General features: G+C 38.9%; 4 protein-coding genes across 5 annotated transcripts; 1 reads left to right on the forward strand and 3 right to left on the reverse strand.

Annotated features, from left to right (window-relative positions):
* Window positions 1-15,627: 15,627 nt before the first annotated feature.
* LOC122052148 (chromatin structure-remodeling complex protein BSH-like) lies at window positions 15,628-20,541 on the forward strand. Of its 2 annotated transcripts, XM_042613537.1 has the most exons (11): window positions 15,628-15,779; window positions 16,027-16,115; window positions 17,158-17,252; window positions 17,588-17,659; window positions 17,766-17,813; window positions 17,910-17,993; window positions 18,084-18,122; window positions 19,717-19,799; window positions 19,880-19,939; window positions 20,019-20,114; window positions 20,235-20,541. In XM_042613537.1, exons 1-11 carry the CDS (start codon window positions 15,730-15,732, stop codon window positions 20,293-20,295), a joined length of 777 nt encoding a protein of 258 aa, XP_042469471.1. In that variant the 5' UTR covers window positions 15,628-15,729; the 3' UTR covers window positions 20,296-20,541. The 2 variants fall into 2 exon arrangements, with proteins under 2 accessions (XP_042469471.1, XP_042469473.1); XM_042613539.1 differs by lacking the exon at window positions 20,235-20,541 and having other exon boundaries at window positions 20,019-20,118.
* Window positions 20,542-23,968: 3,427 nt separating this feature from the next.
* LOC122052149 (importin subunit alpha-1b-like) lies at window positions 23,969-27,951 on the reverse strand. Its single transcript, XM_042613540.1, has 10 exons — window positions 27,586-27,951; window positions 26,527-26,623; window positions 26,333-26,424; window positions 26,110-26,241; window positions 25,812-25,997; window positions 25,560-25,723; window positions 25,387-25,465; window positions 25,097-25,225; window positions 24,791-24,918; window positions 23,969-24,639 (listed from the first exon to the last, which is right to left on the reverse strand). The coding sequence occupies exons 1-10, from the start codon at window positions 27,808-27,810 to the stop codon at window positions 24,252-24,254; spliced, it is 1,620 nt and encodes a 539-aa protein (XP_042469474.1). The 5' UTR covers window positions 27,811-27,951; the 3' UTR covers window positions 23,969-24,251.
* A 2,261-nt stretch (window positions 27,952-30,212) lies between these two features.
* On the reverse strand, window positions 30,213-32,117 carry LOC122052150 (bZIP transcription factor 53-like). The gene has a single exon (XM_042613541.1). The coding sequence runs from the start codon at window positions 31,264-31,266 to the stop codon at window positions 30,838-30,840; it is 429 nt and encodes a 142-aa protein (XP_042469475.1). The 5' UTR covers window positions 31,267-32,117; the 3' UTR covers window positions 30,213-30,837.
* A 295-nt stretch (window positions 32,118-32,412) lies between these two features.
* On the reverse strand, window positions 32,413-35,216 carry LOC122052151 (DNA-directed RNA polymerases II, IV and V subunit 9A-like). Its single transcript, XM_042613542.1, has 4 exons — window positions 35,105-35,216; window positions 34,936-35,011; window positions 32,781-32,939; window positions 32,413-32,679 (listed from the first exon to the last, which is right to left on the reverse strand). The coding sequence occupies exons 1-4, from the start codon at window positions 35,131-35,133 to the stop codon at window positions 32,599-32,601; spliced, it is 345 nt and encodes a 114-aa protein (XP_042469476.1). The 5' UTR covers window positions 35,134-35,216; the 3' UTR covers window positions 32,413-32,598.
* Between the last annotated feature and the right edge of the window lie 36,873 nt (window positions 35,217-72,089).

Consider the following 72,089-nt stretch of genomic DNA (forward strand, 5'->3'; position numbering starts at 1 on the left):
CCGGGGAAAGCTAATGTGGTTGCAGATGCACTCAGCAGGAAGTCCAGAGGGACTTTGGCTTGCCTTGATCACGGACTTGATTCGGAGTTTCTCGGAGTTAGATCTTGAGGAGTGGACCGGCAGGTATTCGGTTACCATGGTTGCTCGATCGTCGATCGGGATGAAGATCAGAGGCCCAGTGCCGATGATCGGCATTTGCGGTTTATTGGCGATCGGATAGCTTCAAGAGAGTTTACGAGACGAGGAGGGTATTATATACTTCCGAGGCATTATGCGTACCTCGGTCTCATCCGGTCTTACAGGAGCTACTCCAGGAGGCACACCGTACTCGATTTGCGATCCATCCAGAGTAACTCGCATGTATCGAGATTTGAGACGTTCCTATTGGTGGAGCAGGATGAAGAAAGACATCGCGGTTTTGTAGCTAGATGTCTTATCTCGCCAGTGAAGGTGAACACGAGACCTGGATTACTTGATGATTCCTATTCCTGAGTGGAAGTGGGATCACATTACCATGGACTTTGTGGTAGGGTTGCCGAGGACACGACGAGGCCATGACGCGATTTGGGTAATCGTTGATCAATTAACCAAATCAGCGCACTTCTTAGCGATCCGGAGGATTGATTCCCTGGATCGATTGGCAGATCTGTATTGTCGAGAGATCATCAGACTACATGGTGTTCCGTTGAGTATCATTTCGGATAGAGATCCACGGTTCACGTCTCGTTTCTGGCAGAGTCTGCAGGAGGCCTTGGGTACACAGCTCCGTTTCAGTACAGCCTTCCATCCACAGACAGATGGACAGTCAGAGCAGACTATTCAGACTTTAGAGGACCTGCTGAGGTCATGTGTTATGGATTTCGGAGGCAGTTGGGAGGACCATCTGCCGTTAGTAGAGTTTGCCTATAACAACAGCTTCCATTCGGCTATCCAGATGGCACCGTTTGAGGCGTTGTATGGTAGACCTTGTCGGACACCCGTCCTTTGGGATGAGGTTGGAGAGGCCCAGCTGTTGGGACCTCAGAGAGCTCAGCAGGGCGCAGAGTTAGTCCGTACTATCAGACGGAGGATGTCAGAGGCACAGGACCGCCAGAAAAGTTATGCAGATCGGAGACGCAGACCACTAGAGTTCTCTGTTGGCGACCATGTATTTCTACGAGTTTCACCCACGAAAGGGGTGAAGAGATTTGACCTCAGGGGTAAGCTAGCTCCGCGGTATATTGGTCCTTTCGAGATATTGGAGAGGATCGGAGTAGTAGCTTACCGACTGGCACTACCACCGTCCCTGTCAGGCGTTCATGATGTATTCCACGTATCGATGCTGAGGAGATACGTTCCCGACCCGACGCATGTGCTGGCAGATATTCCAGTTCCAGTTCAGCCTGACATTACATATGAGGAGGTTCCGGTACGGATTCTCGACCGGAAAGAGCGTCAGTTGCGGAACAAGACTATCCGGCTAGTTAAAGTCGGATGGCAGCATCATTCAGACGAGGAGGCTACTTGGGAGCTCGAGGACACTATCTGAGCTCGATATCCCCATCTTTTCACTTGAGGTATGTACGCATAGTTTACCGTTCAGCATTTATACTTCCTGTCTATTCTTAGTACTTGCTGATGGTAGATAACGAAATTTGAGGACCAAATTTTTATAAGTGGGGGAGAATGTAAAATACCGAAAATAGGCGAATATGAATAAGGAAATTTTCCGGAATTTTTGGACATTTTTCGGGAATTTTTCGGAGCTCGTACGGACGAGTTGACGGGGATAAAAACGGGGCCCAGAAAAGCCTGTTTGGGTTACCCCATTTAAGCGAGGAATTGTTTCGTTTATAAATTCCTTATTCCTTTTCTTTTTCATTTATTTTTTTTTCCCCGTGCCTATATTTCCTTCTCTCCCGAGCCTCACTCGGCCTCGACGCCGATTCTTCTCGCGCCGAAGCCCTAACCGCCGGCGTGCACTAACCGCCGGCCACTCGGCGGTTCTTGTCCTTCCTCTTCTCCTCTTCCTTTGACGGGACAAACCACTCGCGGAGCATCTCAATGCTGCTGACTTCTGCCGAGCCCTCTTCTCTCTCGGGTCTTTGCCGAGCCGCCTTCTCTACTCGACAGCGACGTCGCCGCATGGGACAACGCCGGCGACTCTCGAGCCAACGCAGCTGAGGACCCGACTCTAGCCTCTGCCCCGACTCCAGCGACGCCGTCCCTGTGCCCTAGCATCTCGCGCCGCCACCACAGGCGGCCACCCCGAGCCCTATCTCCGATCACCTCACATCAGAGCCGAGTTTTACTCCATCTCGAGTGCCCTAGTCGGCTCCGACGCCACTGCCGACCATCGCCTTATTCCTTGCTTGAGCAGCCGGCGATCGCAGGGATCTTCCTCATCAGTGTCGTGCCCTAGTTTTTCCCCATTTCTGCTCTGATCTACATTGTGGATTGTGATCACTGGCCGACCACTGCAAGTGACGTTGTTGCCAGCAACAGTGGGTTACAACCGGAGGAGGAGGTCAATTGGGTAATGAATTCTTGATATAAGCTTTGATGACCTATCTTAGTTTAGTTTGGGAACCGATTTGGAAGGGAATATACTGATTTGGGTTGCTTGTTTTGTTTCTAGCAGCCAACAACCCTAATTGTGCGGCAAAAACCCCTCATTCCAGCATTCCCTCATTCCAGCAGCAATTAACCTTAATTGGGCAGCAACTCTTTAATTCCAGCATCTTCTTGTTCTTGAATAAAACTGTGGAACTTGAGGTGAGGTTAGGGTTTTAATCTCTGTGGTAGATGATTGTTAGTTCTGTTAGCAAAAATTGTTAACTTAGATTCATGTGTAGGTTTTAAAGTAATCGAGTAGTGGAATGATTAGGGATTTACCCTAAATTAATTTAGAAGATTTTATTTAGCTATTCATTTAAATTTGTAGCTAAATAAAAATGTAAATTATATGTTTAATATACAGGACCTTGACGCGAGACGAGTATCTCGGAGTCAGATTTGCACCATTTTATCGGAGGCGGGTACTTTTGACTTATTGTCTTTGATATGCTTAGTAATGAAAATAATATGTTGCATTAATTGTGTTTCCTATTTGTTTCGGTTAATCACTGCCCAATACATGTTACCTGTTTGATTGATTGTTTGATTGCATCTCGTATTGATCATGTACCCGATCTATCATGCTCATGGGTAGTGATATAACCATGTTTCACATGTTCAGGACCTAGGTTTGATACCTTATTGATCAGTATGTCTTGATATGACCTATTCATTATGATGCCCATTATTATATGTCCAGAGGTTGGTTTAGTATATTACCATGCTTAGTGACATGCACCATTTGCATGATCGCATGCTATGCGATAGATTGCTCCATTATTGTCGAGCACATTGCCAGTTTCATCACTGTTCGGTGCTCCGTTGTGGCCTCATGGGTAGCGAGATACTGGTAGCACGTCGGTTTGACTCTTCCGTGCTCCATTGATCCGCTCGGGGGTAGTGTGACGTGTAGCGTTGAGATTCCTCCCGTCATAGCGTCGGAGATGAGAGCATTGCGCTCCCCATTTATGATTTGGGGTAGGAGTATGTATGCACTCGGATCCCGTCCACTCGATCACTCATCAGGAGTAGTGTTGCTGAGTGCACGGTCGTCACAGCCCTACCCACTTAGTCCCACTTATGTTGTGAGTTGGCTGACTGGCGTCAGGGGTGACCATGACATTGGCATCATATACATGATGCATTTATTGTTTGTATTTGTGTTTGTTGCATTTATATGTTGCACATTGTTTGGATATTTATGTTTGACATGCATACAGGTCTTCTATACCTTTCGGACTGTTTGTCCTTATACCGGGTCCTGGTTAGTACAGATTCTCTCATGTCTTCTTCGGTTGCATTTACCTTTATTTTTATCAGGAGACTGTACGCATGATTAGTGCTAGGTGTTATTTCTTTACTTTGCATATCAATTGTACCTGCTGAGTGTTGGACTCACCCCGCCTCCATTGTTGTTATTTTCAGGTTGATGCTGTCAGGAGGGAGTTCCAGTCGCTGGTCCCCACAGCACGTAGTGCTAGTCCTCTGCTGGGTTGAGTTGTTATTTTATTTTAGAATTTCTCTATCAGACTTTGTTTTAGTCTTGTTTTTGGATTTTTCATATGGATATTGTATGGAATCCTTTCGTTTGATGGACTTGTGATATGATTTGGATTTTATTCTACTACATGCCTGCCTGGAAGGCAGAAGAGGTGAGTTCGTCGGATTTGAGTTTTACGAGTGTAGTTGAGTAGGGTGGATTTCGAGTCAGAGTACTATTGTTTGTGATTACTATTATTAACTGCGTGGTTGTGACAGCCAGAAGCTGAATACTTATATATAACTGCGTGGTGATGTTTTATTTTATTGTTATTATTCCAGCCGCCTGTGGCTGAGGTATTTGTGAGATGTAGAAAAGTTTCAGATTGTCCACCGTACAGGGGAGATGCTGCCGAAATTTTCTCGGACAGGGACTCCTCTGGGGCGTGACAGTGGGTCGGTCACCCATTAATAGGAGAATTAGTTTACAGGATAATACAACCAATAACATAATGTAGACACTCAACATTCTATATTCAACATAGGTAGAATCATCATAATGCTACCAACCATACACCTGGCACACGTGCACACACAACATATGTATGATCGACATAATCCTCCAATTAGTACACACTAAACATACTCACAACATATATATAAATCATCGTGGTACCTCCAACAATACATACCGAACCCGTATGCATATATCAACATAGGTATAATCGACAATACACCTCAAACAACACTCACATGACATATATACATCTATACCAAGAGTATAATCAACGTAATACTTCCAACAAAGCATATTAAACCCAGGTGCACTCACAAATCAAACATAGATTTAATCAACATGATACCTTCAATTATACAATCAGACACGTACACCTAACTACAAAGCTATGATCCACAAGGAACACATATCAGAACATGTATACAAATACTACTTGCAAATGGACAGTCTCCCATAGGACGCCTACAACACATAACAATCATATGCACATGCAATATAGATATGAATAATCAGCATATATAACCCAATCATCCTGGCATTCCCTATGCTACCTTCTAAATTATCCAACTGGGTACATACAGTCTAAAATGAAAGTCCACATGGAATAAGATACATCAATCCTCTATCGACTGACCAAACCAATAATGGTATACCGCTAATTCAGTCTCCTCCCCGTCAGTACAAGTCATGTACCCAATGTACTCAAGATATCCAACTAAGCACAAATAACCCAAAGATCAGCATTTTTATAAAATAGAGTAAGTCGATCCCCTGCTGATCGGACCAACCAAAACAATGAATCGGTGATCTACTATCTAAATCTAACAAATGTACGTTAATCCTCCGCAATCACAAAGGTATATCGATCTACGACTACCCAAGTCGATAAACGTAAATCAGTCTTCTGCTGACCGATCTAACAAGAGTAAATCAATATTTACTGATGAAATTAACTAAGATACAATGATATACTACTAGCTAGGTCAACATGAAGATATAGATACTATCCACTACCCAACTAATAATAGCAGAGACTGGTATGTGCCTCAATCTGCTAACCAACTAGTAGTAACAGAAGCTAAAACTATTGGTGTATGATATATATAAAAAAAATCACCAGAAATTGTAATCCTTGATCTCTAATAGGGTCGATCATCATCAGTGGCTAACCCATCACATGTAATATGGCTACAACATCAGACAGATACCAGATACAAAGTGCTATCACATGTCATAACTATCACAGTCAACAATGCATACACTAACAGAAAGGTAGGATAACGGTATACCAACATACCTCCTATAGCTTGGAGATGTCCTGCCGCTGCCAGGTCCCAAAACCCAAAAAATCACATCGAGAAGACTAAAACACGAAATTCGAAACACGAAAAATAAGACTCGTAAACCGAGCTCTGATACCAATAAATTGGTATTAGATAAATCTCGAAAATCCAGAACACATAGCAAGTATCGTATACCTGCTCTGATACCACTAAATTGTCACGCCCCGGGGGAGTCCCTGTCCGAAGAAAATTTCGGCAGCACCTCCCCTGTACGGCTGACAATCTGAAGCATTTCTACAGACACAATATACATCAGCCACATGCGGCTGGAATATATACACAACCACGTAGTTAATAATCTCAGCCTACATGGCTGGACAAATATAACAACAACCACGCAGTTATATATATTTTTATCAGCTCACTTGGCTGAAATCAAAACCAACACAGAGGAAAAAGCATAAAGACAAACCCATACAAAACAAAACAAAATACTGCTAGCCGGCTAGGCTTACACCACACAACAACATAACACTCCGGAACAAAACCGGAACACACAAAGCCAAATACACACATATCATATACCAAGATAAAAATAAACAAAAAAAAAATATGGAGACTAGTCTTCTAATGTGACGTGGGGACCGGTAGGTAGGATACTCCAAGCGACTCCATAACGACCTGGTACCTGAAAAAGATAGTGTCCGCGGGGGTGAGTTCAACAACTCAGCAGATACCAGTTGACATGTATAGTAAGCTATAATAGACAATAATAACTATGGAGTACAGTCTCCGGGACAAAAGCTGGAAATGCACAATAGAATAGACTGAAGAGAACTGTACTCACCAGGGTCTCCTATCAAAATAGTCAGGTCGTCAGACCGAAAATGTCATAAATCCTGTATGCATGTCAAACATATGCATCCATCCAAATGCAGCATATAAGTGCAACAAACACAATCAGTAAATGTATAAATGCATATGATGCCAATGACATAGTCACCCTTGACGCCAGTCAGCCATCTCACACACAATGGTGAGACCGAGTGGGTAGGATTGTGACAACCGTGCACTCTGCCGTCACTGCTCCTGATGAGTGACCGGGTGGACAGGATGCTGTCGGAGTACACCTATCCTCCTATCCCAAATCATAAATGGGGGAGCGCAATGCTCTCATCTCCTGGTACACGATGACGGGGAGGAATCTCTGCCAACTACCACGCTACGTCACACTACTCATGAGCGGACCAAAGGAGCCAAACAAAGTCCAACTGCCTGCCGGCTACCATGCTGCTACACTAAACCAACGGAGCCAAACAGAGCAGAACCGTCTGCCGGCTACCACGCTGAGTCACCAGACCAACGGAACCAAACAGCAGAACTGCCACACACCTGTCTGATATAACACTAACGCATGAGTGGTGGTGTGTACAGATACATGTAACTGATGATGTGTTCGACAATAATGGAGCAGATTATCGCATAACATGCAATCATGCGAGATGATGCATGACACTAAACATGGCAATATCCTGAACAGCATAGTAATATGCATACATAAATATAAAATGTGTACCATAAGACAATGAATCAAATTAAGGTACACAGACCAGATAAGGTATCAAAAACTTAGGTCCTGAGCATAATAAGGCATGGTATGTCACTACCTCTATGAGTATATAAATAATAATGTGGGTACTAACACAGCATGTATAACAGGTGAGCAAACAAACATGTAACAAGTATCCGGTAGTGACATATCTAAACAAGAACGAACATAATTATTACCCAAGGCTATAACCTACTAAACATATCAACATGACTTAATCAAAGATAAGTCAAGGTACCCGCCTTTAACTGTAGTCTGTGATAAACAATCCTCACATCAGAACAATCGTCCCGTAATCAGGGTCCTGCATACAAATATTCAATTTAGCTACTCTAACAAGTATCATTTAGCTAACTGAAGATCAGGACCAAATAAATAAACCTATTTTCTTTCCGATTAAGGAAACCCAAATTGAATCAATCCCAAGTGGTCCCAATTGTTATGACTCAAGAACAATCTCAACTAATACAATTCATTTTATCAACTCAATTCAACCATCATCCATATCAACCTAACACTAACAAGAGATCAACCAAAACACTCTACATAGCTTACCTTGAATCAAAGTCTCCAATTCAAATCTAAAACCTTCACATTTCACATGCCAATGAATTTTCAATCCAAGCACCCTTAAACAGAACAATCCAACATGAGACTAAAGAGGATAATCTAGAAAGGAAAACTAAACCAACAAAAGAGTAATAATCGTATGTTGATACCTCCTCAATGATCTGATGGAGCTATTTCATGACAACCAGAGAACCAAATCGAGGAAGGAAACGGGGTCAAGCTCATTGCCAATACAAAGATAAGTGGCACAGGTCTGTTGAAGCACAGCGAGGAAGAGAAATCCAAAAATCCAGTGAAAAGTAGAAGATAGTATACCTCCCTGGTCTAAGATAACGCAAGCCACCATTTAGTAGGCCGACCACAGCCAACCCAGCAAAACTAGGGCATGGCGCCGGACAGAGTAGAGAGGAGGAGATGGACTTCGGCCGGCAACGGGCAGTAGTGGAAACTAGGGCTAGGGCAGAGGGAGAGGAAGTGGTGTCGGGACGGTGGTGGCGCACGTGAGGAACAAGGTGGCCGGCGCTCGTGTGGTGTCGTCGGAAAAGAAGGGAGATTGGCAAAGGGTGCTAGGGCTCGGACCTGGTGGCCGGTGGAGGTGAATCGGCCGAGAGAGAACTTGGCCGACGGTGGCTCGAAGGTCACCGGCGTTGGTTGTGGTGGCCGGCGCGATGAAGAAGATGAAGAGGAGAAGATGGAACAGACGTCGGTTAGGGCACGCGTGAGGGAAGATAAAAAAGCTCGGGCACGCGCGGGTTTGCGGGGGAAAGGGAAACAGCGTGTGGGAAGAAGGAAAAAGAAAATAGAAAAATGAATAAATAAATTCAACTTTTCCTTACTTAAATTGGGTAGCCTAAACAGGCTTTTCCTGGGCCCCAATTTTATCCCCGTAAACTCGTCCATACAAGCTCCGAAAATTTTTCCAAAAATTTCATAAAATTCCCTTATCAATATTCGCCATTTTTTTCGGTATTTTACAAGAAGATTGTACAAGAGATGCTTCAAGCTGGTATTGTTCGCCCAAGTGTACGCCCGTATTCTTCTCCAGTACTGCTTGTGCAAAAGAAAGACGGAAGTTGACAAATATGTGTATATTATCGGACACTCAATAAAATTACAGTGAAAAATAAGTACCCCATCCCCATCATTGATAAATTACTTGATGAATTAGGAGGTTCCTCATTCTTCTCAAAATTGGATCTTTGCTCAGGCTTTCATCAGATAAGGGTCTATCAGACGGACATTCCAAAAATAACCTTTCGGACTCACGATGATCATTATGAATTTTTAATCATGCCTTTCGGTTTAACTAATGTACTTTCTACATTCTAAAGTTCGATGAACGATATCTTCAGGCCTTATCTCCGCAAGTTTGTTTTGATTTTCTTTGATGATATCCTTGTTTATAGTTCATCATTCAAAGATCATTTGCATCACCTTTATAAAATACTCACTCTTTTACTTTATCTCCGCAAGCATTCTCTTTTTGTGAAAAGACCTGTTGCTTATCGCTTGGAGTTTCCACAAGATTCTAAAATACACCTTGTATTTCACGTGTCTTGTTTAAAGAAGAAACTAGGCGATAAATTTACTCCTCAACAACATCCTCCTAAAGTGAATTCAGATGGTGAAGTTAAATTTCAACCTTATGCTATTTCAGAAAGAAGACTCGTGAAGAAGAACAATCAAGCAACAGTTGAGCTATTAATTCAATAGGACACTTTATCTATCGATGATGCAACATGGGAATTATATGATACCATTCAAGAAAAACTTTCAGAGTTTATTGATAAACAACCTTGAGGACAAGGCTGTTTTGAAGGGCGGTGGAATGATAAAATCCTTTAATGGATATATTCAAATAAATCTTTTAATTTTATTTCCTTTAAGTTTTAGAGTTTTTCTTTTTTCTTCTAGATAAGTTTTAATAAGACATTTTTTTTGAAAATGTATTTTTATTTTAGTTTTCTTTTAGACCTTTTCTTTTGAAAAGGTAGTTTAGGTCTCTATTTAAAGAGACGTTATGTAACTTTGAAAGACAAGTAATTTCCCTTTTAATTAATCAATTTCATTTGATTATTGGAGGCTGATCCTCTCGAAGCAATCACCCTATCCCCTTTTCCCTTTCTCTTTCAATTTTTTCACATGATAGGCCCCCGGGTTCCTATCATCCCCCATCTCTGCACCCTCGTCGTCCTACCAGTAGTACATCACTTGGCACTAACACTTGCTGTAAGGTGCATCGGAGGCGGTGACCACCACATGAAACGATCGCGTCCGACGGCACAGTCTCCTCATCCCGGCCGACGTCCCAGTGGCCGAATCGCCGCCAACAAACTCGCTCCTCGACTTCCGCTTCTGGTAGTGGTGGAGCGCCATCGTGACCAGGTTATAGGTAGCGATGAAAATCGAAAACCCTAGCAACAACAAGAACAACAGAGACCCCTTACTCGCGCTCTTCCTCCCGATCATCCTGATAACAAAAAAAAGCGAGGTTTTCCTCACCGCGAAGATTCGACTCACTGCCGAATAGCAAATCCCCAGATTTTCAAGATCAGCAGCCGCCCACAAACTCCAAAAACACTAAAACACAGAACTAGATGCTGAAGGAATCAAGAAAGGATGTGATTCAACAAACCATCGGCTTGATCAAGGCGGTGGAGATTATACTCGAAAAAATATTTCTTTTTCTTTTTGAATGCACACCAACGGAGCTTTTTTCCAGGTTTTTTGAATTTCTCTTTCCTACATGTCATCAAACAACAGGGCATCCACAGTAGACAGTAGTTAGCTCCACATTTGTGCCACATCAAAAGTTAAAAACCTCACACCCCTCTCCACTATAAAAAAAGCCTCTCAACAACTTTTTCATGGCTCCCACAATTTTCATTATATATATTTCATTATCTCTCCTTCATATTTACATTTTATATAATTAAATTTTAATAAAATTTAAATTAATAAATTACTAACATAAAATAACTTTCAGAATTAAAAAAATTACATAAATATCACAATACATATATTGTAATTAATAAATTATTTTTTCACTCATTACAATTATAGTGTGCTCAAATATACTCAACTAAGTCGGCTCGAAGTTGATGATGTTGCTTGGAATTCTTGAGTGGAGCCTTGAAATATTTGTGATTAAGGATCTCCTTCATTGTCCGACCAATTGGCTACTGCATCTCCCTCGTTCTCAATAATCATGTTGTGCAAAATAATACAGGTATACATGATTTCCTTCAAATTATCCTGGTACCAAAATCGTCCTGGACCTCTTATCATTGCCCATCATGATTGGAGCACCCCAAATGCCCTCTCGACATCCTTTCTCACGGCCTCCTGTCGTTCCTTAAATATTTTTCTCTTGGGATCCTGGGGACATGGAAAGCTCTTGACGAAAGTAGCCCATTCTAGATAGGTCACATCGGTCAGATACTCTCCTTTTGTATATTGTGTATTATTAATCGTAAAATTAACCTCGAGTGCATTCCCTTGTAAGACATCGTTGAATAACGATGATTCATTAAGCATATTGATATCATTATGTGACCCTGCAATCCCAAAAAAGGCATGTCATATCCACAAGTCCGAAGATGCAATGACTTCGAGCATAATTGTTGGGGCACCATGATCTCCCTAAGTAAACTGGCCTTTCAAGGTGACGGGACAATTTTTCCATTGTCAATGCATACAATCAAAACTACCCAACATGCCAGGGAAATCATGTCTCTGCTCATGCATTTCAAGCAAGTGTTGGATATCAGCAACATTAGGTCTTCTTAAATATTGGGCCTCAAACACTTCAATTATACATCGACAAAAGTTGAATAAACATTGGATGTCAGTTATTCCAGCAATCCGTAGATACTCATCAAAATGATCAGCAGGGACTCCATACGCCAATTGATGAATAGTCGTTGTGCATTTCTGAAGTGGTGACAAACCTTTTTTCCCCAATGCATCGACCTTCCATTGAAAATATTCGGAATGATTTTTCACGGCATCAACTATACGAAGGAATAACTCTTTTTGCATTCGAAAACGACGTCGAAATATGTCATCAGGATATCACTGATTATCAGAGAAGTAATCATTGAAAATACGAGCATGTCCAACTTCACGATCCCGATTCAAATACCTTCTCCTCTATGTTCTACCGGAAGAGCTTTGAGCTCTTTGGCGTATTGTTTGTCGCTGCTCATATAGTCAAAGCATTCTTCGTTCATCTATATCCTCCACATTTTCCACCAATTCATTTCTCCAGAATTCATGAAGCATAGATCGATCTGAATTTTGAGTCATTTGAAATAAATCAAGATATTTTGTGGTTGAAAAATATAGAGAGTTAAGGAAAGAAGTCGAAAGTGAAGATAACAATAAGATGAATGAAAAAATATAAAATCGAACATGTATTTATAAAAAAAATTAAATTAAAAAAATAAATTTAACCGTTGAACAACGGCTTGTTCAACGGCATAGTACATACAACGACTTTTTAGCCGTTGTTTTTTTTTTACAATTATTAACAAAAATAATATTAAAAAAATAAAAAGTCAAAGAAGCGGCTCCGTAACCATGGAGCCACTTCTTCGATTAAAGGGAAAACCCTCCCTCCACTATGGAGGGAGGTTTTTCCCTTGCTGCCCGCTCACAGTGGGAGCTCTGAAAGAGCTCCCATTGTGGATGCTCTTAGAGTCCATTGAGAGCTCCTTCATTGCCACGTCTGCGCCACAACAAAAGTTAAAAATCTCACACCTCTTTTTCACTATAAAAAAACCTCTTAATAACTCCTTCATGGGTCCCGTACTTTTCATTATATATAATTCTTATTTCTCCTTCATATTTTGTATTATACACCATTAAATTTTTATAAAATTTAAATTTATAAATTGTTAACATGAAATAACATTAATAATTAAAAAAATACATAAATATTACAGTGCATTAAATAAAAAGACATAAATTCTAATAATATATAAAAATAAACATAAATTCATCTACACCAGGCCATGTCTCTGTTTAATTTTTTCCATCATTTTCTCATGTAAATAAAGTTATCATGGTGTCATCTCACTGATATCCTTAATAATAATTTCATAATACTTATGAAAGATCTCAGCTTCCCGTAAAGTCATTTTTTGTATTTGATATACTTTAATATCTTGACATTCTTTGTCGATGTCATGTTCCATTGTGTCACCCTCTCTGGCTTTAGATTTGCCCTTCCTCTTCGTTGCCTTTTGCTCTATCGGACGAATGGGAACTTCAGAGTCATCTAAATCAACACTTGTATCTGGATTTAATGTCGAAGTGTTTCCTCCTGATTCGGATGTCATTGCCTTCTTGTTAGAGTAATGAGCAACTGATTGTGGAGTATATTTCTCATATTCTTTGAGAACCCTCCACACATGCATATACTTAAAATCCTTGTTATTGTTGTTGGCTTTCCACAAATTTAGTGCATTCTCCAACACATTCTCGTCACTCCAACCGCTTTGCTGATAAGTATAAAAATTATTATAAGTTGTAGAAAATTCATTTACCATCGGTGCAAACCTATAATAATGTGATTTCAGCCGCTGATAACTTCTCATCATAGATCCAGTGGGGTGATGTTTGTTGTAGTAATCAACTATACGTTTCCAAAAAACTTGATCCTTCTGGTCATTACCAATGATTGCATTAGTGCTTATAGTTGCCCATGACTTCGCAAGGACCACATCTTCATCAAGAGATCAAAATCTTCGTTTCGATTCATTTTCCTCCAACTCAACTTCACACTCTTCTTGTGATAAGTGTGGTGGCAACTGAGTTGTTGAAACAGATGATGGTGTTAGAGATTCTTTGTCGCTGATAGATGAATCAATAGTTACACTTCTTAATTCATTTGAAAGTTTGACAGGTGGTTGAGTAGGAGAAAATACGTAAGGATAAGACATCCCAAGTTGGCTACCCATTGCTGACCAATTTTAGGATGAATACATACCAAATGGAGCTGCGGCGGCGTTACTTAGATTCCACGTCTGCAAAAAATTTTGAGATCTTTGGGAATTTGGGAAATTTGGAGAATATTGTGGAACATATGAAATATTTTGAAAATTTGGAGGATATTGTGTGTGAGAGAACATATGAGGATATTGGATATTTGGAGAAATGTGAGTATTTTGAGAAGATGTATTTCCTTCCGTATTTGAAGAATTCAAAAGATTCGTAAAGGAAGTATTGAGATTTTCATCTATCTCGAATACAAATAGGGAATGAAAGGAAGAAATGAGTTGAGAGCAAAGATAGTAATGGAATGAATGAAATAGATCTCATATTTATAGATTTTTTTATATATTAAAAAAATTAAATTATAACCGTTGAACAACGGTTAAAAATTAACCGTTGTTCAACGCCATACAACGGTTAATGTTCCGTTGTTCCGTTTTTATTTTTTTTTTACTTATATATATATAAAATAAAATGTCGAAGAAGCGGCTCCGTAACCACGGAGTCACTTCTTCTATTAAAGGGGAAAACCTCCCTCCACTATGGGAGGGAGGTTTTTCCCTGCTGCCAGTTCACTGTGAGAGCTTGGGAAAAGATTCCATTGTGGATGTTCTAGGAGGATTTGAATACTCTCTTTCTTCAATTTGAGCAGAGCCACAGAAAAAAAAAAAAAAAAAAAAGCTAAAAACTTTGGCCACTGTTGGAGATGCCTTTAGGGCATCTCTAATGGGAATATTTGGAGGAGATATTTCTTCAAATATCCCCCCTCTTAAATATCCCCCATTGTGAGGGATATTTTGAGAGGTGAATAAAAATCACTGGACATAACTTTATGGCCGATGATTTCATGATAGGTGGCATGCAAGTGGACCCTATAAGGGATAATGATTATTTTATTAAGATATTTTATTATATAATTTGAGATATTTGAGAGTAAGATATTTGGTAGGTAAGATCCATAAATATTTGATTGAGGGGATATTTTATTGTGAGATTTGAGATATTTGAGGAGTGAGATATTTGATTGATGATGTGGATGGGGACTATAAATATTTGAGAAAAATATTTAGTATTATTGTGGATGTTCTTACAAATCGAAAGAGTCTTGACACATGGAATGATCGGGTCGGGTGGAGTGACTATGATAGATCCTCTTGATCTACAAATTGTGGATCAGAGGATGATCCTTTGTATGAGATTGGATAATTTAAATGGACTGTACTTACTTATGGGTGGGATCCATCCAAATCATCCAATTTCATACCAATTTGTGGATCAGAGGATGATCCTTTGTATGAGATTGGATAATTTAAATGAGTTGTACTTATTTACGAGCGGGACCCATCTAAATCATCTACTTTCATATCAATTTATGGATCAGAAGATGATCCTTTATATGAGATTGGATAATTTAAATGGACTGTACTTATTTACATGTGGGACCCATCTAAATCATCCAATTTCATACCAGGAGCATTCGTCGTGGGCTCCTCAGTGTGTCACTGTGCGTGTGTCGGCCGTGTATCTGCGGCTTTCTGGGCCACTTCGGCCCAATGTATGGCAGCCCAGATTTTAACCGAAACCCTTGCCACAAGGGTTCTGGTGTTCGGTCCCTTCTCGATGAGAAGCGACAATTTTTGAAGCAGAAGTGAGAGATCGTGAGAGGATGCAAAAAAGCGATGAGATTCTTCACGCCAGGCGCTGCGAAAGCCTCCATCAAATTCAGGATGTAAATTTCTAACCGATTCTTTGATCTCGCAATTTTCCTTTGCTTTCCGATATTTATCACTTCCTTCCTTCGAGTCTCTTGTAAAATCGCGATGGATTTTGTCATTTCGTCACAAGGTTTCACTTTTGGCTTCATTGTCCTTTAAAGTTCGAATCTTGAAGCTCAGGATTGTTGTTCCTGTGTGCTGTGTTTGTTAAGGGAGAATCGAACGAGATGTAATGTGTTTGTTTCTGATTCTTAATTGCAGGCCAACAGCGGAGAATCTTGTGCCCATCCGGTTGGATATTGATGTCGATGGGAATCGCTTCAAGGATGCCTTCACCTGGAATCCCAGTGGTATTCTGCTTCTATTTTTGTTTTGCAATGCGTTAAATCCGCAGTTTTTTTCTCTCTATTCAAAGTATAGTATGTTAGTGATAGAAATCATTTGTAGCCGTTGTGGTTTTGATTTAGCTTGGGCTTGCTGAAATTTTTTATGATTTGTTCTGTAAGACTACTTCATCTCTTTGATCGACCCTTATTGCTTATCGTGCAATTCTTGGGCCTTCCTGTCATAATGCACTTTCTGTTGATTTTGAACTTGTACCGAAGATTAATAGTCATAGAGTGTCATGCAAATTTTCTCCACCTTAAAAGAAGCCAATTTTTTTGTTTTTTGCTTTATGATTGATATAACAAAACTTTGTTTTTCTTCACTTGCTGAATCAGTAAGTTCTGAGTAATTATTCTACTCTCTACTTGCCTCACTACAACCTTATTTTTGTTTATGACTTTCTATGTTCTGCTGTAGATATAGAGAATATGGAAACTTACAAAGTGAAAAAGCAATGAAGATATCAGGTCAGATGGAATAGCTCTTAAGAAATGAAAGAAAAAAAATATAACCCTTAATACATCAATTTCAGCTAAAATCCTCCAGTTTCAATTATAAGTAACAGATGATACTGAAAAGAGAGGGTGGTCCTTAACAAATATAAAAAATCATGGAAGTGGATGAAGTTCTGTTGCTGACTCAATTATATGACTTTATAACTAATTTTGCTGATCAATAATTTATGCATATCAGAAGCTAGTTTTTATATGCTGTATCTATACCTACAAAGTTCGTATCAATAATTCATTGCAAATTGCAATAAAGTTCGTCGAATTACTCCTAATTTGTGACAACTGTTTTTTTACTTGAATAACTGGTTTAACTGATAGGTTTGAGTTTTCATTTGATGCTTTATTGTGTTAGTTGAAAATTTAAAACAACACTTGGAGCTTCTGTGAAATGTATAGACTCATTCCTCGCTGAGTATTTCATACTTATAGCTTATTGCATTTGGAAATGTTTATGATGTATGTATAATCAACAATTTTTATGTTACTTCTGCAGATCCTGATTCAGAAGTGACCAATTTTGCTAAAAGGACTGTGAAGGATCTCAAATTACCATCAACATTTGTGGCGCATATTTCTCAATCCATTCAAGTAAGCGATACACTATTGCGAATTAGTTCCTTTGCTTTAGACCTTATTTTATGGTTGCCTAGAATAAGTCACTTGATCATAAGACAATACAATATCTAATACAAACCAAGTAATGACAATGGAAACTTGTTATTAGTTTCATTCTCTGCTTATCTTTCTTCACTATGTTTTTTCCTCTTTATAAAGTTTTGGGAGTGTTAAACTGGTCCTAATTTTTCTTCAGAGAAAAGGAAATGTTGCCCTGATTTTAACGAATACCATAACAATATTGATGTGAAATTTTAAAAGTCCTTTCTCATTGTACTGAAATTCTCCAACTTTTCATGTTGTGACAGAACCAATTGTCAGAATTCCATTCATTTGAAGGTCAAGAAATGCAAATCAAGGAGAAAATTGTGCCTATCAAGGTATGCCTGAAATAAATCTTCAAACAATAATCTTCACCTGATTTACATCTAATATAGGTTGCCTGAATATTATCTTATACTTGACAATCTTGTGATGATTCAACAGATTGATCTACGTGTTAACAACACTGTAATAAGAGATCAGTTCTTGTGGGTAAGTTAGAAATTTTATAAACCATAACTACTAAAATAGCATAATTGTAGAAAGTGTTTTCGTGTATTGCCAACATGAACTTGGATGATTTCCTAGGACATTAGCAACTTAGAAAGTGATCCTGAAGAGTTTGCACGAACTGTCTGCAAAGACATGGATATTGGAGACCCGGAAGTTGGAGTAAGACTATGCTTATGAGAGAATTTCTTATGTGATAAGATTTTAGGTTTTGTCTTAAATCTTGACAATTCTTTGAATTAATATTTAAAGCCAGCAATTGCAGTTTCGATAAGGGAGCAGCTTTATGAGGTTAGCTGTCTGTTCTAGCCATATTGTTTTCGTTAATCAACATAAAATGATGGTAATTTTGTCTAATTTGTGTCGCTTCATGCTCTTATTTCTTATTTGTCGATCTAGTCTCCACGTTACTCTTGCTATTGCCTTGTTGATTTTCTTCTATATTGAGTATTATACATCAATATGCCTCTAATTTGCGACTGTCCACTTGCTATTGTCTGTCAATAATGCATGTCTGATGCAATAACTTGAGGTAGATCTTAATAGCTTGTTTACTTGGTGGATGAATATGACAGGAGAATGGAGGTGTTAAATGAACAAAAAAATGCTTGTCAAAAACATTTGTTTTACTGCTCCCTCCTATTCATATACGCAAGCAAATAAGTCATAAGGCTCTAGGTAGCTTCCTAAGCCCTAAGCAAGAGTTTTGGTAACTTCTTTGCTCTACTGCCTTGGTGAAACCTGTGAGAGACTTTTGATGTATTGAAACATTCATTTTTTCCAAGTAAATTTGAAACTTTCATTGTTATACTTCAGCTTATTTGAATAGTGAGAGACTGACTTGTCTTGAGATTTTGCTTGTTGTTACTTGGCCATCTGCAATTGCAAAATAATTTATTGTGTGTGCCTAGGTTGTTTGCCAAGGCTAAAGAAGTTCATAACTAGCGTTCACCTTTATGAGGTGGTGTCAGATGGGGTACCCGTAAAGTTTTTGCTACCTAATACCCATATCGTTTGGTCCGTCCAAATCCGTACTCATGATAGTTGCTACTATTCTATCCATACAAGTCTCGCCACTATCTGGCGATTCCCGACTAAACCCAAACTTAGGTCAAGGTTAACATATCTCGATACCTTCAATGTTTAAAACAATAGCAATTTGAACCTCTAATTAACTAATTCAATCTTTCATAAATAAAATATGGCTAAAAGAATGGAAGTCGAGTTCAAAAAATGGTAATGCCCAATAAAATCAGAATATCCCTCAATTTAAGTTTAACATACCTGATAAATCTCCAAATATGTAACTATATATTATCTATATATGGGTTCCTGTGTGACTATGCAATTCCAAATGCGTCCTCTACCTACGACAGGTATCTACCATTTCAGGCAAACGTGTCCCGAACATGTTTAATAAATACTCACTTTGCTATGTTATGTAGTGAGGCAGGGAATAGTTGCTTTATATGGAATCTATTGCTTCAAATGATGCATTTGGAAATGTGTCGCTTGTAGTAGTCATCTTATTTTAGGTTGTTCTCATTCTGAAAACTAAAACTCATTCACTTCAATCAGTCTTTTCCTTTTGAATTTCTGCTTTGTGCATTTCATTCATGATTCTGAACTTGCTTTTTAGTGCCGGGAGTCACTGCTCCACATCAAATAACCTAATGTAACATTATCGAACCCTTCAAAAACAAGCATGGGATTCCAATATTTTTGTTGCAATGCTTTACTTAGCATGTAATTTCCAGTATCTTAGTGTCAGTATTAGTGCAGCCACTTTGGTACATTTTTGGTACTAGAAATTATGCTGAACGTTTATAATTTACTTTTTGACTAACTTGTAACTGATGATTTTCTGAAATGTGTCATTGTTCAGATTGTAACTCAATCAGTTTCTTCAGCCAGGGAGACTAGAATAGGGAAAAAGGGGCGACGAGCATCAGATATTCTCACAAACAGGTTTTTTTTTTTTCTTATGGTGGAAGAAACAAATGGAACTCCATTTTCTTTTATATCTTTATCGCTTTGTGTTTTGGCAGTAAAGCGGGCATCACTATGGACTTAGGGAAGCTATTTGGCAGTAAAGGAAGTGTTGTTCGGTAAGAATACTCTGTGCTATGGAATAAATCTTTTTGATTGTGTTTTCCTCATAAAATCCTTTTTTTTCTCCTGAATCAGAAAAAGGAAAGAATGGTATTTATACGAACCCATTGTCGACATTTTGTCAAACGAGGAGGTCGGGGCTCTTGATGCAAGGGAAGAACTAAATGCGCGGTAAACTTATCATCCTAGTGTAGCTCGATGGATGTGCTCCACATCAATTTATTCCCATGAAATTCTCATAACCAAATGTCAACTTACTGATAATCGTTTCCCCATCGGAAAATGCATCAGTTTGAAGAGAAAGTTGGATGAAAAAGATGAGAGCTTTCAGACGCGCTATTCTCATGGTTGAATCATGCCAGTGATAATGGCCATAACCTGTTGAAGGTTTTCTCCCCTGCAAGAGCAAGGTTAGCAACTCTGACAGGAAAAACGACTCGCGGACAAGCTTCTGTGGCATTATCGGCATTATCAGTTTTATATGTTGAAATCGAGAATGTTTTGACAAACTAAACGTGTTCAGATGTAAAAGCTGTAGGATGATTTGTTTTGAGGTGCTTGAAATTCTCATGAAGAATACGAAAACTATTCTCCATAATCACTTGTTTTGAGGCACACGATCTTGCCTAAAGTAAACAATATGGAGAGGACAACTTTCAGTCATCGGATTTGGTTGGATTAGATCGTGCTATTAGCACCGGGGGCTGAGGATCAAATCCTGATCGAATACGACTGCTGAAAATGCTTGTATGTGCTCTGTCTGAGTTCCTTCTCATGCTTGTATGTGCTCTGTCTGAGTTCCTTCTCATCTTCCATTAGATTATGTGCTCTGTCTGAGTTCCTTCTCATCTTCCATTAGATTAGAGTTGCATCCCTTTATACATCAAGGATATCTTGAATCTCATAGTAACCAAGAGCGATGATGACTAATCGAGGGTTCAACATGACTTCGCGGGTTCAAGGGCTTGGTGTTGAGGTTTAAAGCTTGGTGATGCTTGAGGCACACATGAATGATCATCGGAGAGAGTTAAATGGATGGTTATTTTAGTTAAGCTCTCATGTTCATCAATCAAGTAAACACCAAGGGATCTATATAGGATTGTTGATGTGCACCATATGCCATGGATGCGACAAAAATTAGTCACTTTGTTGGATCTCGATGTCTCTCTGTTGCTCAAGTCATCAAGGATGCTAGAAAGAATAAAATAAAGAAGGTAGAAGATGAAAATAATTAGAGTTTGCAACTTCACATACCATAGCAACCTTTTATAGGGAGCCAAACTCTAAAACCCTATCAGATTATTAGCTTTGTATGTTGCAAGTTGTGTACTAGAGAGATTATTATCGGGTGGTATCAATGATCATAGAATATGGTAGGAGTTTGTTTATATTTGTTTAATATATATAAAGTTAATTAAGTTTGAACAATTCATTAAATTAAATGAATAAATCTGAACAAATATTATAAATTATTCGTATAGTATGTCCAAAAGTAAAACTTACAAACCAATTTTTTAAATAAAACTCTTATTAAACTTGTAAATAAATAAATAAATAAGCTCTCAAACTAACAAGCAAGTTTGTTATATCAATTAAACAAACTTCAAAATGTAAAAACTTTAAACAATCAAACAAACTCAAAGAATTGGATAACATCTAGATTAACAATATCAACCTCAAATAATATAACACACATGAGTGTAGTGCATTGGTGAAACACTCGGAGAAACAATAAAAAGGATCAAGTTTGAATTTCAGTTCACTTTGGCTCGCATTATGACTAGAGGAAGATGCATCAGGAAAAGATTTCAGGCAGCGGCAATATTAACATCTGATGAAGATCCTGTGGTTTGAGCAAGAATTTGCGAATCAAGTGTTCATGCCTTGCAGCTAAATCATAGATCATCTCTTAGACTTGTACTTTTTTTTATTGAAGACACTCTAGTTGAGTTAATCCTAGAAAGAACAACACACAGAGGATTGATTCATTTACAAAGGTATAAAAAAGAAGTTTATCTTGTCTAGAAAAATTGATTCCTTGTGTTGCCATCACAATCTACTCGCAAATCTAGTTGAGAACAAATAATAAATCGTCGAATTCAGAAATCAGATGAGCTACATTTCCCATACATGAATGGCTTCGGTGCAAATTCGATTCGATAGTGCTACAACACTAAATGAAGCCCTCAGCAATCCTCCATTTGTTGATGCAATCTCTGTCATTGCCATGATCGCCATCAGAATAGTAGTAGCAACCCTTCCTGACTGCTCGACCGACCGCCCGACTCACAGTAACTGTTGCATTTTTTTGTGCTGCTTTGCACTCGACATCACGGGATGCTTCAAAAACAGTAAGTATTTCACGATCATCCCTTTTTACCAGAGCTTTAAAGAACAGAAGAATGGATGCCATTCGCTCTACGACACATCTCAATACCTTAGACGCATCCAGCTATTTATACTCTTAAATAGCATACCTGAACTTTTTTTTTTGTTCTTTCTTTCTCCCTATTGCATTTGGTGATTGGCTTGTTCTTGCAAGACAATTTTGGTGGATCATGTAGAATTCCTTTTGGTGGTTCAAGGCACTCCAAGTCAATGGTTGTTGACCTAACAATTACTATAATTTCAAGCTTTGTGAGTGTCTTATTACAACAATTAGGAATCGAGAGTTTACATCAACTTCTATTTCCGGGCTAATGAAGAGGTCTTGTAAGCTTATACAAAGAGAGCTACTATTAACTCGGGTTTACACATTTCAGTTCAGTGGTTGGATTTTAGGGTGAGGAATTGGTTAATAACCCAATCGATTAAATCGAAGTCAAACAAATTTAAAAAAAATTAACAAATAAAAAATTAATTAATTCGATTGATTTTCTAATTAATTGATCTTTAGTAATAGTTGATGATGCATAAGTCAGACTGCTATTGGACAGTTGAGTTAGAAACCAAGAGTTTAGGGATTTTTTTTAATACTGATTTAGCAACATTAGTAGACTATTTACAATACAGTAGTCTATATTATTTGATTTAATTGATTTGATCAATTTTTTAATTCTAAAATTGAACTGAACTGAATAAATTGAAATAATCAAGATTTTCTTAAAAAAATAAATTTGGTTTAATTGATCTTTTACTTACACCTAATTGGATCCATAAAATGAATCGGTGGTTTGATAAATTTGAAGTTTCTTCATATTTTTATCTAATAAATTAATCCTCATTTATAATATCTATCAAGTACTAGAGTTTCTCTAAAATGATGGTCTTATTGAATTGAATAGATTGTGACTCACTTCTTCTTTATCCATTGTGGCACAACTCTTTTAGTGATTTATTCTTCTTCAAGTTGTTGGGTAACCTCTTGACTAAATGACCAAAGAGAGGATCTACAAAGTGGAGTTGGTGGTAAATTAAAGGAAATTTGGTAGTTCAGGTGCTTAAAGGAAACTTTTTTTTTTTTTTTGTATTTTCATTGATCTGATTTGGTAGCATTTTAGCTTTTCTCTATACTTGATTGTTAGATCTTTCCTTAAGGTACTCAGCTACCAGCTAATTCTGCATGACTGAAACAAGTCATATTAAAAAAAAAAAATTGTGGAGAAGACAACCAACATCCATCCTTTTATTTTTGTTGAAGTTGCATTTGGCTATTATTTATCAAATATTAATAGAAATTAATATTTTAAAACTCGGCCTTAATAAGAATTAATATTTTAAGATTAGGCCTTTAAATGTATATAAATTATATTTTTAAATTTAGGCCTTTAAATGTATATAAATTATATTTTGAATTTATCAAATAAGTGAATCAAAGAAAAAAAATATACTTTTAAAATTAATTGAATAAAATCCTAACATTTAAATTATCAAAATAACAATTATTATTAAATCATGTATTATAAATTTCAGCGGTAGATTTTTGTATCAAGATAAACTCCAAAATTTTGCATCAGTGATACAAAATAGCTTTCTGATTCATAAAATATGAAAATAAATAAATTCTAAAAAAAAAGAATTTGGACTACCTCAAGAAATCACTAGCTAATTACATTTCAGAATAACGTTGCTACAAAAAAAAAATCTGGTTTATGTACACAATATTAGCATGATCTACATACAACACAAAATTAGTCTTCAATTGAACCGATTTTGTTCTGGTTTGATGTAGCTAAAATTGCAATGGTTTGATGCAATAAGTCGGTTCAGATGAATCAATGACAAGCAAAATCGAACCGATTTTGTTCCGGTTGAAAATGCAAAATTGCCAACCTATATAGGCCTTCGGTTTACCACACGCACCTCTGGTTATAAGCGCTCGGTCGAAGTGAGACTAGATTGTTCGTCTTGGAACTCGGATGAAGGTTCAGCACATTCGATGGCGCCTTGTGCATCCTGTGCTTCATCTTCTTCTTCTTCTTCTTCTTCTTCAACCCAATACTTCTCGAGCATCCTAACAGCCTTCGCATATATCTGACTGTTTTCATGCTGCTGCAGATCCTCAATCTTTTCTAATCCCTCGCATTCATCAATGAACTGAGCATACCGATTTAGTCCACATTTATCGAGCCCCTTCTCCATCGCTCCAGCCTTGAGTATATTATCGAGTCCTTGAAGGCATACCATCACAATTTGGGGGTCTGGACAGACAAGAAGATTACATAAAACCTCGATGCACCCCTGACTCACCAAATACCTGCAAGATTTTGTCTCAAACTTTTAAAATGCATTTGTGGTGAATCTGTAAGATCTTTGCAGTAACTCTATTCACTTGCAAAAGTAAATTTGTCTTCAAGTGAAAAGACGAACAAAAATATAGTGAAAAACTTGGTGTACTATAAGCTTACTGAATTTGAAGATTAGAACCCCTATTAGTCGCATTTGATAAAGCCCATGCAGCCTCTTTCTTGATGTCAAATTCCGCATGTCGCAATAGATGAACTAGAGGACCGATAATATTTGCATCGATAACGGCCTATGGTAATTGAAAGATAATTTAATAATCAAACAAGCTATTCTGAAACAATACAATATACCAACAGAACGGAAAGGGATAGATTTGATAAAATGTTGCGATACATTTGAATTTTTTTTAAAGGTTACAATAGAGTTTAAAGGTTACTATATAACCGATAGTACTGTGAGCTTTTTACCTGAATTTGAGCTTGATTCCCTGCTGTGATGTTGGAAATGACCCAGCAAATTTCCCATTTAATGTTCTTTCTGTTATTTTCTGAAAGAAGTTGGAACAAGAAAGGAAGAGCGCCCCTATCTATAACAACCTGTGAATTCGATAAAAACGTATTTTCAACATTAAAATCGGTAGACATTCTCTATAGCCAACAATCATTGGTAGTATAAGAAAGTATAGGACCGTGATTCGTTAAATTAAATCGAAACCTAGGTCAGTTTTCGTATAGTAAATCCAAAAATTAACATTCACCTGAGTTTGCAGATCATCTCCTATAATGATATTGCCGATTGCCCTAAGTGCAAAGTCAACAACTTGACATGATGGATGCCTGCAGGATGTATACAGCATGGAGCTTATTGTTAAGGCTAAATGAAAACATAACAGGATTGACAAAAAAAAAATTGTGGGCAAGAATGTTTTACGACAAAAGATCCACTAGTCGAGGACAAACATCTGCCTCTATGACAGCTTGAATTTTTTCACTTGTCCCATCAGCAATGCTACCCAAGGTTCGACAGGCAGATACTATAATACTTTCATCCGATGAAAACATAAGGTGCTGAAGTACCTGAATAGCTGGTTTTGTCTAACAAAGACACCAAAAGAAGAACTATGAGGTATGTACGATGATACTCAAGAACCTACGCATTGAGACATCAAGGAAAATTTCTCACATGTTCCAGTGCTGCAGGTGGAATCCCACAGCATAAATTGGATAATGTCCATGTGGCAATTCTTAGCAACGACATTTTAGAATGTTCGTTGAATAGGGTCACTAAAGATAGGAGCCCTCCATGAGTAAGAATAAGATCCCTAGCACTTGTTGAATCACCAGCTATGTTAGCAAGTGCCCACACCGCCTGTTGAATTTAGAATAAAAAGGAATATTGTTAAATATTTTTGAATGATAATATGATTTAAGATTCAAAAAGGTCAGAAATAATCGCAAAGGCTAGCAAAGATAGCATGAACCTGCTCTCTAAGATCCTCTATTGGAGAATTGAGAAGCTGTATTAACATTGGAATTGCACCATTTTCGATGACGACTTGTGTATGCTCGGAGGTTCCAGAAGCTATATTGGTTAGTACCCAAGCAGCCTCAAGCTACAAAGGGAAGACAACATTAAGCTTTTTGGTCAACATCACAAGGCTTTCTCCTTACAAAAATAAAAATATTATGCCCTACAGAAATCACCTGCAATGGTGGATTATCATATCGTGAAAGAAATTCCACAAAACGTGGAACAACACCAGCCTCAATGACTTCTTTAACTGGAGGGCTGTGTTCTACAAGAAGTTCAAGAAATATGGATAACCTTGCTTGTTTCTTAATTCATGCAATCATGCAAATTTCAACTAAAATTGTTTCAATAGAAATAACAATCATACCCAATGATAGCATCATCCTGAATTCACTAGTTGCTTCTAATTGCGCGGTGGGATTTTCAGACCACACTTCCTGAGTTATTCTTTGCAGGTTTTCCGACTAGCATGGAGAACATATATCTATCTTAGAATAGAAACAAAACTTTTTGGCTGGGCACTCGAGTTGTTCCAATCAAATATCAGTTAACAAGTATGATTTCATCTAGTAATCACACAAGTTTAGCATGAAAGTTTTGATCTACATACAAACTTATTGCCAGAAGATTCTCCTAACAAGCTTCTCAAATTCGTGGAAAATATCAATCAACTATTAACTAGTAAAAACAAAATATCTTCACTTATAATGCTCACTTATGAGTTAGTAGAAGAGAGACACCTACCCTCCTACTAAAACAGTTGTCAAATAAGTTGATTTTATGGATTAATTCAATGAAATCAACCTCAAAAAATTGAGAAGTAGTAACACTTAGAAACCAGCCAATTACTGACTCAAATACCAGTCAACACAATCTTTTGGTAGATTCATGTAGTATGGCACTGTCTTGGTACTGCTATAGGCTAGCAACAAGTATCACCAAGATTTCAGGTTCCTATTAACTAGAGATAATCCAGACCAAGAATGCATGTGGTTTATGCATAAAAGAAAACAACTCTTGTTATGTGCTTGTAATGCCTCCAAAGAAAACTACTCTTGCTATGTGGTGTATGCATAAAAGAACCATGTGTCTCAACAAGAAGCCACTGTAAAATCATGCATCTACTCATCCTTCTCACATTATCGTCCTGTACGTTCCAGCAACATATCCCATCATTCACCAACCCAGGTATAGTTTGTCAGTTTCAGTACAATCGTTTAGTGAACTTCTGTAGATAGATAGTTAAGCTAGAAGAAATTCAGAAGGATACGAGCAAAGATTGGTCATTACAAGAACTAGAAAAATGGCGAACGGCTATGAGGAGAGGATTTGAAGGGGACAGATAATAAGACGAGGCTAGAATTCTTGAGCTGTGTAAGAAAATCAAGATCAAACTATAATCACATCAAACCAAGCTCGAGAGCACCTTAGTGTCGACCCACGCCGAAGCGAGCGCGGGAGACTCGTTCGACGCGTGATGAGAGGCCTGTACGCGCTCCGGCCTCCTCTTCTTGACGAGGATGTCCTCTCGCTTGACCTTCCTGATCTCCACCAGGTTCCGCTCCCGCCGCCGCCACCCCACGACGACGTCCACTCCGGCCTTGTACGACTTCCTCCGCGCCGTGGCCTGATTCCCGGGCCGTAGCGTCATCGTGGTCCTCCGATCGGAGTCCAGTATCTCCAGCGATGGATCGAACGGAGAAGTCTAGGGTTTTGGGATTTCCCTCGAATGGCAACTGTCCGTCTCTCTTCCAGTTACGAAACGAGGCTCTTTGAAGATCCATTTAAACGAATTTGAAAACAAGTGATTTCCATCAGTAAATTAACGGTCGAGGTCTGTTCCTCTCGCATCCAACGGTCATTCATGGATCTTCATACAAAAATATTATAAAAGATCTCTTCCTCGTGTTAGTTTCCTCCTTCTTCTGCTTGCTATGAAATTGTTCTAGTCGTGGATGTTGTTGGTTTGCAAGAAAGTTCCGAAATGGGCAATGGCAGATCCAGAACGGCTGCTATGAGTTACAATTGTCACGCCGATCAGAGCTGTTTCCCTCTTTCTTTCACATTTTCCAACCTAAGACGTGATCCTTGAGTACAAGGAAAGAAAATCCATTGTTTTGAATGAAAAACAACAGGAGACAATTTGATTCGAGACCAAAATTTATACCTATCCTTTCTAATTTTTTTTTAGTTAGCATCAGTTATTGAATTCACTGATTATCAAAATAAATCGGGAAGGGAAGTGTTAATGAAGGACGGTCAAGGTTATTACATCTACTTCTTATTAGAGAGAAAATCATCTACTGTACCATAACTAAGATTCGAACTATATCTATCCTTTCTTTAATTTTATGTCAAGTAAGCTGTTTGATTAGTAAACAAGATATTAAGGATCAAAGTAGATATTAAGAATCAAAATCGCTCTATGCTTTGCTAGTTAAAGTCTTGTGGCAAATTCAGACAAATAGAACGCACTGCGGATCAAGTAGATCCATCGCACTACCTAAGCAGATTAAACCTTTGGACCTGGTATGGCTAAGTATGCAAACTCAAGCTCTTTTAGATACGGGACGATACTTAGTGGCCGGACACAATTAGCAGTCAACAGTATACCCGTGAGAGTAGTACCTCACAATCAGTTAACTATTGTATCCTGAGAAATAGACGAATTGAAAAAATCTCGAAGCACAGTCGGAGATGGGCGAATTGTTTCAAGGAAACTGTATTCATCGTAGATCTCGCTCCGTGTCCCTCGCTCGGCCATTCTACCCACTCGGGTTGCTATGCTTTTAGGTCGCTCTGTCTTCTACTGTTAGACTGCTCTACTGGGTCAGTCACTAGGGCTGCTTTGCCCGTTCGACAGTACTACTCGGTCGGTCACTCAGCCTGATCTGCAACTCGCCGCTCTGCTCACTCGACTGCTCTGTTCCACTCAGCCTGATCAACCACACTGTTGTACTGCTCATCCAGACATTGTGCCCTCTCGCTCACTCTATTCGCTCGGTCGATTTGTTAGCTCTGCCACTTGTCTACTTTGCCTCATGGCTCGCTCTACTTGTTCGGTCACTTTGCTCGCTCGGTCACTGTGCAATCTGTATTCAGCAGTTGACAGAAATCAGTTCCTGCTGACAATTTAAGATTATCTACTTAAGTTATCTTGACAAATAAATTAATTTAATTCAGTATAATTTAAATTCGACTAATTCTTTCAAATCTGCCGTAGATTGTCGTGGGGTTATTATCCCTTGTGTATAAATTTGTGTCTACCAAGTTACAACTTGGTAGTCATAAAATTACTTTCGTAAGAAATTGTGTCGATCACGTTCCAATTTAGTTTACACACTATGGAGTTTTTGTCTATTGAACCATATCGACTCGATTGACACACGAGTTTGAAATGAGTTTTGAAGTCACCCTTGTAGTGGTTCTATTACTCTCTTTCATTGTGCATGAGTGCTAAATGAAGCATGAGGGTTGAAGTCGAATTCTTTTGGATAAAACTCTTCTCTCCTTTGTGGTTTCTTTCTCTCATCTGAGGATAGGTGAGCCTTATATAGTTATATTGCGAGTGAAATGTTAGTTACAGTCAATTATAGTGCACCTCTTTAGTCTCAGCGGCTAAGGCGTATGCTCAGAAAGTCGAGTCCTAAAAAATTATGGACTAATACGGTAGGGAAGAGTTATCCGCAGCCAAATCATACAAAAAGTTTCCCTATTCCTTTACATAATCTCAATTATCTTAATCTGACTATCGAAATACTATATTTAGAAAAAATTTAAAATTAAATATACATTTAAACTCTTTCTTTATCAAATACATCGACACTCGCGCACAAATACTTAGAGCGAATATTTGATATTCTTATGTTGTAACAACAAAGCCATACACTCGTGCATTATCAACTTGTTGTAGATGGATTCTAATATCGCACATTCTGATATAGAAAATTTATACTTTAAGACAATACTTTCCTTCTTTGAGAGGACTTTGATAAGTAAATCATATCGAATAACACAAGACAGTAGCATTTCCTTCTGTCAGTCCTTTCTCCGTAAGGATGAAACTCAGAGATGAAAATTAATAGTTGATCAAGAAAAACAACTAGCAAGAAACATACAAAGCTTATACACAAACAAGAGCCAAACCCTAATTGCCAAACATCAATTACATAACAGTCATTCACAGCAGTTTCAGACATTTACTACATGGCAAAAGTCCACACACAACTAGAACATGAATAGCACACTTGGTACACGATGAAATAAGTGTAAGCTGACAGACGAAGCTCCGAAGCACTAGTCTAATCTGCGGAGGAATGATTCCGAACTGAATTGTGCTTCGAAAATAAACCACAAGGTTTAAGGATTGTTTCTGGTCTCCAAGGTATGCACATGGGCATAAGAAAGCATGATAGACACTAATGCACAACACAGGACAAAACACCAAACAGCAAGCTCAATACAAGTTTAATGGGTGGCGACTAACTATGGAGCAGGACTATGATACCGAAGCAGACCAACGGGGACACACTGGAATACCACACGACAAGTTCTGAAATAGAAGTCTAAAGTATGGAGACAGACTTCTGCTAAAGATAACAGGTGAGGATTTATAGCACACTTCTAAGCAACTAGAAGACTTGAATGGAGGCAAACTGTGGTGATACACTACACTGGTTCAGTCTCGAAATGTGTCGGCTGCAGTAGAGACCGAGCAAGGCAACTGCCAAGGCTTAGTCAATGTTTCGGGCATCTCAGGAATGTCCATGGAAACCCCGCAGACTTCCTGAAAGATCCGAAGCAATGAGTTCGTCGACCGTAGCCTCTCTGTTAGCTCGCTTATTTGAGCCCTGAGGGTGGCGTTCTCTGCATCCACCTTCTCAAAATGTTGGGTCACTACATTGATCTGCACCTCAGCCTTGCTGTTTTGGCTTTTGATAGCGGCCACTTCCTTCACCAGATCTTCCAATTTCTGCTGCTTCTTCATCCGAGATCGCCTTGCAGACTCCCTGTTCGAGAGCATCCTCTTTCTCTTCCTCTCATCGATGACAAGCTGTACAGAGGAATCTCCAGAGCTCAAATCTTGATGGACCGGCGAGCAAGGCATGGTTTTTCACGAGGGGTTGAGTTAGCACTCAAAGGATCAACAATTAGAACGGAAAAAATCGGATTTTCCCCCCTTCAAAGTGTGTAACAAACAACGAGATCTACTTCATGAGAAGACGTAAAACCAGAAGAGGAACACCACTGAGAAGGACTGGAGGAAGCAGATCCGAAGAACAGCGAGATTCATATGGGGCTAGATGATGGTTTTCTGCTCAATCGAGCGACAAAACATCGAGATTAAGCCGGCTAAATTTTAATGAGATGACATACAAATATTGAGGAACAGCGAGGGCGAGGCAAGATAAGATCGGATTTAGCGCCGCCTCAAAAGGAAATCAACCCTAAAAGATCAGATTTGGGGATAGATCTCCAAAGGGAAAAATGGATTCAACCAAAAGCTAACAGGAAGTAGTAGGATAATGCTGAATAACCCAAGAAAAGCAACAAATGACGGCGATATCAGATTTTGCAACTCAGAGACCACCTCGCAAACGAAATCAAGCCTAAAAGATCAGATTTGTGGATAGATTTGCAAAGAAAACCTGGATTCAACCGCAAGCTAACAGGAAGTAGATGAATAATGCCGAATAATCAAAGAAAAGCGCCAAATGCCGGCAAGGTCAGATTTTGCACCTCAGGTACCACCTCGAAAACAAAATCAACCCCAGAAGATCAGATTTGGCGCTTGATTTGCAAAGAACAACTGGATTCAACAGAAAACTTACCAACATTTGGGAAAAATAAGGAAGAGAAAAAAAGGGAAAAGGAGAGAAATGAGGAGCCTTATCTGAGGAAAGAAAACGACAGATCGCTCGATCGCAAGGGGATAGGCGGAGTGGTAGGCGGTGATGAGAGGCCATAAACGGGCCTTTTATAGAGAAAGAGGAACATTCTGGCAATATGCGAGTGAATTTTAAGAGTTACTACAAAAAAAATATTTCGGGTGAGTTATATTTAAGTAAGAAGTAAAATGATTGATATTTTTTAAACGATTTTAATTAATATCTCAAAATAAGAACACAATTTAAAAATTACTAACTTCTATTTTTTAAAAGAAAAATTATTTTCTATAAAACAATAATCATCATATTTTTTTTAAAAAAAATAACACCTACTAATAACCAATTATTACTATTTTAAATATATATATCGTAAAAACATAAAGAGTATCCATTCACTTCCTCATCAATCTAATTTCAAATAAGTTCGAACAACATAATTTGCAAAGCCCAATTCAAACCATTTAGTTCGAACAAATTCACACTCTTTATTCTTAAATCAAATCAAGAGGGAGGAAAATCAATAAGTTAACTCGATATCGACATCAATTCGATCAGTCTCTCCATCGATAGCCACAACTCGGATTGCAACAGACGAAGAAGAGGGTCATCCCTTCCTCTCCCCTACTCGTAGCCTGTTGAAAGTTTAGGTTTGCATGTCAGTAGCTGAAACAGAACTCGCATTTGCTTACTGTCTGAAGATGAGTCGCTAAGAGGAACTTGTAAATCAAAATACCTGGAAGAAAACAGCCTCTGGATGACCACATACGGCACACTTGACGGCCTTGGTACGCGGAAGAGTAGGGTCAGCGGCCACATCCTGCAAAATCTGCGTTTGTTCGCCTACCTCGTGAGCTATCACATTCCGATATACGCAGTTGTTATCGGCAACCTCCTGAGTAACATAGTAAGCAAGTATATTTCACAGTGGAAAACAACCTAAAGATAAAAAGTAACATCGACTTGAAGAAGAGACACCATATGGTGTTGTGCAGACACAAAGTAGTAGTTTGTCCTATAGTTCTTTTAAAGAACCAACAATTCAATGAAATGTACCAAGTCGGTTAAAAAATATATTGTAGTATTTATTCTTTGTTCCTCTCCGACATTTGCGAAATTCCACTTTATTTAGTAGGTTTTGTTCCTCAACAACAAAAGCGATATATAGTATTGATTCTTTGTTTTGTCACAAAATTTCACTTGTAAGAGATTTATCAAGTTTTTCAAGCGTGCGAGCAGAAGAGACTATTCCAATTATTGTTAGGAGCCGATCTCACTAGCCCGCATTCAATGAGATTTCACTAAAGGACATAAATCAAACACTCGTCAATGAGTCCTACCTCATTTCTGTTTTCCTAACTAATTCTTATTAGCTTACTAATTTGATTGACTATTTCTACAAAACAAGAAGAATGTGAGGTTTAGGAGGAGAGGAATTCACCAAATAAGTCGATATACATTTCGAAACAACAGAAATCACTCCTGAGTTTATGTGAACACAGAATCAAGAAAGAAAAAGGAAGATAACATCGAGAATAGCCGATACATAATGAGTCGACTCAAGATCTCCCTTACAACTTCAACATAATCTTCCATGGAAGAGAAACATTTCAAAGAGTTGCTCATTTTTCAATCCGAGATCTACATGACTTATGTAACTGGGCAAGACATAACAAGCTTAAAAATTATCATGAATGAACATAATAAAATCGGTATTATCCACGAAGCAACTAAATGAAACAACGAAGGCACCAACACTATTCCACCCAATCGTTCGTTGACTATTCACTTCCCTAGGTATCTCTACTCATGCAGGACCTCCCGGTAGGGGTGGGCAATAAATCGATTAAACTGAATTAACCAACTGAATTTGAAGTTCAGTTCGGTTAATCGGAAATTCATTTTTTTTTTAAATATTGGTTTTCTTAATTTATTCAGTTCAGTTTCAGTTTTAAATTTCATAAATCAGTTTAACCTACTAAATTGAAACATCGTCAGTAATTTGACTGATATATCTGAATCGGGCTACATAACTCCGCAACTCTACTGATAAATAAGACTGATTTAATTATCTAATATCAGTTGATTGATCGGTCAATTTGGTAACCGACCAAATTAACCGATTTTATATCAATTCAGTTTGTTCGGTTTTGACGATAAATTTCGGTCAGTTCGGTTTGTCCAAAAGAGTTTGGTTTAATCAATTTTGGCTCGGTTTTGAATCAACACTCACCCCTACCTCTCAGAAAAATGGAAGTGTCTCCAGAATGGGCTAATTGCAGTGAGGCTTCACTAGCATCACCTCCTCTTATCACCAAAATGATAACTTAGGGGCCTTAGCTATTGATCCAATTTGTTTTCCTCTCGCGATGAAGCTTATCCCCAATCAACTCATTACTCGACTTTGATCCCTCCTCCACCCCTACCTCCTTTATCACTAAGGCTAGATCCTCATCAACAAAGCTCATCTCCCATCATCTTATTAGGCCTTTGTTAGTGATTTTGATTATCTCTCACACACGAACAAGCTTCTCCTTCTTCCACCTATACCTCCTCGATCACTAAGCAAATCATTCATCCCTCGCAACAATGAAGCTTATCCCGCATAGTCTCGCTAGCTAATTTAGACCTCAAAAAAGGTAACAAAGGTATGCAAACGTTATTGATCGGGCTCAACACTCGAGCTCAAAGGTAGAAGAGTGCTTCACTATTTATCCTCTTATCTCCTATGTATTCCTTAGAAAAATAACTGGAACAAGTTCTCAACAGCAATTCTTTCAGTAACTTAATCTAGATCAAAACCCTAAATTCACACCCAAAATCTCAAATCTTCCACCCCAAATTACTGGAACAAACCTAAAAGATTAAGCTTGAAGAAAGGCGAGAGAAACCTGGTGATCGCAGTTGCGACAGGCAAAGAGAAGAATCTTTTGCTCTCTGTCTTCCCTCGGATACAGAATGTTGTTGCTGAGAAAAACAAGCGCGAGAAAGGAAAAAAAAATTAGGGTTTTGGAAGATGGTGATGAAGTAGAAGATGAGGAAGGAAGTGGAAGAGCTCACCATTCGCGGCAGAACTTCATGGCACTCATGGCGGAGGCAGCGGCGTTTGTTTACTTGAGCTGGCGGTGGAGAGTGGAGAAGCTGAATGGAAGGGGAAGAGTTCCTTCATGCATGTGGAGGGTGATCTTTACTCATCCAGCCGTCAGATTTGTTTTGTTTTTTTTTTCAAAATCTCGACTGTTCATTAGCAAATTGCAACATTGAGAGAGATTTGATGGTCAAAACTGGATCTTTTGCATTGATTTATGGGAAGAAGATTCTAAACAATTTTGTTCAAATTTATTTATTATTATTATTATTAAAAACATCCTTTTTAAAAAATATGTCAAAATAATATTTTATTTATAATTTTTTACAAAATAGTTTTTATTCGTAATCGATCAAAGCAGCTTCAAAATAAAAAACACAGGTGTTTTTGAACGGATGAGAATTATTTCGATGAAATTATTTTATCATATACAAACAATAATAATAAAATAATAATTAAGTCTTATCCTACCAACTTAGATTGATTATATAAACTTTTTAACGTTATTGAACTCTATGTTTTATTATATTACTATTTATATTTAAATAAATTTTATCTTATTTTATTATTACTAACTAAGTTTTTTTTGTATTCTTTTTCCTTGTTTGATATGTGTGTTTGTCATAGTTTTACATCTCCTAATTGGAGTATTTACATGTCTTTCAGAGTTTTTCCTCAATAGATGCAACTCTTGTTGGATCGTAAAGTTCGTTAGAGGAGGGAAGGGGGGTAAATAGCGATTGTTAAAACTTAATTGAGTAAGCAGCGGGATCAGAAAAATTGAAGCAACGCTAACGAATCAATTTTACTTGCTTCAGAGCATTCGTCGACTCCTACTCCAACGTCCGCACGTAAGAGTGCTTTTGTTGGACAATCACTAATAATTCGCAAAAGTATTACACAATTTTAGTATAAGAATTATAAAGAATTCCGACAACAAGGAAAATGAAACTGAGTTGTAGGTTGTCGGAGGAGCTTCGCAGCGTCACAAGAGTGTCTTTGGAGCAGCGCGCAAGAGAGCAATAGTAGAAGAAGTTGTTTTTGACTCTTGGTGGAAGACTGCTTATATAAGCATTTCTGGGTGCCCGGATCCCTTCCGGGCGCTTGGACTATGGCGTCGACCCAGTCAATCAGCGTGCTCCACATTTGCTACGAGATAGAATTTTGCATTCCGGACGCTTGGACCCCTTTTTCCAGCAAAGCTTTTTCCTGCAAGAAAAAGATTAGTATGAGGCAATAAATATTATACTACCCTACAAAACCAAAGTTAGCACAATTTATAAAAGTAGAGTAGTAATTAGATTCTGTCTCCTCGAGACCAGAATCTAGTCAAGATCTTAACTTAGATTTTCGAAATGGATCTAAATTAGATCGACGCCTACTGTTCCCTCAAACTGGGAACACGTCCTCACCAAGTCACTCCCCTCTAGTGACTTAACTTACTGTTTTACCAGACATCCGGTTAGCCCGTCGATCTGTTTGGACTTCGTGCCAGCTATCCGATCGGCCTGTTGACCTAGCTGGACTTCGTGTCAGATATCTAGTCAGTCCGTCGACCTATCTAGACTTCGTACCAGCTATCCGATCAGTCTGCCGATCTATCTGGATTTCTTGCTAGATATCAGGTCAACCCGTCGACCTATCTGGACTTCTCTTGCACACTTAGTTAACTTGTTAGATCACAATAAACCTAACTTAACTTACTTTGTCATTCATCAAAACATGAGCTCGACCGTTAGTGCAACCTGCACCAACAATCTCCTCTTTTTCGATGCAATGACAACCTAGGTTAAGTTAGGAAAAAAATAATATGAAAAAAATGATACGATTTTTAAGTTAGTCATGTTTTAATGTTATATCTTTGGTATTTTGCTAACTTAAATTACCTAACCCTCCCCCTTTGATATTCATCAAAAACAAATAGAAATAAACAATTCATTGAAAAATTTACCAAGTAAATTAATAAAAAAAAATACTTATTGTTAACTTATAAAATAAGTTAATTAACTTGAAGAATTTTTTGAAGATATCTTATAAAGTGATAAAAGTCAAAACTTTAAATATAAATTTTGAAATTGTTTTAAAGATATCTTATATTTTTAAAGAAATTTTGAAATTGTTTTCAAAATCGCTAAATTTTTAAAATGTAAGCTTTTTAAAAAAAGTTGATAACTTTAAATATTAAAAAATTTGGAATTATTTTGAATTTACTAACTCTTCATGAGGTTTTCAAAAGAAAAGATTTTTACATAAATAAATTTGAAATCTTTGAAAATATAAATAAAAAATATTTTGAAAATAATTTGATAAACCAAAAATTGAAACTTTGAAAAAGATATAAGGAATGTTTTCAAAAATAAATGAAATGGTAAAACTTAGGTTTTCAAAACTGTTTTTTTTTAAACTTGAAGAGTTTTCCAACTGATTTTTTAAAAGTCATTTTTTAAAATACTTTTGAAGTTTTTTTTAAAAATTTTACAACTTTGAAAATGCTAATAAAAAATGGAGTAGTTTTTAAAAATATATTAAAGTTATTAATCATCCCCGTGAACCTGAGTGTCCTTAACTGTCTAACCATTTGTTACTTACTAACTATCAGAAGATAGCATTTTTCACTTGGTTAGTCAAGTTAAGTTAATTTATTCAGTTAGTGTTTGACTAAGTTGAAAAACTTAACCTGATTACGGTTAGTTTGATTTTTAACGCCCATACTTGTATTGATGTACTAATATAAACATCTTAAGTTCAGACAATCTACCTATGCATCTTACCCCTTTCTAACTTTAGCAATACACAAACAAGGTAGTCCTAGTGTGTTGGTGAGATGCTCAAGTTCTAGACCTATAGGAGCATGCTTTCTAAGGGTTTGATCTAGACTAAGGCTAAAAGTAATTTTACCCAAGAATTTTAAATAATTTTTGAAAATAATTTTGAAAGTAGTAGTCCTATTCTATTAAGCACATTCCTAATTGTCGACGTAAGTTACTAAATTCACTTTTAGGGAGAGGTTTAGTGAATATGTCAGCTAGGTTTGACTTGGACTCAATGTATTTGAGTTCAATGTCACCTTTAGTGACATGATCCCTGTTAAAGTGATGTCTAATTTCGATGTGTTTAGTTCTTGAATAATGCACAGAATTTTTGGTCAAATTAATTGAACTAACATTATCAATTAGTACTTTTATATTTGTAAAATTTAAATTGAAGTTTTTTAAAGTGTGCATCATCCACAATAACTAGACAACACATTCTCCTATAGCTATATATTCTACCTCAGTAGTAGATAAGGTAACACAGTGTTGCTTTTTACTAAACTAGTTGACAAGTGATGAACCAAGTAGCTGACACCTACCACTTGTATTTTTACAGTCTAGTTTACAACTAGCATAGTCTGAGTCAGAGTAGCCTATGAGTTCAAAATTGGGTGTTCTAGGATACCAAATTCCTACATTTAATATTCCTTTGAGTTATCTAAAGATTCTTTTGACATTGGTCAAATGTGATTCTTTAGCACAGGTTTAGTATCTAGCACACATACTAACTGCAAATAAAATATCAAGTTGACTTGCAGTTAAGTATAGAAGGCTACCTATGACACTCCTATAGTATTTTAGGTCAATTGGTTTTCCATTTGGGTCATCATTTAAGGTTGTGTTAGTTGCCATAGGTGTCTTTATTTCTTTAATATTTTCCATTCCAAATTTTTTAAGTAGTTCCTTAATATATTTTTGTTGATAAATGTAATTACCTTTATTTGTTTGTTTAATTTGTAACCCTAAAAAATAAGTTAATTTTCCTATTAGGCTCATTTCAAATTCTTGTTCAATTAGGGTTATAAATTCTTGTAAAAATTCTGAGTTGGTTGATCCAAAGTTTATATCATCTACATATACTTGAACTATAAAAATATCTTGGTTGATTGATTTGACAAATAGAGTTAGGTCAATTTGTCCTTGCTTGAACCCTTTGGAAATTAGGTAAGAGGTTAACCTTTCATACCATGCTCTAGGTGCTTGTTTAAGACCATATAAGACTTTCTTGAGTTTAAATACATGGTCAGGATGATCTAAACTCTCAAACCCATGTGGTTGACCTACATAAACTTCCTCTTTTATTAGCCCATTTAAAAAGACGGATTTTACATCTATTTGGTAAAATTTAAATCCTTTATAGGTTGCATAGCTAAGTAGCATTCTTATGGATTCTAGTCTAGCTACTGGGGCATATGTTTCATTATAGTCAAGTCCTCTACTTGACTAAACCCTTTAGCAACTAGTCTAGCATTGTTTCTAATAATCTCTCCATTTTCACTTAATTTATTTATGAATACCCATTTTATTTCTATTATCTTTTTATTTTTAGGTGGTGGTACTAAGTCCCAAACTTCATTTCTCTCAAATTGGGCTAATTCTTCTTGCATAGCTATGATCTAGTCTGGGTCAAGTAAGGATTCAACTATTATTTTGGGTCCAATTTTTGGGATTAGAGATATTTGACTTAAGTTTCTGAAGGATGACCTAGTTTGAACTTTTAGGTCTAGGTCACCCGTTATTTAGTTAATTGGATGATTTGGGTTGACTCTTATAGTTCTAGCAGGTTCATTCACTTGAGGTTGATTTTCTTCTTCTTGACCTAGATTTTCACTGGCTCCCTCTTGACTAGTGTTACTTTGAACAAAATCAATTGGTTGAATCTGAGTTTGTTCTAAGTTTTGGTTGAACTCTTCAAATTTTACATTTGAGGTTTCTTCAACTCTTAGTGTAACTTTATAATATATTCTATAACCTCTACTATTTAATGAGTATCCTACAAAGATCTCATTTTCTATTTTTGATGTAAATTTTTCTAAGTGTTCTCTTATATTTAGTATGTAGGCTGGACATCGAAATACTTTAAAGTATTCAATATTATGTTGTATATTATAATATATTTCAAATAAAGTTTTATTATGAGTTTTATTTATTGTGGTTTAGTTTTGTACATAGCAGGTTGTGCTAACAGCTTCTGCCCAAAAGTATTTTGGTAGGTTATATTCATTTAGCATTGTCCTAGAGGCTTCATGTAAGGTTCTGCTCTTTCTTTCTACTATTCCATTTTGTTGAGGTGTTTTAGGACATGAAAATTCATGATGGTAACCGTTTTCAAGACAGAATTGGTTAAAGTTATGATTTTTAAATTCACCATTGTCACTTCTAATTCTTTTAATTTTTAGATCATTTTCATTTTCAACTTGTTTGCAAAAAATTAGTAAAGATTTTAAATATTTTATCTTTATTTTTTAAGAATTTTATCCAGGTGAACATAGAGTAGTCATCTATTATTACTAGGCAGTATAGACTACCATTTATTGATTTGACCCCATGGAAATCAAATAGATCTAAGCGCAATAGTTCTAGTATTGAATTTGTTTGAAGTTGATTAATTGATTTATGAGTAGATTTTATTTGTTTTTCTTGTTGACAAGTACTACACATTGTTGGGTCTAAGTTAGGTAATTTTGGTAGACCTCTAACTAATCCATTTAATTTAGTTAGATTTCTAAAGTTTGTGTGTGACATTATTCTATGTCATAACCATGTTTCTTCTTTTTGTGTTAATTAACACGTGAGAAAGAAGTTAGGTTAATTGCATAGATATTGTTCTTTCTAAACCCTTTTAGGTTTATAGTAGGGTTATCTAGGTTGTTAATTAAACATTTAAAGGAAAGAAACCTAACTTTAAATCCAGAATCACACAGTTGACTTATACTAAGAAGATTGTATTTGAGTTTTTCAACAAGTAATACTTTCTCAATAATGAAATCAGTTTTGAGTTCAATATTACCTATCCCAATTACCTTGAGTTTGTTAGTGCAATATCCCTCAGGTCAAGGCTGACCTGGTTGACCAAGCTTGAGTCTTGGTTTGGGTTTCGATGTTTGACAATACAAGACTTCGATGATATGGACAAGTGCAGGTGCAGTTGTTCATTTGGGGAGATTGTTTGGTGCAATTCCCCTCTGATCAGGGTCTGATCAGTTTGGTTGGAGAAGAGTCAAGTAGGTCAAGGTTGATTAGATACTTAACTGGGAAGTCCTAACTGGGATGTTAGGAAGAATGAAAATCCTGGTGAGTGAAGCCAGGTGAAAATCCTAGTGAGTGAAGCTAGGTGAAAGACCTAGTGAGTGAAGCTAGGCAGAGTGAAAGTCTTGGTGAGTGAAGCCAGGCAGAAGAAAATCCTAGTGAGTGAAGCTAGGTGAAAGTCCTAGTGAGTGAAACTAGGCAGAAGAAAATCCTAGTGAGTGAAGCCAGGTGAAAATCCTAGTGAGTGAAGCTAGGTGAAAGTCCTGGTGAGTGAAGCCAGGCAGAAGAGAAGTCCTAGTGAGTGAAGCTAGGCAGAATGGAAGTCCTGGTGAGTGAAGCCAGGCACGGGGGGAAATCCAGATGGGTCAAGGTTGATCAAACATCTGGTGAAAGTCCAAGTAGGTCAAGGGAGTGACCGGATACTTGACATGATGAGGAAAAGTCCAAGTGGGTCAAAGGAATTGACCGGACACTTGATGAGGGAGTTCTAGCAGGTCAAGGGTGACCGGATGCTAGGCATGATGAACCAATAGGTCAAGGTTGACCGGATGTTGGTTTGGGGGCTTGGGACTTGGTTTTGGGCAAAAACCAGCAGCTGGATCGATCAGCCGATCGATTGGCTAGAGCCCAATCCATCAGCCGATCGATTGGGGTGTCCTCGCGAGAAGCCTTCATCCTGATCGATCAGTGGATCGATTGGGAGACAATCACGAGCGCACAGTAGCCTGATGGATCGATCAGTCGATCGATTTAGAGGTCCCAATAGATCAATGGATCGATTGGGAAGTTACGATTTGTCGTGACAAGCCCTAGATCGATTAGCCGATCGATCCCGGCAAATTCCCAGAGCATAGAGACGCTCTGGATCAATCCGTTGATCGATCCAAAGCCTCCCCGATCGATTGGGAGCAATCCAATCGATCGGGATCCGACCGTTGGCGTCGTTTATAGCTGCAGGCGTTCGAGAACTTCAGTAGAGCTTACACGATTCATCTCCGATCTTCACCAGTGACTCCATAACATCTCTTGAGGTTCAGATCGCTAGTTCTTGAAGGATCTTGAAGAGACATCCAAGTCAAGAGGCGAGAACACAAGAAGAAGGAAAAGCTAGGGTTAGGGTTTTTAGCTGTAAAACCTATAAGATTTATTGTATTTGTTGTTCCCTTTGTGTTCTTCTTGTATTGAGAGATTGTAGGGCTTCTCCGCCTTTGGTAGTTACCATAAAGGAGTGTTATTCATAGTGGAGGGTGTGTGAGTATGTGAATCCTTGGATTAGTCACCTCCTTTGGAGGTGGATACCAAGTAAATCTACTTGTTAGCGTTGTGTGAGTTGTTTCTTGTTCATTTCCGCTGCACATCGTTGAAGAAACGAGCAACGCTGACCACGAGCACGCGACGAGCTATTTGTTAGGATCTTTCGTACGGCTAGAGAGGGGGGTGTGAATAGCCGCCCCAAATTCTCGCGTTTCTTCCTACGATTAGGGTTAGCGCAGCGGAAAATACAATGTAGAAACGACAAAGAAAGAGATCAAACCTCAACGCATCGATGTAACGAGGTTCGGAGATGAAACTCCTACTCCTCGGCGTGTCCGTAAGGTGGACGAGCCCTATCAATCCGTCGGTGGATGAGTCCCCGGAAAACCGGCTAAATCAAACACTCCTTCTGGGTGGAGAAACCTCGCCACAAAGTCTCTTGCAACAGCAAGATAAGTGTACAAGAAATACAACAAGAAGCAAGAACAATAAGAATGTAAAAACACACACTATCTTGCCTTCGACTGGTTTCCGTTGACGAAGCAGCAACTTCACGGAACGATAGCAGCAGCTGACCAGCCGGGGAAGCTCACACGAAGCTTCACGAAGTAGAGAGCTCAGCAAAGCTCAAGCACAGCAAGAAGCAGGGGCAAAGAGAAGAAGAAGAAGAAGTTCAACAGTAGCTTCTCAACCTCTTTTATAACCTGCGAAGAAGGCGAAGAAACTAGCCGTTGCGTCGCAGCGTAGAACTCTGATCGGCCGTGGACCGATCGGAAGAGGCCTTTGCTTGGTCACGATTGGTCCACGCATCGATCAGAACTTCCCGATCGGTCGGGGACCGATCGGAAGAAGCTTTGTTCCGTCGATCGGTCCATGGACCGATCAGAATCCTGATCGGTCCATAGACCGATCAGAACTCTGATCGGCGGGGACCGATCAGTTGATCGGTCCCCGACCGATCAGCCCCTCGCGCCGCTCTGCTCGGCTTGATCGACTCGATCGGTCACCGGACCTATCGATTATCACACGATGCTCGATAGCGATCGGTCACCGCACCGATCGAATATTCATGATCACCGGATCGATCACCGGATCGATCCACTCATGGTTTTCGCCCAAACCAAGTTCAAACCAACATCCGGTCAATCTTGACTGTTGGTACATCATGCTTAGCATCCGGTCAGTCCCTTGACTGCTAAGACTCTCCACAAGTGTCCGGTCAATCCTTTGACCCACTTGGACTTTCCTCTTCGTGCCAAGTATCCGATCACTCCCTTGATCTACTTGGACTTCCCAACACCGGATGTCCGATCACCCTTGATCCATCTGGATTTTCCCCCCGGCTTCACTCACGGGACTTTCACCTAGCTTCACTCACTAGGGTTTTCACCGGCTTCACTCACCAGATTCCAACTGCCTGGCTTCACTCACCGGACTTTCAAACTGCCTGCTTCACTCACCGGGACTTTCCAATGCCCAGCTTCACTCACCAGGACTTCCACTTTCACCTAGCTTCACTCACTAGGATTTTCACCGGCTTCACTCACCATTTCCATCTGCTGGCTTCACTCACCGGACTTCCCACCGCCTGGCTTCACTCACCGGACTTTCCCACGCTCGGCTTCACTCACCAGGACTTCTCCTCTGCCGCTCACCTTCACTCACGGACTTTCCACACGCCTAACATCCAGTTAGGACTTTCCCACTGCCTGGCTTCACTCACCAGGACTTTCCCTCGTGCCAAGCTCCTGCTTGGACTTCTCCGTCAAGTCTCCATACTTGGACTTTTCCGCCAAGTCTCCATACTTGGACTTTTCCGTGCCAAGTCTCCATACTTGGACTTTTCGCATGCCAAGCTCCTGGACCTTTCCCTTTCCAGCCAAGTCTCCATACTTGGACTTTTCAGGTCAACCAGGTCAACCTTGACCTACGGTTACACCAATAATCTCCCAAACATCTATTCTTGTCCCATATCAAGAATAGAACTCCCTCACGAGTGTCAAACATCAACATGCAACTCAACTAGGTCAACCTTGACCTAAAGTTGCATCAACAATCTTCCCAAGTCAAACATCAAAATACAACTCGAGTCAAGTCAACTTGAGTCGGGTCAACCAGGTCAACCTTGACCTAAGGTTGCACCAACAATCTCCCCCTTTTTGATGTTTGACAAAATCATAATCAAGTTAGGTTAACCCGATAACCTAACTTAGGTTTTCCAACCATCTTCCAATGTCCAATGTTCTTTCCTTGAACATTCTCCCCTTAGGTTAACCCGATAACCTAACTTGGGTTCTCCAATAATTCTCCCCCTTTTTGACACACATCAAAAAGAATTCCAATGTTCTTCCTCGAACATTCCTTGACATTCTTCCCCTAGCTTAGGTTAAACCGATAACCTAACTTGGGTTCTCCAATAACTCTCCAATGAGCACTCTCCCCTTTTTGACACACATCAAAAAGAAAAAGGAGAGTATCAAGGTCAAGAGTTTCTTCCTAATGAAAGTCCCATACCTTTCATTGAAACTCTTAATTTCCCCCTTGATACTAAACTCAACAATCAACTTAGTGATAATCCCATATCACTAATCCTTAAAAATCTTAAGGAGTAAAAACTCCCCCTAAAAGCCAACTCCCCCTTGACCATTGCACCAACAATGTCTTTGGGAGTTCCAAACCTTTAGAAATCTACAAAACCCAACTTCCTGAAATTTCAGACCAACAATGAAATCGAATCGACGCTCGATCGGTCCCACCGATCGAAACCCATGGATCGGTCCCCCGATCGAGCCTTCACCGATCGCACCCGTGCCATCGAACCTCTGGATCGGTCTGCGGACCGATCCATGCCACCGATCGGTCCGCACCGATCAGACTTTCCCGGATCGGTCCCCGCACCGATCCGGACTCTGATAGGCGATTTCAAATTTCCTTCCGAAATTCGAAACTCCTAGAGAATTCAGAAAATTCGAAAAATGTGAAATTTCGAGGATACATTCCTCATAACATATACTACCATGGAAAAATAGTTTTCTATGAAAGTAGTTTCCATTTTTCAATCTTGATACAAAGTTCAAAAACTTTGAAAAGTTCAAGTTTAACTCAACTTTGTATCACAATGTTCAATGATGAATGCTATCACTAGGAAAGCTTCATCAAGGTTTTCAAATCAATTTTAAATTGCTTTTAAAACCATTTGAATTTAGGACCATAATCTTAGGGCTATATGCACATAACTTGTACACAAGCTTTCCCTATGATCCTCCATATCTTGAATTAGGCTCATCTAGGTACAAGAACTATGCACCTTGATCCTAATTCATGATCCTAATATCTCACACACATCTAAAGTGTATCAAGCACATCCATGTCAATTTTGATGTGAGATATGGGTTTAGGTATCTTAGGCTAAGGTCTCATGCATTTTCTAAACACAAATTTGATCTCAATATCAAAATATGTTTTCATCCTTAAATCAATTCAATTGATTATTAATGCAAGAGATGATGACATGGCATAAAATGGTATCATAAATGAGAACATGTGCCAATGTCATGATGTCATGGCATAAAGTTTGAAACTAAACTAACACATGACATATAAACTAGCCTAAGTATTATCATGACATTTCAAATGATAATAAAATAAATATGATGTCATGGCATGGCATATGGCAACCAATCATGGCAAGTTAGCTCAAATAAAATACCTAAATCCGTATCTAAGTATCCTTAGCCTTAGCTAACTTAAAATCTAACCCTAAATTGCCCATATATCCCTAAGAGAAACCAAAATCCCAATTATGGTATTTCTCTAGGTTTTCCTCAAATTGTGCCAATTAAAATCATTCTTTTCCATAATGGCACATTTTACTCTTTAAGGAGTAAATAATAATTCTTTTTCATTTCCAAAGGTTATCAAGACCTTGAAAATGCTCCTTGAGTGTCAATTTCCTCAAAGTTGGGTTAACTACCCTTCTAATTGAGTTGACACTCTCTAACCCATCTATGGGTAGAGAAGATGCTCCTAGGAACCCAATACCTATTAGAGCTCATTGGGTTCACTAAATATTCACTAGGGATGACTTCTAGCAACTCTCCTAATGACCCTCTTAGGCTTTAAAGCCTTGGTCATTTGGGACTCATCAAGATCAACTCTAGGGTGACTCCTTGTGACCTTGGTGGTGGTCTTCCTAGCCCTAGGTTTTGTTCCATAATTGAATGGAACATTATGATAAGTGGGCTTGACCACTTGGGACTTAGGTTTGTGACCCAAACCCTTTTTGTCCTTGGACATTGGTTTTTGACCCTTAAACCCTAGAGATGACTTCTCCAAGTTCTTAAGAGCCTTTTCCAAAGTATCAAGTCTTGACCTCAAGACTTGATTCTCCTTCTCTAATACCTCAATTTTTGATTTGTCATTTTTCTTTGAGGCATTCCTAGGCATGTGTCTAGTTGATTTGGGATTCCTACCTAGGTTCTCCTTAACCTTAGATGAGGTAATTCTAGGGTTGGCTTTCCTAGTGTTATCCTTATCTAGGCTCACATGTTTGGCACCTAAGCATGTGTATCGATTTCTAATGTTATCATGCTTATCATTATTGACTAGTGCAATAAAATTTCTAGCATGCATCTTACTAGTATTGCACGAATGAGACTTAAATGATACCTTAGGGTTTGCCTTAGCTCCCCCTATAGAAGTGCTCGGTCTCTTGCCCTTGTGAGGTTGCCTCCCCCTCGGACAATGACTCCGATAATGTCCCCTTCGCTTGCATTGGAAGCACACCACGTGCTCCTTGCCCTTGCGTGTCGGGACTTCGGCTACCTTGACCTTTGGCGCCGGTGGAGTCTTCCTTACCCTCTTTGGACACTTACTCTTGTAGTGCCCAAATTCCCTACACTCAAAGCATATTATATGTAACTTATTTGAAATTGAAATGCTTGAGTTACCTAGGTTTGGGGATGGGTGTGAGCTCTCTTCCTCATCCCTTCCGGAGGTAGATGTCTCTTCTTCTTGCTCCGAACTTGAACAAGAGGAACTCTCCTCCTCTTCTTCCTTGGATGTTGAGTAGCCCTCAACTCCCAATTCGCTCCCTCCATGATGTGAGCTACTTGGCTCACTAGGCTCCTCTTCATGGCTTGAAGTGGAGCTCTCCTCATGGTACTTGGCCAAGTTATCCCATAATTCCTTGGCATTGTTGTATTCACCTATCTTACGCAAAATATTAGTAGGTAATGAAAATTCAATTGTTTTAGTTACCTCATTGTTGATCGTGGATTGATGGACTTGTTCCTTTGTCCACTTGTTCTTCTCTAGAGGCTCTCCTTCTTTATCCATTGGAGGAGTAAACCTTCTTGTACACAAAACCAATTCAACATATTAGTCCTAAGAAAATACATCATCCTTACCTTCCAATATGCGAAGTTGTCGTTGTAGAAGGGTGGAATGGTGATGTCTTCTCCGAATTGATCCATCTCTAGCTTTGCTCCCACGGGTGTTGATCCGATGAAGAGCGACCTCGCTCTGATACCACTTGTTAGGATCTTTCGTACGGCTAGAGAGGGGGGTGTGAATAGCCGCCCCAAATTCTCGCGTTTCTTCCTACGATTAGGGTTAGCGCAGCGGAAAATACAATGTAGAAACGACAAAGAAAGAGATCAAACCTCAACGCATCGATGTAACGAGGTTCGGAGATGAAACTCCTACTCCTCGGCGTGTCCGTAAGGTGGACGAGCCCTATCAATCCATCGGTGGATGAGTCCCCGGAAAACCGGCTAAATCAACTCCTTCGGGTGGAGAAACCTCGCCACAAAGTCTCTTGCAACAGCAAGATAAGTGTACAAGAAATACAACAAGAAGCAAGAACAATAAGAATGTAAAACACACACTATCTTGCCTTCGATTGGTTTCATGACGGCAACTTCACGAACGATAGCGGCGGTGACCAGGGGAAGCTCACAAGGCTTCACAGTAGAGAGCTCAAGAAAGCTCAAGCTCAGAAGAAGCGGGGCAAGAGAAGAAGAAGAAGAAGTTCAACAGTGGCTTCTCAACCTCTTTTATAACTGCGAAGAAGACGAAGAAACTAGCCGCGTCATAGAACCGATCGGCCGTGGACCGATCGTGGAAGAGGCTTTGTTGCTCCGATTGGTCCACGCATCGATCAGGAACTTCTGATCGGGGGACCGATCGGGAAGAAGCTTTGCTTTCCGTCCTGATCGGTCCATGGACCGATCAGAATCCCTGATCGGTCCATAGACCGATCGGAACTCCGATCGGTCGGGACCGATCAGCTTAGATCGGTCCCGACCGATCAGCCCTCGCGCCCGCCCTGCTCGCTTCGATCGACTCGATCGGTCACCGACCTATCGTTATCACACAAGATGCTATCGATAGTTACCGATCGGTCACCGCATCGAATATTCATGATCACCGGATCGATCACCGATCGATCCACTCATGGTTTTCGCCCAAACCAAGTTCAAACCAACATCCGGTCAATCTTGACTGTTGGTACATCATGCTTAGCATCCGGTCCCTTGACCTGCTAAGACTCTCCACCAAGTGTCCGGTCAATCCTTTGACCCACTTGGACTTTCCTCTTCGTGCCAAGTATCCGATCACCCTTGATCTACTTGGACTTCCCAACACCGATGTCCGATCACCCTTGATCCATCCGGATTTTCCTGCCCGGCTTCACTCACCGGACTTTCACCTAGCTTCACTCACTAGGGTTTTCACCGCTTCACTCACGATTTCCAATCTGCCTTCACTCACCGGACTTCCAAACCGCCTGGCTTCACTCACCGGACTTTCCAATGCCCGGCTTCACTCACCGGGACTTCCACTTTCACCTAGCTTCACTCACTAGGATTTTCACCGCTTCACTCACCAGATTTCCGGCTTCACTCACCGGGACTTCTCCACTGCTCGGCTTCACTCACCAGACTTTCCCTTGCCTGGCTTCACTCACCAGACTTCCCTGGCTTCACTCACCGGACTTTCCACACCGCCAACATCCCGCTTAGGACTTTCCCACCGCTTCACTCACGGGACTTTCCTCGTGCCAAGCTCCCTGCTTGGACTTCTCCGTGCCAAGTCTCCATACTTGGACTTTTCCAGTGCCAAGTCTCCATACTTGGACTTTTCCCGTGCCAAGTCTCCATACTTGGACTTTTCGCATGCCAAGCTCCCTGCTTGGACCTTTCCAGTGCCAAGTCTCCATACTTGGACTTTTCAGGTCAACCAGGTCAACCTTGACCTACGGTTACACCAATAATCTCCCAAACATCTATTCTTGTCCCATATCAAGAATAGAACTCCCTCACGAGTGTCAAACATCAACATGCAACTCAACTAGGTCAACCTTGACCTAAAGTTGCATCAACAATCTTCCCAAGTCAAACATCAAAATACAACTCGAGTCAAGTCAACTTGAGTCGGGTCAACCAGGTCAACCTTGACCTAAGGTTGCACCAACACTATTAACCCCCCCTCTAGCTACTTTTCGGTCCCAACAGGTGGTATCAGAGCAAGGTCGCTCTTCACAGGAATCATCGCCGGAAGGGGCAAACAAAACAAGCAAAGCTAGAGGGTGAAGAAGTTGGAGCAAATTCATCAAAAGTCAAAGATTTCAAGAAGCTCAACTTCAAGATACAATTCCAAGATGGACTTGGATTTGACACAAGGGTGGCTCCACCGTACACATCCACAAGCTTTGATTCTTGGAAATTAAGAATCGAAAATTTTCTTATGATGGAGATAGAGCAATGGTTTGGTCTTATGGAAGGCTTCGAAGCTCCAACGAACTCAAAGGGAAAAGTCCTCAAGAAAAGCAAATGGAGCAAAGAGCAGATTCAAAGGAGCGAGGCAAATGATAAAGTAACCAAGCTTTTGGTCAACTTATTGCCTAGCCACATTTTGACTCAAATCGGAGAATTCAACGATGCCAAGGAGTTTTGAAGCAAATTGGCAACAATCCATGAAGAACCCTCCACTGTACCAAATCAAGAGGAATCCAAAGAGGGTGACTCATTGGAGCAAAATCAAGAGGAAGAGGACTCCGAGGTTGAGAGATGCTCTACTTCCGAAGAAGAAGTCCAAGAAGCCTCATCTTCAATGGAATGCAATGAAGAGGGCAAGGAGGGAGCATGCTCCTTGTTCCATGTACAAGATGAAGATGAAGAAGCCTCCACCTCTAGGATTGAGGGGAGCAACTTTCGGTGACACCGGATCAAGGAGAAGAAGAAGCCTCCACATTCGGGTCAAAAGAAGAAGAGGATGAAGAAGCTTCCACCTCCACAAGTCAAGCAAAATCAAATGGAGGAGCATCACTATCGGATCAAGAGGAAGCCTCTACATTCACATCACATGGAGGACCAAGTGTCATCCCTACATGTGAAGGTATAAACAATTCAATTAAAAATAAAAATCACATTATATGTTTTGAGTGTAGGGAGAATGGGCACTACAAGAGCAAGTGTCCCAACTTGGCCAAGAAGAAGGGCCAAGTGGCACTCAAGGGCAAGGAGAAGCCCAAGGAGACCATCCCCGGAACAAAGAAGAGCAAGGAGCACATTGTATGCTTCTTGTGCAACCAAAAGGGACATTACCGGAGTCAATGTCCCAAGGGGAAGAAGGCGGTCAAGGCTCAAGAAGGAAGCTCAATTCAAGGGGGAGCCTCCAAGGTAAAAAGAAAGGTAACCTTTATTGAGCTTACCCCTTTAAATTATGGTAAAAAGCATGATATCTCTAATTTATATCATTTCAATGCTATTTACCATAAGAATAGGAAGCATGGATACATTAATGAAAATCATATAGCTCTCTATGCTAAAACTACCACACCTAGGGTTAGGAAGGTAGATGAAATTTTAGGCAAGAACTCTAAGGATTTTAGCTACAAGCCTAGAAACAAAAATACTCATGGACTTAATGGAAAACCAAAAACTAAGGACTCAGTGATGGAAAATCAAGTCTTGAGGTCAAGACTTGACAAACTAGAAAAGACCCTGAAAAGGATGAAAAATATCCTAAAAGGACAAAATGAGCAAAACCTAGGTCTAGGAGTACAACAAGGGTTATCCAAGGGCCATAGAGGTTTGGGATACAAACCTAAAACCAAAAAAGATGTACCTACTTACCATAGAGTTCCATATAGTTATGGAACAAACCCTAAGTCTAGTTGGCAAGCCAAAAATACTAGGGAAGTCATCCCTAAGAGTATTTTTGTAACAAATGTGACTAAGACTTCTAAGAAGTCCAAGAAAGTCACAAAGAAGGTCACAAGGGAAGCAATCCCTAGGGTTGACCTAGAAAATGTGACCAAGGCTTCTAAGAAGCCAAACAAGGTCACTAGGAAAGTATCTAGGGAAGTTATCCCTAGTGAATACCTAGAGCATCCAAGGAGCACCAATAGGTTTTGGGTTCCTAGGAGCATTTTCTCTACCCCATAGATGGGTTAGAGAGTGTCAACTCTAAGAAGAAGGGTAGTTAACCCAACTTTGAAGAAATTGACACTCAAGGAACATTTTCAAAGTTATTATTAACCTTTGAAAATGAAATGGATTTATAATTTACTCTTTGGAAGAGTAATATGTGCCAAAATTGAGAAGTATTGATCTTATTTTAAAATGACACATATGGGGAAAAGACAAGGAAATACCAAGTTGGGATTTTGGTATTTTCTTAGTGCTACTCTTGATGGAAGAACGAAATATGCCAACATTTGAAGAATAAGTTTAATTTCAATTGGCATAAGTAAATCAAGAGAACTCAAATGCCAAGTTAGGTTTTGGCATTTACTTGGCACGTTTAGAGGGCAATCTAGGTCTAATTTTTAATTTAGCTAAGGTTTAAGGATACTTAGATAGATAATCTATGTATTTTATTTATGTTAACTTGCCATGATTTGCTTGCCCATTATATGCCATGACGTCATATTTAGTTTTGTATTCTGCTTTCATGCCTTATTTTGAAAAACACAAAAATACCATGTCATGACATACATACATCATGTAGTTATAGGAAATTTTCTTTTGAAAATTATTTCTTTTTGATGTATGCCATAACATTATCATGCATTATGTTTATTTCCTTAAAATTAAGGACAAAAGGCAGTTATCAACAAGTATCAACAAGTGACATCCTAAGTGGATGTTCAATATCCACAAAACAGCCTAGATAAATATGCATGATCCCTAGATTAGGGCAAAACCAATTTTTACATCTCACAAAGACCCATAAGGAGACTTGCATGTGTTTTAGTGCACATTATATACAAGTGAGATGTTAGGATGATGAACAAAACTCAAGATGTTGATTTAGTGCATTCTTTTGAGTTGCAAGTTCATCAAAATACATAGTTATGTGTGTTCCCATCATTGGGAAAGATAGTGTACAAGTTATGTGCATTACGCCCAAGGAACATGGTGGGATATTGGTTTTGAAAATGATTTTAAAATGATTTTTGAAAATCTTGGTGAAGGCTATCTTTTGATAGTAATCACTATTGAATAGTAAGACACAAACTTGAAGAAAACACTAAAGTTTTTGCAAGTTTTCAAGTTTGTATCAATCTTTGAAAATATGATGTATTTTCTTAGAAAAATATTTTTCCTTGAAAATATATACCCTAAATAATGTCTACACAAATTTTCATGATTTTTGGATTTTTGTAGAATTTTCTAGGGGTTTATGAAGTTGACTGAAATGAAATTTCAGCAACTATCAGACCTCAATCGATCACCCGATCGATTGAAGGGTCTCAATCGATCGGGCGATCGATTGAGAACAGGCTTCTCGCGAACAGAAGCCGTCTGGATCGATCCACCGATCGATCCAGCCTTCCTGAATCGATCAGTGGATCGATTCAGCATGGTCCGATCGATTGGGACCCAACTCCAATCTATCGAAGTTGTTGATTTTGACTGGTAAAGCCTGATTTCAGTATTTTTGAACCATAGTTAGTTTAGGTAACCATTCAAAACCCTTAAAAATATATTTGTATACATAAAAAGGGTGTTATCATGTTGAAAACAAGGATGGATTGGTTAAGGGAGACTAAGTAGAAGTTTAGGTTGAGGTTTGCTTCAAATATTGAATATTTGAACCTCAAAACTTCTAAATTTGGGTTTCCTAAAAGTTTAGGGATTCCAAGTCATTGTTGGTGCAATGACAGAAGTTACCACCATGTCTTCAGGGGGAGGAACTCTTTAAAGACATGAAAACTATTTTTCATGAACCTTGGAAGGTGGTTAACCCTCTTTTCAGAACATGCTCAAGGTTGATCGTTTGAACTTTAGTGGGGAGTGGATATTCTCATTGTTCAAGTGGTTTAAGTTAAAAATGCTCAAGGATGGGCATTTGACTACATTAATGGGGGAATGTAGGGTTAAGGATAATGAAGGGTATGAGACTTTCATTATCGTGTTAATCACAACGAGTGAAGTTGTGAACAACGATGAGTAACTCTTCAGAGGGCGAGTCTCAAAGGGGAGAGTTTTCAACAAGTGATTTGTTGATGTGTGCCCAAAGATGGGGCGTTTGTTGATGTGTGTCAATAGGGGGAGAATGAAGGGTTTAAGTTAGGACTTCATTACCTAGAGGGAGGTTGTCCTCTTAGGAGGAGAATGAAGGGTTTAACTTATGCTGTCATTACCTAGTGGCATGAAGGAGGTTGATGCTATGGGATTAGCCTAACTTAAATGTGGTATTGTCAAACATCAAAAAGGGGGAGATTGTTGGTGCAATATCCCTCAGGTCAAGGCTGACCTGGTTGACCAAGCTTGAGTCTTGGTTTGAGTTTCGATGTTTGACAATACAAGACTTCGATGATATGGACAAGTGCAGGTGCAGTTGTTCATTTGGGGAGATTGTTTGGTGTAATTCCCCTCTGATCAGGGTCTGATCAGTTTGGTTGGAGAAGAGTCAAGTAGGTCAAGGTTGATCAGATACTTGACTGGGAAGTCCTAACTGTGATGTTAGGCAGAATGGAAATCCTGGTGAGTGAAGCCAGGCAGAAGAAAATCCTGGTGAGTGAAGCCAGGTGAAAATCCTAGTGAGTGAAGCCAGGTGAAAGTCCTGGTGAGTGAAGTCAAGCAGAAGAGAAGTCCTAGTGAGTGAAGCTAGGCAGAATGGAAGTCCTGGTGAGTGAAGCCAGGCACGGGGGGAAATCCAGATGGGTCAAGGTTGATCAGACATCTGGTGAAAGTCCAAGTAGGTCAAGGGAGTGACCGGATACTTGACATGATGAGGAAAAGTCCAAGTGGGTCAAAGGAATTGACCGGACACTTGGTGAGGGAGTCCTAGCAGGTCAAGGGTGACCGGATGCTAGGCATGATGAACCAACAGGTCAAGGTTGATCGGATGTTGGTTTGGGGGCTTGAGACTTGGTTTTGGGCAAAAACCAGTAGCTGGATCGATCAGCCGATCGATTGGCTGGAGCCCAATCGATCAACCGATCGATTGGGGTGTCCTTGCGAGAAGCCTTCGTCCCGATCGATCAGTGGATCGATTGGGAGGCAATCGCGAGCGCACATTAGCTTGATGGATCGATCAGTCGATCGATCCAGAGGTCCCAATCGATCAATGGATCGATTGGGAAGCTGCGATTTGTCGCGACAAGCCCTGGATCGATTAGCCGATCGATCCAGGCAAATTCCCAGAGCACAGAGGCGCTCTGGATCGATCCGTTGATCAATCCAAAACCTCCCCGATTGATTGGGAGCAATCCAATCGATCGGGATCCGACCGTTGGCATTGTTTATAGCTGCAGGCATTCGAGAACTTCAGTAGAGCTTACACGATTCATCTCCGATCTTCACTAGTGACTCCACAGCATCTCTTGAGGTTCAGATCGCCAGTTCTTGAAGGATCTTGGAGAGACATCCAAGTCAAGAGGCGAGAACACAAGAAGAAGGAAATGCTAGGGTTAGGGTTTTTAGCTGTAAAACTTGTAAGATTTCTTGTATTTGTTGTTCCCTTTGGGTTCTTCTTGTATTGAGAGATTGTAGGGCTTCTCCGCCTTTGGTAGTTACCATAAAGGAGTGTTATTCATAGTGGAGGGTGTGGGAGTGTGTGGATCTTTGGATTAGTCACCTCCTTTGGAGGTGGATACCAAGTAAATCTACTTGTTAGCGTTGTGTGAGTTGTTTCTTGTTCATTTCCGCTGCACATCGTTGAAGAAACAAGCAACGCCGACCACGAGCACGCGACGAGCTATTCACTCCCCCCCCTCTAGCTACTTTTCGGTCCCAACAGAGTTTGCCGTTGTTTCCAAATGCAACTATTCCTAAGCTTTTGTAAGTTAACTGAGTGAATTTGGTGTGATCCCCAGTATTATATTTGGAGCAACTACTGTCCAATATCCACTTGATTTCTTACAATAGGTAAGAGTTAAGATTAGTTTTATTTTAAGTTAATTAAATTTAAGTTAACTGTTTAAGTTAATTTAAATGCTAAGTTAATTTTAAGTTAATTTAATTTTTAAGTTTAATTTTTAATTTTTGAGTTTAATTTTTTAATATTTTTTAAGTTTATTTTTAAATTTGATTTTTTAACTTTAATTTATAATTTAATTTTTTAAGTTTAATTTTTAATTTGTTTTTTAAGTTTAATTTTTAATCTGATTTTTTTAAGTTTAATTTTTAATATAATTTAATTTAACTTTATTTTAATTTAACTTTATTTTAATTTAATTTTAACTTTAATTTAATTTATTTTATTTTAATTTTAATTTTAATTTTAATTTAATTTAATTTAATTTAATTTAATTTAATTTAAATTATCTTAATTTAATTTGATTTGATTTGATTTAATTTAAATTTAAATTTAATTTATTTTAATTTATTTTAATTTTAATTTTAATTTTAATTTTAATTTTAATTTCTTAGTTATCTCACCCGATCTATGTTTTCAATCAGGGAATTCTATAATTTTGTGAGATGAAATAGGTTCAATTTCAGGGGTTGGTTTAACTTTTTGTTAGATTCAGGTTTAGCTTTGGGCTCAACAAACATGCATTTTTTAGATAAACTTCTGAGCTATGGTGAGTCACCTAGACATCATTAGAGTAACCATGCCTTCGTGATTTTTCAAATAGTTCCATCCACTGAACTTAGTACAAAACCTTGGTCTAACTTGTTAGGATCCGTAAAGGGTAGCTTCAGTTAGTTCTACTAAGTTAAATGCACCAGGTCGAAGCCATATCTTCCTAGACATGCATAGACAGAGCTTCCCTAACTTACTATCATCCAAAACTTCACCAGTACCGTAGGTCAAGTTAAACTTTTGTCTCTTTTTATTCTAATCTTAATTAGCCTGTCGGGTAGGTTACTTTTGGAGGTACCAACTAGTTTAGAGCCTCCCCTGAATTATTGATTAGAACTTTTAAGTTTTAGTTTTAGGTTTATGTCGATTACTTTTGTAATTATAATAGACTTGATGATAGTTTGGGTTTGCGGTTGTTCTATAGTTATTTTTATGATTTAATTTTGGTTTAGTTGATTTAGTTTTATAGTTAGGTTTTTGAATTGGGTTGTTTGATTTTACATAATATATTTTATTTTTAGGTATATAGTATTGGTTAATTCCTACTTGCGTGGTTAGGTACGCTTTTGGAATCCAACCTTTAGTTTGTGTTTTGTTTTGGGTTATAAGTAACATAAATGATTTATTTGTTGAACTGAGCTTGTATCCAAGCCCATATTTGTTGTCTATAGCTTTTTGATTTTTTAGAATTAAATCCAAGTTTTTAGATATAGTTGTAAAATTTTCTAACAACCCTTTAAGTTTATTAATTTCAATTTTTAATATTGAGTTTTCCTCCTCAAGCTTTACAACTTGATTTGGATTTTTAATCTATTCCTTGAGTTGTTGGTTTTCCTCAAGGAGCATTTTAGTTTGATTTTCACTTTAAGTTAATTTTTTATTTAAGCATGCAATGACTTTAAAAAACTTTTTGCTTAAATTAAAGCATACCTCATCAGAACCTTCAAAAACGAGTACAAACTCGTGACTTGATTCGAGTTCGGACCCGTCTTCCGATTCATTCTCTGATTCTGATTTGCGGGCCATCAGCGTGAGGTACCTTCGGTGCTTCTGATCTTTAGCATCCGATTCATCCGATGATTCATCCCACGCCGCCTTGAGTGCTTTCTTCTTGGTTGTTTTATTTTTGCCATTCTTTCGCTTTGGGTACTCGTTCTTGTAGTGACCCTTCTTGTTACATCCGAAGCGGGTCTCATTTTTTGGTTCGTTAGTAGATTTGATCTTCTGCAAGTCATTTCTGCTGAAGTTCTTCTTTCTCCTAGTGAATATTTTTCTTACCAAGTTCACCAGGTGTTCTTCATCTTTTGAGTCTTGGTTAGACTCACCTTCAGATTCAGGCTTGGTTCTTGACTTTTTCTTGGAGGAACCTACAAAAAGAACAATTCCTTTCTCGACCTATTTTGAGTTAGTCTGCTCATGGAGTTCGAGTTTACAAAATAATTCGTCAAGTTTTAATTTAGAAAGATTCTTCGAAATCTTGTAAGCATCCACGATGGATGCCCACAATGCATTTCGAGGAAATGCGTTTAGGGTGTACCTTATTAGATCGCGGTTCTCTATTCGGTGGCTGATAGTGTGAATCCCGTTGAGGATATCCTTTATCCTCGCGTGGAGTTGACTCGCGGATTCTCCTTCTTGAATTTTAATATTAAATAACTTATTTAAGTAGAGATCTCGTTTGGTTACCTTCGCATCGCTGGTTCCCTTATGTAGTTCGATGAGTTTGTCCCACAGTTCCTTCGCATTTTCATGTGGGTCGACGCAGTTCAGTTCCTCCTTCATTAGCCCGTACTAGAGGGTATTGAGAGCTTTGAAGTCTATTTGGGCTTTCTTCTTCATTTCCAGATTCCACTGTCCGGATCCATTGGATTTCCGGAGTTGTCGATGGAAGCCTTATAGTCTTTGGGGACGCTGAACCACTAGTCGAAGTCGATCTTTAGATAGACTTCCATTCGCTTCTTCCAGTATATAAGTTGTCGCCGTTGAAGAGGGGAGGACGGACAGTGCTGAATCCTTCGATTTGTGCCATAACTCTTGCACACAAAGAAACAAGGAAGAGGATCCTAAGACTTGGTCTTGGATTTAGCAATGTGGGAAAAAAAGAAAAAATTTAAGACTGAATTCGTGTTGCACCAGTTCAGTTTAATTTGCTACGAAAAAGAATTTTCCAAAGAGGCAAGTATACCAATTTGGATTATGCCGAAAAATTTAAAATCGAAAAAAATAAGAAAACAAAAAATTTCACCCCTTTTGCCTGATTGGTGGTTGCACCAAATCAGAGCGGTACCTGCTATGATACCACTTGTTGGATCATAAAGTATGCTAGAGGGGGTGGTGAATAGCAATCGTTAAAACTTAATCGAGTAAGCAGCGAAAATAGAAAAATTGAAGCGATGCTAACAAACCAATTTTACTTGGTTCGGAGCCTTCGTTGACTCCTACTCCAAGGTCTGCACGTGAGAGTGCTTTCATTGGGAAATCACTAATAATTCACAAAAATATTACATAATTTTAGTACAAGAATTATAAAAAATACCGACAACAAGGAAAATAAAACTGAGTCGCAGGTTGTCAAAGGAGCTTCGCAGTCTCGTAGGAGCGTCTTTGGAGCAGCGCGCAAGAGAGTAATCATAGAAGAAGTTGTTTTTGGCTCTTGGTGGAAGACTACTTATATAAAAAGTTTCGGGCGCTCATATCCCTTCCAGGTGCCTAGACTGTGACGTCAACCCAGCCAATCAACGTGCTCCACATTTGCGATGAGATAGAGTTTTGCATTCTGGGCGCCCGGACCACTTTTTCCAGCAAAGCTTTTTCCTACAAGAAAATGATTAGTCCGAGGCAATAAACATTATACTACCTTGCAAAATAAAAGTTAGTACAATTTATAAAAATAGAGCAGTAAGTAGATTCTGTCTCCTCAAGACCAGAATCTAGTCAAGATCTCAACTTAGATTTTCGAAATAGATCTAAGTTGGATCGATGCCTACTGTTCCCTCAAATGGGGAACACGTCGTCACCAAGTCACGCACCTCTAGTGACTTACCTTAACTTACCGTTTTGCCAGACATCTGGTCAACCCGTCGACCTATCTAGGCTTCGTGCTAGCTGTCTGATCGACTCGTTAACCTAGTTGGACTTCGTGCTAGATATCCGGTCAGCCCGTCGATCTATCTAGACTTTGTACCAGCTATCCGGTCAGCTCGTCGACCTAGTTGGATTTCTTGCCAGATATCTGATAAGCCCGTCGACCTATTTGGACTTCTCTTGCACACTTAGTTAACTTGTAGATCACAATAAACCTAACTTAACTTACTTTATCATTCATCAAAACCTAAGTTCGACCGTTAGTGCAACCTGCACCAACAATTCAAACTTTTTCTCTAATTCTATCATTTCTTATTTTGTCCATCCTCATATGCCCACACATTTATCTTAACATCCTCATCTCTACAACTCTCATCTTCTGCTCATGTGCTCGAGTCATAGCCCAACATTCAGCTCCATATAACATAGCAGGTCTAACTGCGGTTTTATAGAACTTACCTTTAAGTGTTAGAGGTACTTTACGGTCATATAAAACACTTGACGCTCCATATAACCTAGCTGGACTTCATGCTAGATATCCGGTCAGATCATCGACCTATCTAGACTTCCTACCAGCTATCCGGTCAACCCGTCGACCTACCTGGATTTCTTGCCAGATATCCGATCAGTCCGTCGACCTATCTGAACTTCTCTTGCACACTTAGTTAACTTGTTAGATCACAATAAACCTAACTTAACTTACTTTATCATTCATCAAAACCTAAGTTCTACCGTTAGTGCAACCTGCACCAACAACTCCAACTTTTTCTCTAATTCTCTCATTTCTTATTTTGTCCATCCTCATATGCCCACACATTTACTGTAACGACCCGACCCTTTGGCCTCTTGGGTGGCCCTTGTGGCTGCCCAACTAACGACCCTTATGTTGTCGGCCCATTTGGCGACCTCTCATACCCCTGACAGTGGATTTTTGCCTCCCCCGGGATTCGAACTCTAGACCTCCAGGCTTAAGTATTAGAGTTTATGAATCCTGGTAACCAAGTGAACTCTAATACTTAAGCCTGGAGGTCTAGAGTTCGAATCCCGGGGGAGGCAAAAATCCACTGCCAGGGGTGGAAAGTCCTAGTAACGCCGTCGACGACATGAGAGGTCGCCAAACGGGCCGACGACATAAGGGCCTCCGACCGACCCTCTTGGCCCATTTGGCGGCCCATTTGGCGACATCTCATGTCGTCGACCCTTATGTCGTCGGCCCATTTGGCGACCTCTAATGTCATCGACCGACGATCCATTCCCACCACTGGCCAGTGGATTTTTGCCTCCCCGGATTCGAACTCTAAACCTCCGGCTTAAGTATTAGAGTTTATGATCTCACTTGGTTAGGATTCATAAACTCTAATACTTAAGCCTGGAGGTTTAGAGTTCGAATCATGGAGGCAATGGAAAGTCCTAGTGAGTAATGGCACGTCGGTCGATGACATTAAAGGTCGCCAAACGGCCGATCCGTAAGGGCCCAAGCCAAGAGGGTCGGTCGTTCAATAAAAGGCACCTTTATTGTAACGACCGACCCTCTTGGCCCATTTGAGGCCCATTTGGCGACCTCTCATGTCGTCCACCGTCGGCCCGAGGATTCGAACCTAAACCTCCGGGCTTAAGTATTAGAGTTTATGATCTCACGGAAAGTGAGATGATCTCACTTGGTTACCGTGATTCATAAACCCAATACTTAAGCCCTGGAGGTTTAGGTCTCGAATCCCGGAGGCAAAACCACTCTAGTAACGACACAGGGTCGTCGGTCGACGACATAAGGGGCCGCCGCCCAAGAGGCCAAAGGGTCGGGGTTACAATAAAATCGCCTTTTTATTGTAACGACCCGACCCTCTTGGCCCATTTGGCGACCTCTCATGTCGTCGATCGTCGGCCCTTATGTCCATGTCGTCGATCGACGACCTTTGGCCGTGCCATTACTCACTAGGACTTTTCACCCCTGGTCCTCCCGGGATTCGAACTCTAAACCTCCGGGCTTAAGTATTAGAGTTTCCTGGCAACCAAGTGAGATGATCTCACTTGGTTGAGATCATAAACTCTAATACTTAAGCCCGGAGGTTTAGAGTTCGAATCCTGGAGACATGAGAGGTCGCCAAATGAGCCGACGACATAAGGGCCGCCAGTTGGGCTGCCACAAGGGCCGCCAGTTGGGCTGCCACAAGGGCCGCCCAAGAGGCCAAGAGGGTCGGGTCGTTACATTTACCTTAGCATCCTCATCTCTGCTGTTAGAGTGTATACTGAAAGCCTAAGCTTTTGTAGACATTTATTTTGAATAAAAGAATCACATTTGGTCAAATTATCTACATTTATTTGTAGTTGTTCAATTAATTTATATTGTAGATAATATAGTATGTGGTGTCATATACAGAAGATAATGTTATCAATACCTTATAAATTATAAACAGTAGCTCACGACCAAGATGGAAAGGAACAAACCATTGGAAGGTCGTAGTGTAATTAGGTATTAGTTTATCTTAACTATATAATTACACTAGTACACTTAGAGTGTATTGAGTAGGACCATCAGAGGTCGTTTCTTTTATACTGACTTTATAAAGGAACAAAGACCTCAGTTATTATGGAAGTGTGTGCTCTTAATCATAATATAATAACATGCACATATATTTGATATATATTTCTTTAATTTATCAATGAGTGAGATTTAGTTTGATAAATCAATAAGTCCGATAAGTTGGGAAATGATATCACTTATAGTGTGTGTTGTTGATTATAGAAGGAAACTATGTCCTAGTGATCTAGGTTGATAATGTTCCCAAGAGGAGCTCATAAGGATTGTCATGTTAAACCCTGCAGGTGGACTTAGTCCGACATGACGATAAGGTTGAGTGGTACTACTCTTGGACTAAGATATTAATTAAATGAGTTGTCAGTAACTCACTTAATTAGTGGACATTGGACATCTTAAACACAGGGAGACTAACACACTCATAATAAGAAGGAGCCCAAAAATGTAATTTGGGTTGGTGCGGTAGTTCAATAATAGTTCTCTAGTGGAATGAATTATTATTGATAAAATTAAGTTGTGTGTTCGAGGCGAACACGGGATGCTTAATTTTATCGGGAGACCAAAACCAATTCCTCCTCTCGGTCCCTATCATAGCCTCTTATTTATAGAGTACTATACCCACCTATACCCACCTTCATACCCATGTTATAGGGGCCGGCTAAGCTAGCTTGGGGACCAAGCTAGGGCCGGCCATGGGTGGCCGGCCCTAGCTTGAACCCAAGTCTAGGTGGCCGGCCATTAAAAAATACAAAAGGAATTTTAATTTTAAATTTTTTTCTTATGTGGAATACATGATTTAAAAGAGAGTTTAAAAATTAAAATATTTCCTTTTATAAGATTCTACAAAAGATTCAGAGAAGAGTTAAATCTCTTTCCTTATTTGTAGATTAAAAGGTTGATTTTAATTTTGGTAAAAACTTTACTTATTTATCATCCTCATGTTGAAAAGTTAAATTTTAAAATTATAGAAATTTTCTTTTATAGCATCAATCATGAAGGGATTATTAAAGAGGAATTTTATTTTAAAATTTCTCCGGAAGCAAATTAGGAAGCTTTAATTTTTCTAGGGAAAAATTTCCTTGTTTGCTTATTTGATGTGGCCGGCCATATACATTAAGAAAAGGATTTTAATTTTAATTAATTAAAATTTTGCTTTTCAATGGCAATAGAATTAAGGAAGGTTTTATTAAATTTTCCTTATTTGCCAAGGCTAAGGATTATAAAAGAGGGGGTTTGGGTGCCTTCACAAGACACAACCTCTATTCTAATTTCTCCCTCTTTTCTTCCTTGGTGTGGCCGACCCCTTCAAGTTCTCTCCTTTCCTTGGTGTGGCCGAACCTCTCATCTTCCTTGGAGATCAAGTGGTGGCCGGATTTTAGCTTGGAGAAGAAGGAGAGAAAGCTTGCATCCCTTGGAGCTTGGTTGGTGGAAAAAGATCTTCATCCTTTGGAAGTTTTTGTCCTTGGCCGAAACTTGAAGGAAGGAGAAGAAGGTGCTAGGTGGTCCTCGTCTCGGAAGATCGTTGCCCACACAACGTCTGAGATTAGAAGAGGAATACGGTAGAAGATCTAGAGGTCATTATTCACAAAGAAAGGTATAACTAATAATAGTTTTCCGCATCATGTTAGTTTTTATTTCTTTGTAAAAATACCAAATACAAGAGGCATGCAATTCTAGTTTTTCGAATTAGTTTTCGAAGTTGTGTTCTTTTATTTTTTTCTTTTCCTTGTGATTTGATTGTTCTTAGTGGTTAACCTAGGGTTACTATGGGAAGGTTAAATATTTAATTTCCTTAAAAGGCTTTGTCTAGTTGGTGGTGGTTGCTCCCATATCCAAGAAGGCCATGTGCCTCGCCATGCAGTACTGGAAGCCGATTTTGGAAATAGATATTTAATTTTCTTCGTGACCTAGGTGATTTGGATCGAACATGTTAAGTTCCGCAGGAGATCCAAGTCTAAACCTAAAAGAACAAATAAATTAAACTTAGGATCAAATGTGTTAAGTTCCGCAGGCGATCCAAGTTTAATTTAAAAGAACACATGGTAGTTAGGAGAATGTTCAGACCTTTGTACAAAATTTTTGTACAGTGGAACCGATAGGTTTTCCGAGTAGCAACCAACATTTGTAACTTTCATCTTCTGCTCATGTGCTCGAGTCATAGCCCAATATTCAGCTCCATATAACATAGCAGGTCTAACCGCGATTTTATAGACTTACCTTTAAGTCTTAGAGGTACTTTATGGTCATATAAAACACTTGACTCTCCCCTCCATTTCAATCATCATGTTTGTATTCTATGTAAGATATCTCTCTCAATCCCTCCATCATTTTGTAAAATGATCCTAAATATTTAAATCTCTCGGTTCCGGACAACTTGTCCTCTCCTATCTTAATAATTATCTCATTACTTCTAATATTGCTAAACTTAAATTCCATATATTCCGTCTTTAATCTACTAAGCTTAAAACATTTCTCTTCTAGTGTTTCCTGCCAAGATTCTAGTTTAGCATTTACGCCTTCACGTGTTTCATCTACCAAAATAATATCATCTGCAAACAATATGCACCATAGTATTGTGTCTTGAATGTGCACAGTGAGTTCACCCATAATTAGTGTAAAAAGATAGGGACTTAGAGCTGATTCTTAATGTAACTCTATCTTTATTAGAAATGCTTCAGTTACTCTGCCTGAAGTTTATACTCTGGTTGTTACATCCTCGTACATATCTTTAATTAGTTCAATATATGTTATGCTAACACCTCTCTTTTCTAGAATTCTCTATATAATTTCTCTTGGGACTCTATCATAAGCTTTTTTTAAGTCAATGAATATCATGTGTAGATTTTATTTTTGCTCCCTATATTTTCAATTAATTGTTTAAGAAGATGTATAGTTTTTATTGTCAAACTTCCAAGCATAAACCCAAATTGATTTTTGGTCACTGTGATCTCCTTCCTTAATCTTTTTTCTATTACTTTTTCCCAAAGTTTCATAGTATGACTCATTAGTTTAATACCCCTATAGTTTGCATAATTTTGTACATCTCTCTTGTTTTTATATAAGGAAACTAGAGTATTTATCCTCCATTCATCAGACATTTTTTTCATTTTCAATATCAGGTTAAATAATTTTGTAAGTAATTCAATACCTTGTTTCCCTAGGTACTTCCATACCTCTATCAGAATATCATCTAGTCCAATGATTTTTCCATTATGCATCTCATTTAAAGTTTGTTCTACTCCTGAAGTTTGAATTCTATGATAAAAATTAAAAATTTTATGCTCATTTAACCTACTTAAATTATCTAAGTTAAGTTAGTCACCTAAACCTTCATTAAAAAGTTGATGAAAATACCTCTTCCACAGCTCTTTTATTTCTCCATCGTTTACTAATACCCTATTACATTCATCTTTAATACATTTTATTTGGATAAGATCTCTTATTTTCCTTTCTTTCACTTTAGCTATTCTGTAAATGTTTCTTTCTCCTTCTTTTATATCCAATTTTTGATATAATCATTCAAAAATTTCATTCTTTGCTTCACTCACTACTTTCTTAGCTATTGCATTTTTTTTTTAAAGTTTTTCTTGTCCTTACAAATATATAATTCCTTATAAGTTATTCATTTTTTCTTCATTTTCTCTTGTACTTTCTTATTCCACCACTAAGATTTCTTACTTAGTGGTGTATGTTCTTTTGACTCACCGAGTACATTCTTAGCTACTATTTTCAACTTTGATATCATTTTATTCCATGTAGTATTAGAGTCATCATATATTTCACCTAATGCTTGTAATTCTACTTTCTCCTAAATATATTTTGCTTCCCATTCTTTAACTTCCACCACTTAATTCTAGGAATCATATATATTTTCTTCTTTCTATTGATACTATATTTGAGGCGTATATCCAACACTACTAACATATGTTTGGTAGTTAAGCTTTTTCCAGGGATGACTTTACAATCTTTACAAATCTTTTTATCCTTCTTCCTAACCATAAAAATGTTAATTTGTGATTTATTATTCTCACTTTTGAATGTAATTAAGTGTTCTTCTCTTTTCTTAAAAAATATATTAGCTAATATAAGATCATATACTATCACAAAATCTAATATAGTTTTCCCTTCCTCATTTCTCGTCCCAAACCCATACCTCTCATGTACCCTCTCATATTCCTTATTTTTCACTCTGACATACCTATTTAGATCACCTTGTATTAAAATTATTTCATTTGATGGAAATTTTATAATATTTCATCTAAGTCGTCCCAAAATCTTGATTTAGTAGCTTCATCTAATCCTACTTGTGGTGCATATATGCTAATTATATTCATAGTTTCTTTCGTCATTATTATCTTAAGGGTTATAATTCTATCCCCTTTTCTAACTATTTCTACAACGTCATCCTTTAACAAACTATCTACAATAATACCCACTCTATTTTTTACTTTATTCTTTCCAGTATACCATAACATAAAATCTGAATTCTCTATCATCTTTGTCTTCTCTCCTACCCATTTTGTCTCTTGTATGCACAAAATACTATTTCGTCTCCTAATCATCGTATCTGAGACTGCCTCCATTGATTTACTAGCGAGAGCTCATATGTTTCATATTCCAAATCTTAGATTATTAGTTTTTCAATTATATTTATTCTTATCCAACTTATGGTGTGAGAACTCTTTCCTATTTAACAATACACCCAAGTTCTCATGGAGATGTAGTGGTCTTTGCTGATGTAAGTACCCCATGATGGCTTTGATGTAATAAACTAAGTCAAGTTATGTCATGTTGTTAGTTTAATGCCTTGTGTCTATGTTTCCAGGAACTTAGGAGCACAGGAAGTCGAGCAAAAGATGTAGGTAGAAAAAAGGACGACACGGGAGAGAGCCGACGGACTCGGTGTGTCTGAGGGATAAAGCGCTACGGAAGAGTATGCTGACGGACGAGAAGGAGGCGCGCGATGTTTTTGAGAGTCGAGAAGCCGAAGCGAAAGACTGCTCGAAGGCTAGAAAATAGGTTCGGGTGAGCCCTATTCTGGATGGTCGAAATCACCCAAGCAAGAGGAGCCAGAGCGGAAGATTCGGACCCAAGCGAGCGGAACCAGAGTGGAAGACCCGGACCAAAAAATCAACAGGGTGTTGACTTTTAAGTTTTGCGTGCTTAGACCAGAAGTTTATCAGAACACGAAGTGGTGCATTCCTTTACAACAGGGATAAAATTTTATCTCCTTCCAGGCACCCCGACCAGGGCTATACATGCAGCCCTGATCTCAGTAGCTTAGTACAACACTTGTAAACACTTCTCTTTTGTTCTACTACTTGTTTGTGAGTCATCAATGCTGTAAGATACTTCTCCGCCTGAAGGAGACTTTGATAGTGAGCTTCAATTGCCTTGGATTAGCAATCATCTAATTGCAAACCAAGTAACTTCTTTTGTGGCTCTTTTCTTTCTTTAATTAATTAGTTTCTTTTTATGCAAGTATTATTTTAATAAAATTGTAAAGTTCGAGAAGGATTTTTGTTTCTGATATTTTTATACTGGGTTATTCACCCCCCTCTAGCCGGGTGCCTGGGGACCTACAATTAGTATCAGAGCAAGTTTGCTTCAAGAGGATTAAGCGCCAATTGAAGCACAAGAGATGGCCGGATTGAGCATCTACCCACCTATGTTCGAGGGGGAATATTCATGATTTGGAAAAGAAAAATGGAGGTATTCTTTAAAATGGGCTTTGATTTATTATTAATCTTAAAATATGATTTTGTAGCTCCAAAGAACAAAGAAGAATATCAATGGACAAAGAAGGAGCAAGCATACTTCGTAGCAAATGGACAAGCCGAATTCCATCTACTGAGTGTGCTGCCTCCGTAAGAAGTCAATAGAATCAGCGCCTATGAATCAACAAAGGAGTTTTGAGAGAAATTCTTTGAGCTATACGAAGGTACGTCAGAAGCCAAACTCACAAAATGAGACCTGCTTCACAATCAGATCAACAACCTTCGATTAGAAGAAGGCGAAATCATTGAACACCTTCACTCAAGGATCAAGGAACTCATCATTGAACTCACGAATCTCGGATAAAAGATAACAAATTGAGATTTACTAAGATATGCGCTTAATGCCTTTCCTAGGAATTCTGAATGGGTATCCTTGTTAGTTAGAGCCCTAGAGCCAATCATTTGATGATTGTATGAACTCATTGTATCATATTCTTGTATATCAATAAAGGCATTTGTTTGGTTATTATACTTATTTATATTAGTGCCAAATAGACTAAGTATAATAGCGTCCTTGAGTAGAAGGTTCATACCTATATCAATCGATTAGTTGAATCGATAGTGAGATGATATAGGGAACACTACTCTTAATCATTCCTAGTCGAGTATTAACATTCAGGGACAATGTTAATGCAATAAGACTAGCATGTAGGTCAGCTCGATGACATGATCTCACAAGTCATGTATATAGAGATATCAAGCTGACACATGGGTATACATTGGAGAATGTATACTGAATGACCCGCCATGAGAAAGTATCATGGATCGTTATATGAGTGTCATATACTTTCTCATGTGGCTATTAGTATGACTATTAGTCCTTAGACCTGAAGTCACCATGGATCCCTACATAAGGAGTTATGTACTTTGGTTTCGTCAAACATCACCCGTAACTGGGTGGACTATAAAGGCGATTACTGGGTATGTAACGAATTATGCAGAGGGATGTGAGTGATGTAGATGGGATCTATCCCTCCTATATGATGGAGTGACATCGATATTCTTGATAGAGTAAGACCACGAAGTGTATGACCATACCCAAATGAGTCAATATGAGATATTGAGCTCATTTGATTGAGTGAGTCTACTTGGAGTTCAAGATTTAGATTGGTCAGAGGATGACACGGTCTATGCCTCACATTGATCAATCTAGATGTCTAGGATAGAAGGACACTTGTCATATATTGTGAGGAGTCACAATTAGTAGTCACAAGGTGATGTTGGATCTCAACATTTCTTGTAACTTGGGTAGCAATGATGTATTGCTAGATGCCGCTCATTGCTTATGTTTCTAAAGGAGTTTAGAAACATTGCCAACGTTACAAGAACCTATTGGGTCACACACAAAGAACAAGTGGATGGAGATTGGTTCATATGATGAACCAATTGGATTAAGTTCATATGATGAACCAAGATGATTAGATTCATTTGATGAATCAAATTGGATTAAGAGTAATCCAAATTGGGCTAATTGAGTTGGACTCAAGTTGATTCATGTATTCAATGAGTCTAATTTAGATTATGACTCATTAAATCAACTTAATTTAATGAATTAGATTCATTATATTAAGTTGTCTTGAATCAAATGGTTAGATTAGATCAACCATGGAAGAGATTTTGTCAAGTTTGACTTGACTTGAGAGGGAGAGGAAGAGTCAAGTTTGACTTGACTAATTTCCACATCATTAGTGAGATGGCAAGATGTGGACCAATGATGATGCTCCACATCATCATGGTATGACACATCATGGAGGTTACAAGCCTCCATTCTCATTAATGTGGCCGGCCACATTAAATGAGTAGGAGTTACTCATGTGGCCGGCCACACAAGTGAATGAATGGGAATGAATTTTCATTCAATTGCTCTCATTCATTTCATCTTCTTCCTCTAGCCATTCTCTTCTCCCTTTCCTCCTTCTTGGCCGAGAGTTTCAAGCAAGGTGAAGAGGAATGTGTTGAGGTCCAAAGAAAAGGGTGAAGTGAAGGTCACAAAGGAGGATACCTAGAGGAGTATGTGAGATTCCTTTCCTTTCTCTCCTTTCTCCCTTTTTCAAATCCTACCCGAGAGCTCTAGAAAGTGCTAGCACACTTGGGGCTCTCTTCTCCATCCTTTGAGTGTGAGAGACACTCCTTGTTCGTGTGGATATCATTAGAGGAGTGTCTACGTTGACACTCTCGAGATCCGGCAATTCCTTGGACGAGCGAGAAAGCGAAAGGGCTCGCTTCGAAGGTATAACTCTCATCTAGTGTAGATCTAGAGTCTTTGAAACTCGTACTCGTATTTTCATTCGGTTTTTTCCTTGCACGGATCCGTTGGCCTTGGGTGATTCGGGGTTTCCGCGACGCGAAAAGCGATTTTCGCGGCCCGAAGAACCCAACAGTCCTTAGTGAATGCTTATTATATCTTTAAGGATCTAGATAAAAGAATTATTTTCAACATTTGAAGTTCATGAAACAAGATGTGCAGATCTGAAGAAGGAGCTGAAGCACAACATTACCCTAAAAGCAAAAGTGGGCGAACCTGACTCTGAATCTTCTTTCGATGATGACAAAACGGTCTTCATGGTAAAAGGATTTAAAAAGTTATTTAAAACTAATAAATTTAATCAAGTACAGGATAAAAGAAGAAGAAGAAAGATAATATGCTACCACTGCAATAAAAAATGACATGTGAAAGAGAACTGTTCTAAATTCAAGAGCAAGGACAAAAGACCAGTCCAGACAAAACATTGAAATCTAAAGGTGACGTGGAACGAAACATCGTCCGAATCAAAGATTAAAGCCATCGCCAAACTGGTGCTAGTGGCAAGTCATCAAGAAGAAGAAGATGAAACAAGCTCATCCTCAATGAGCATCGAGAGCATCGATGAAGGGGGAGCATCGTCAGAGGAAAAGTAGCACTGCAGGGGGAGTATCAGAAATCGACAAGGTAAGTTAGATACGGTTCTTACCTCCTGACCAATTATTTAAATTTATAAAAATACTATCGAAGAGTTCTAGCAAATTAGAGAGAGAAAATAAAAAATTATTAAAATAAAATGAAGAATTACAATTAATCTTAGCAACATCTTGTCGACTAGAGGATTTTGACAAGATAAAAATGGAAAATAAAAAATTGAAAGAGAAAATTAAAAATAATGCATACTCACAAGTTAGAAAGTATAATGAATTAAATTGGCAAAGTTCTGGCGAAGAAAACGCTCCGCCCAGGCTTTATACAATGCTCCCAATCGATCCAAATTAGTCCCAATCGATTGCCACATCACATCTGCACAATCCCAGCCGTCCATTGCTCGTTTCCTGCTCAACGGTCACTTCCCAATCGATCGACTAATCGATTCAAACCCATTCCGTGCTCTCGCGTCCACGCGAGAGCTTCTCCTCCCCAATCGATTGGTAGATCCCAATCGATCGCTCGATCGATTGGAAAAGCTTCTGTGCTTGCGAGTAATGCTCCCAATCGATCGACCGATCGATTAGAGTCATCCCACACTAATAGCACACTCCAATTGATCGACCGATCGATTGGACACTGGTTTAATCGATCGACCGATCGATTGTACACATCGATCGACCGATCGATTGGACACTACCGATCGATTGGACACTGGTTCAATCGATCGACCGATCGATTGGACACTGGTTCAATCGATCGACCGATCAATTGGACACTGGTTCAATTGATCGATCGATCAATTGAACACCCTGAACTTGCCTCAAACTCAAGTTCAAGGTCCCAAACCCAACTCCCGATCAACTATGACTTGTTGGGTATCCATACCTAGCATTTGGCCAACACCCGACCGACCTCGAACTAGCCTTCTAGCCTCCTCCATCAGCCTTACATCCCTCGGATATCTCCCATCGTTCACACCTTGCCTTTAGGAGCTTCCTTCGGCCTCATCTTAGTTGTCGGATTATACACCACACTCAATCAACCTCGAATTAGCCTTCTAGACTCCTCCATCAGCCTTACGCCCCTCGGATATCTTTCATCCTTCATGCCTTGCCTTCAGGAGCTTCCTTCGGCCTCATCCTAGTTATCGAGTTCTCCTTGCCAAGTCACACTAGGACTTACCTTACCAAGACCACATGCTTGGACTTTCAACCTTTGCCAAGATCACACTTGGACTTTCCCAATTGCCTGGCTCCTCACTAGGACTTTCTCCCTTTGCCAAGATCACACTTGGACTTTCTC

The sequence above is a fragment of the Zingiber officinale genome, chromosome 3A, assembly GCF_018446385.1.
Source record: "Zingiber officinale cultivar Zhangliang chromosome 3A, Zo_v1.1, whole genome shotgun sequence".
NCBI classification, from domain to species: Eukaryota; Viridiplantae; Streptophyta; class Magnoliopsida; order Zingiberales; family Zingiberaceae; genus Zingiber; species Zingiber officinale.

Bases quoted from the DNA above. Each gene is read 5' to 3' on its own strand.
- LOC122052148 (XM_042613537.1), top strand. From the start codon at position 15,730: ATGAGATTCTTCACGCCAGGCGCTGCGAAAGCCTCCATCAAATTCAGG. The intron at 17,814-17,909 runs GTAAGTTAGAAA...ATGATTTCCTAG, and splicing joins TAAGAGATCAGTTCTTGTGG to GACATTAGCAACTTAGAAAG. The intron at 19,940-20,018 runs GTAAGAATACTC...CTCCTGAATCAG, and splicing joins AGTAAAGGAAGTGTTGTTCG to AAAAAGGAAAGAATGGTATT.
- LOC122052151 (XM_042613542.1), bottom strand. From the start codon at position 35,133: ATGAGTGCCATGAAGTTCTGCCGCGAATG. The intron at 35,012-35,104 runs GTGAGCTCTTCC...TGTTTTTCTCAG, and splicing joins ATGAAGTTCTGCCGCGAATG to CAACAACATTCTGTATCCGA. The intron at 32,940-34,935 runs GTTTCTCTCGCC...TATGTTACTCAG, and splicing joins GTCGCAACTGCGATCACCAG to GAGGTTGCCGATAACAACTG.
- LOC122052149 (XM_042613540.1), bottom strand. From the start codon at position 27,810: ATGACGCTACGGCCCGGGAATCAGGCCACGGCGCGGAGGAAGTCGTAC. The intron at 25,466-25,559 runs GTAAAACATTCT...TACATCCTGCAG, and splicing joins CGACTAGTGGATCTTTTGTC to GCATCCATCATGTCAAGTTG. The intron at 24,640-24,790 runs GTAAGCTTATAG...AAAATCTTGCAG, and splicing joins GGTTCTAATCTTCAAATTCA to GTATTTGGTGAGTCAGGGGT.
- LOC122052150 (XM_042613541.1), bottom strand. From the start codon at position 31,266: ATGCCTTGCTCGCCGGTCCATCAAGATTTGAGCTCTGGAGATTCCTCT.